Source organism: Sceloporus occidentalis, unplaced genomic scaffold, assembly GCF_023333645.1.
Source record: "Sceloporus occidentalis isolate IW3139 unplaced genomic scaffold, rSceOcc1.0.p SCAF_24, whole genome shotgun sequence".
NCBI lineage: Eukaryota > Metazoa > Chordata > Lepidosauria > Squamata > Phrynosomatidae > Sceloporus > Sceloporus occidentalis.
The window spans coordinates 2,468,504-2,540,592 of NW_028317004.1; the positions used below are offsets into that span (position 1 = coordinate 2,468,504).

General features: G+C 41.4%; 1 protein-coding gene across 1 annotated transcript; it reads right to left on the reverse strand.

The window, feature by feature from the left end:
- Nucleotides 1-14,564: 14,564 nt before the first annotated feature.
- On the reverse strand, nt 14,565-36,070 carry LOC149300509 (geranylgeranyl transferase type-2 subunit alpha-like). The gene is made up of 16 exons (XM_089485016.1): nt 35,906-36,070; nt 27,908-28,018; nt 27,443-27,567; nt 26,682-26,869; nt 26,384-26,581; nt 26,122-26,205; nt 25,953-26,035; nt 21,111-21,203; nt 20,673-20,778; nt 20,517-20,568; nt 19,532-19,620; nt 18,265-18,353; nt 17,676-17,792; nt 17,476-17,589; nt 16,647-16,734; nt 14,565-14,713 (listed from the first exon to the last, which is right to left on the reverse strand). The coding sequence occupies exons 1-16, from the start codon at nt 36,068-36,070 to the stop codon at nt 14,565-14,567; spliced, it is 1,851 nt and encodes a 616-aa protein (XP_089341142.1).
- Between the last annotated feature and the right edge of the window lie 36,019 nt (nt 36,071-72,089).

The window sequence follows — 72,089 nt, forward strand, 5'->3', positions numbered from 1 at the left end:
TTTTGTTACAGGAACAGAACAGTCTTCATGATGACAGTTTGTAGGACCTATTGGCTGCCATCATTATGGAGTTGCAGGGATAAGATCTTTGTGAACTAATAAAAGGGTTAATCAAGTGTTAAAGTGAGCACAGTTAGAAAGTTCCTAGGAATAGTCATGTTGGGACTGAACTAAACGCTATTCAAAAGAAAGGAAGAAATCAATTGTGAATGAAGTGCATATTGTGATGATGCCAGTGGCAACCAACGAGGAAGGGAGCGGCAGAAAATGTTTGCCAAAACTAAGGAGCGGATAATATAGGTTTAGGGGGGAGCAGAAATATATAAGGAAGAAATCACATCAAGATAATGGCAGGATGCTCAATATTTACTCATAACACGCAGGCTGAACTCCTGTCCTGTAATAGGAGTGGCTGCACAGTGTGAAGAGGTGCAGACAAAAAGCTAACAAGAACATTCCTTCAAATTATACAAATATTGCAAGTGGAGTACCTGGCATGTACACTAAGAAAATAAAAAAGCTAATATGTAGCAGTCATTTACATGGCAAATGTACACGTTTCTGTGTTCTTAAACACAAATATTGGCAGATTCACCCAAAATATTCACATTTAATATTATAACTGTTGTTTCTTAATAGTTTTTGTAATATAAGACACAGGTAGAAAACACCATAGCAACACGTGTTGAGATAGAATTGGCCCTAAGTCCCAGGGGCCCAGCTATTCTACATATAAGAAAGCACTTTGTGATGATGCCACCATTTTTTTGGTGATTGTTAATAATTCCTCTTCTTCTGCTTCCCGTCTGATCTCCCTTCAGGGGATGCCTGGCACTTTTTTGCCCAAGGGATAGGTAAAGCCAATTGGCACCATTAGCTGCTTGCCCTCCCCAATAATGAACATATGTCCTGCCACACATATTTACACACTCTAACACACATGCTACCCACACATACACACTCATGTTAACACACACTCCCTCTAACGCTCACACATACATACTTATGCTAACACATACGCATTCAAACATGTATACAGTCATACTAAAATATATACAGTAGATACTCCATGCATAACTCTCCTACCCTCTCTCTCAATCACCAACTCCCTTAGCTTCTCACACCCCTCCCTCCTTCCATTCTCTCTTCCTCCCCTCACCCATTTACCTTCCATGAGTCTTCTTTTCAGCTGCTTGCACACACTGTACATTTTACAGCAAAATTGATTTCTATATGCATATCCACCATTGACTACAATCGGGGCATTGTGGTCCTATATTTTAGTTACATTTTTCCCCTTTAGCCATCCATTTGTAAGACTGATCAGATTTCATGCTAATTTTCAGGCTTGTGCCTATTTGCTTGATAATTGCTATCAAACTTGAAACTGCATTTTGCAATATCTGTTTTTCATTCTCATAATTTTTAATTTCTAATTATTTTCTATTTAAGCCCTTTTGATCCCTGTTTAGTTTTACGTGCAGAACATACTGAGGCTTGATGATTCTGCATGAAATACCGTTCGCACCTTTGTGCAATCCAGTGAATTTCCTGTAAGTCTTCTTAAAACAAATACAACTATTCTGTTCAGTACCACTATGTGCCTGGAACACACAGGGTGATATTTATACAAACATTCTAAAGGCAAAGTGATATGAATGAAGCAATCGTCGAAAACACTACATTGGATTCCATGGTGATAACTTCACATATATGCATTTGGCCCTAAATTGCTCTTTGGTCCCCAATGTTTAAAAATATGCTGTTTTGGAAATGCAACATGACTCCCTGGCAATATCAGTACATTTAATCCAGTAATTTCTTTACTTAAACACTTAAAAATCCTAAAAACTATTGGGGGGCGTGGCTTGCCTAGCTGGAAGATGGCAGCTTGAACCCTTAGCTCCACAGCCCGCTCACTACAATCTGGACCCATCCGGCGATACGGCACGACATGGGCAAACCAAAACGTTCCTCTCAGCGCCAGGAACCACCTGAGCTGCGACCGAGCTCGTTGGGGCACTCGCTCCGCAACTATTTCCAGACCCCTGCGGTCTTAGGCACGCAGCCCCCGTCGCCCAACATGGCGCCCAACAGGAGCGGCCTCATCAGCTGAGACCCTGCAGGAGATCCCGTCCCTCCCTACTAAAGCCGATTTCAGCAACCTGATCGCGGAGGTCAAGCGCACCTTAAATGAAGAGGTAGCGGCCCTCCGTGCCGATATGGCTGGGGTGGAGCGGCGAACTGCTCACCTCGAAGATTCGCATACTCGTACCGCGCAACAGGTGTTAGAGCTGCAACGGACGACCTTACATCTGACCGGCCTGGCGACAGAACTGCAGCGATCGGTAGAAAACCTCGAAAACAGAGGTAGACGCAACAACGTGCGGGTGAGGGGCCTACGGGAATCTGACGGTCCTGAAGACCTCCGGACATTGCTACAACGGCTCCTTTACACGGTCTTGCGGCCCCGCGGTAGGTCCACAGATCCACCCAGAGACGTAATTTGTTGTTTTCAAGACTTTAATGTGAAGGAAGAAGTCATGAATACGGCACGCAATTTGCGCTCACTTACATTCGAAGGCCAACAATTGGCACTGTTCCAAGATCTTTCCACGATCACCTTACGCAACCGACGACTGCTGCGGCCGCTTACATCTTTGCTCCGGGAAAGGGGCATTCGGTACCGCTGGGATTCCCCTTCCAGCTCTCTATTCTCCATGAAGGCTCCACTCTCCTCGTGAAGACACACCGTGATGTAGCAGAGGTGACCCTCACATTAGGAATACCTACACCACATGTTGACGACTGGACCCTTGCGGGGCTTCCCTCAGTTCCTGCTTCCCGTGATGTTCCGGCGCGGAGGCGATCCAGACCGAGACGGGGAGGAGACACAGAGGATGGGAGACGTTATCCCACGGCGCGTGAGGAGTAAACCGTGACGTACATGTTCATACTGGTGTCTATGCAATACCCTTGGGGGTGTATTTTTTTTTTTTTTATTATTGCGTTCTCAGGTCGCTCCTTGTTCGCTCCTGCACCCCCCAGGACTTGAAGCACTATTGCACTGCCGGACTTAACTGTTCGATGCCGCGCTGTTTTTCCGCAGTTCTGATTGCTGTTCTCTTACTCAACTGTTATTGTTCGGCACGCGACTAACCATATGTAATGCCTTTGTTCACCGTGGGTTGCTAGGTACTCTGCGCCGTTATTGCCGGTTTACTCCTGGGGCTTGGGGCTGAATCGCCCACATGCTGATGCTGTGCGGCTGCTGAATATACCTGATTATATTTGGTTACCTGTGGATGTGCGTCTTATTCATTTGCTCTGATGTTACTGTAACCCTAATGATTTCTACATGTCTGCGAATTGGTTGCTGTGTTGGGGGTTCTATGAACCACCCTGGCTCGTTGTACGGTCACTCTCCAGTCACAGGGTTTTTTGTTTGGTTTTTCTTGTTTTTTTTTTTATATACGCCTTGCACTACACATATGCTATACTCTTTGACCTTCCGCTGTTTCCGCGCGCTGCCCTCCTCACAGCATCTGACCTACCAGCTTACTGTAGCTGCATTACTGGGGCCCCTCTTGCCCAAATGATGATGCTGTGCGGCTACTGAATATACCTGACTGTGTTTGGTTACCTGTGGATGTGCATCTTATTCATTTGCTCTGATGTTACTGTAACCCATACGATTTATACACATCTGCAGATTGGTTGCTATGTTTGGGGTTTTATGGGCCACCCTAGCACGTTGTACGATATCACTCCCTAGTCACGGGGTTTGGGGTTTTTTGTTTTTTTTCCCCCTTCTTTACGCCTTACACTACACATACGCTATACCCCTTGGCCTTCCGCTGTTTCTGCACGCCGCCCTCCTCACAGCATTTGACCTACCAGCTTACTGTAGCTGCGTAAATGGGGCCCCTCTCACCCAACTGATGATGCGGTGCGGCTACTGAATATACCTGCTTCTGTCTGGTTACCTATGGGTGCGCGTCCTACTCATTTGCACTGATGTTTCTGTACCTCGTATGATTTATACATATCTGCGAATTGGTTGCTGTGTTGAGGATTCTATGTGCGTCCTAGCTCGTTATACGATTTCGCTCTCTAGTTACGGGTTTTTTATTATTATTTTTTTTTTTTTATATATATACGCCTTGCACTACACATATGCTATACACTTTGACCCTCCGCTGTTTCCGTGCGCTGCCCTCCTCACGGCATCTGCCTACCAGCTTACTGTAGCTGCATTAATGGGGCCCCTCTTGCCCAAATGTTGATGCTGTGCGGCTACTGAATATATCTGATTGTGTTTGGTTACCTGTGGATGTGCATCTTATTCATTTATTCATTTGTTCTGATGTTACTGTAACCCATGTGATTTATACACATCTGCGGATTGGTTGCTATGTTGGGGGTTTTATGGGCCACCCTAGCATGTTGTACGGTATCACTCCCTAGTCACGGGGTTTGTTTGTTTTTGGTTTTTTTTTCTTTCCTCCAAGGGGCCCTGACTCCGTCCACGCCTAGTTCCCATCCTGGGGACCCTGCTAGTCTTGCCCCTTACGTTTCGACACCTGTTACCATTACTGCTACCACACGCGCTTCGCCTCCAAATGTTTGCTGACATGTTTTGGGCTTCTTTAGTTCTGTTCCGGATGGTTCTGATTCATACCACTATCTATGTGAGCCATGGCTGCGAAGTACTGCAGAGTTTCTACTTCACGCTTTCAGTTCTCTGCCTTGCTGCTTCCATTTACCCCTCGCAGATCGGTATCCCGTTCATTGAGGGATCGGCTACAACGCCTTGGCCCTCACCGATTACTGCTGTTGCGCACCACTAGCGCTTATTTACGTTCTTGTGTTCAGTGTTCCCCCTCTCGTGTTGTGCTCCCTCCTCTCTCCTATTGTACTCCTTTCCTACTCCCCCCAAATACCCTCCTCCCCCACCCCTTTTTTTTTCTCTCTCTCTCTTTCTCTTCTTCCCTCCTCCTCTCTTTTTCCCCCGCCTCCACCCTTGACTTCTCTCTCTTTTCCTTCTCTGACTTCTCGCCATGCCCTCCCCTGCCCCCGCCTTTCGTCAGTCAAACCTTGAGGTTTTGAGTCTCAGCGTGAGAGGCCTTAATTCACCTGAGAAGAGGTCTAGGGTTTTCCGGAGCCTTCGTAAACCCGCTCCTTCCGTGGTTCTCCTACAAGAGACCCATCTTCGCGGATCGGCTGCCCCTTCCCTCCGCCACCCGGCTTACCCGCAGGTTTACTGCAGTAACTATTCTGGCTCTAAGTCACGTGGGACGGCGGTCCTTTTTTCCCGCCGAACCCCCTTCCTCTTGTCTGCTTCCCAGATTGACCCTGATGGTAGATACACATTTGTCAAGGGCACGATCCTGGACCAAGTATTCACTTTCGCTTCCGTGTACCTACCCAACCAGAGGCAATGCTCTACCCTGTCGCGCATACTCTGTAAGCTCATGGACTTTAAGGAGGGCATCCTGTTGGTGGGGGGGGACTTTAATGTGACGCCTGACCCTCGCATTGACTCTACTTCACGTGCCACTGGGGCCCCTCCGGCCCATGTCAAACAGTTTAACTCGCTCTTGGGGAGATATCGCCTGGTTGACTGTTGGCGGGCGTTCCATTCGGGGGAGCGGGACTACACCTGCTATTCCGCCCCGCATCACACTTATTCTAGGATAGATCTTATCCTTATGGAATACTATCACTTGGGCCTTGCTGAGCAATGCTCTATTGCGGTGTCTACGGTATCGGATCACTCCCCGGTGACTCTGCGCTTCCGGGCTTGCCTTTATCGGCCCACTGTCACCTCTTGGCGTCTTAATGAGTCCCTACTTTCTGATGCTGCCTTTGTCCAGGAGGTGTCTGACCAATTAACGTTATATTTCCAGGATCATGTTGACTCGGAGTTGGCCTTGCCCACGGTTTGGGAGGCTCACAAATGCACCGTTAGGGGCCTTTTTATAGGTAAGGCTTCATTCCAAGAAACTTCGACCTCACTCAGCAGATAGCCGCCCTGGAGGCGCTTCACAAGCGCTCTTGTGATGAACGCACCTACCTAGAATTGAACGACCTGCGACGTCGTTTAACCTCGCTGCTTAACCAGGATATTCAGCGGACGTTCCTTCGTACACGTTCCCTTTTTTATGAGCACGGTAATAAGAGCGGGCGGTTACTGGCCCGGGCCATGCGAGCCAAACAAAAGTCGCTGTTCATTAGTAGAATTAAAACACCCGAGGGCCTTACGTCCTGCTTACCCTCTGACATCGCCGACTCCTTCTGTCGATACTATCGTTCACTATACAACCTTCCCGTCGATGCGGAGGGTTCTAACCGGGTGCCTCTCATACGCGCTTACCTGGAGGAGCATGTACGTCGTAAATTAACGGCGGAGCAGTCCGCAGCCTTGGAGGAGGAGATTGGGGAGGAGGAGGTGTGGGCGGCGGTGAAGTCGATGGCGGCGGGGAAGGCGCTGGGACCGGATGGCCTCCCCCTCCGTTACTATCGCACGTTTTGGGGGCAGTTGGGGGCTCCCTTCACGAAGCTCCTTAACGCCTTGCGGCTGGGGGAGCTCCTGCACCCCCACTCTCTGATGGCCACAATCACTGTCCTGCCGAAGGAGGGTAAAGATCCACTGCTCTGCCAGAGTTATAGGCCCCTCTCCCTTTTGAACTCCGATTTGAAAATCTTCGCTAAAGTGCTGGCCACTAGGCTGCAGGGGGTACTGGGCTCCCTGATCCATCCTGACCAGTCGGAATTCATGATGGGGAGGGAGGGACGAGATGGGACATATCGAGCTCTTAACACGATTCACCTGGCTCGCTCGACTGGCCAGAAAATTCTCCTCTTGTCTACTGACGCGGAGAAGGCGTTCGATAGGGTCGCTTGGGACTTTATGTTCCAGACCCTACGCGCCATGGGATTCGGACAGGCCTGGCTCCACTGGATACTAACACTGTACTCTTCCCCTTCGGCGTGTCTACGCCTGAATGGGGCCCTCACAGCCTCTTTCCCCATCCACAATGGGACGCAGCAGGGCTGCCCCCTGTCTCCGCTTCTTTTCTCTGTCTCCCTTGAACCCTTTTTGGAGGCAATCAGGAACAATCCTAGCATACGCGGTCTGACCTGTTCTGGCCGCGAACACAAGGTCTCTGCCTATGCGGATGACTTGTTATTCGTGATCTCCCAGCCTGTCGTTTCCCTTCCCCACATACACGCTGCACTGCGGACCTATGGGTCCCTCTCCCATTTTAAGATTAATGTCGACAAATCGGAGGTTCTGGATGTGTCTTTGTCGGCGGCTGAATCACGCTCTGTGCTTCATTTCCCTACAGGTGGTGCCCGGGGATCTTCCCAGGGATCTTACATCTATCTACAGGGTGAACTTTCCTCGACTTCTCCAACAGTTACGCACCGATCTTACCCGATGGAACTTCCCTCATTTCTCCTGGCACGGGCGAGTTAGCGTGATCAAAATGAACGTCCTGTATCTTTTTCAGACCCTGCCGATTGTCATCCCAAAATCTTTTTTCTTGGACCTCCGCGCTCTAGTGACGCGATATGTTTGGAGGGGCAGTCGTCCTAGGCGGCAGTCGTCCTAGGCTCAGCTACAGGCTGCTTACGCACCCGAAAGATAGAGGGGGTCTCTCCCTGCCCGACTTCTTTGGCTACTATCGTGCTACCCATCTATTGCGTTTCCTTGAATGGCGATTCCGCCCGGCCTCCAAGCTTTGGGTGGCGATGGAACAATCTGATACGCATATACCCCTTGGGGGCAGCTTGGAGCTTCGCCCTGAAGCGCTTCAGCCCCCCTCAGTCTGAACCCCTTTGTGCAGGCGACTTGAGGGGTGTGGCGGAGAAGATGTGTTAGCAGCGCTCTCTCCTCCTTTCCGTCACCGCTTACTCCACTTGCTGGCAACCCGGACTTTTCCCCGGGTTTGGAGATCGGTTATCTTCAAACGCTGGAATTGCCCCCTGACGCCACTCTTACGGTCTCTCCCGGGCAAACATCATATTACTCGGCCCCTTACCCCGTTCGAACAGCTGGCTGGCCGGGATCGCCTCCTTAGAGGTGGTATCTCTGCTATCTACCGCATTCTTCTGGAAGTGGACTCTTCGGTTCCCCTGGCGTTCATGGGGAAGTGGGAGGATGAGCTTGGTGCGGTGCTTACAGCTCAGGAGTGGGAGAAGGTCTGCGTCTTGACGCATAAATGTTCTATTGCGTCGCGGTGCCAAGAAACCGCTTATAAACTGATGGCTCGTTGGTATAGGACTCTGGTTGCTATCAGTAGGGTTATCCCGGGGAGTGATCCAACTTGTTGGGAGGTGTGGGGTGGAGAGGGGTACTTACTTGCACATCTGGTGGGGCTGTTCTCGACTTCAGTCCTACTGGATTGGGATATTTCGCTGTCTGGAGGAGGTGACGGGTGAGCCGCTTCGGCCTTCTCCGGGCTTGGGCCTCCTTCTTCACTCGGAGGGCTCCTTGGGGCTGATGAAGCGTTCGGTCCTTCGCCACCTTCTCAATGCCGCTCGCAGTCTCATCCCACTTTACTGGAAACGATTGGAAGTTCCCTCGTTGCGCCAATGGGTTACCCGTGTGGAGGAGATCCGGGGTTTGGAGGAGATGGTACATTTGGCTTCGGACAGGAAGGAGTCGTATACTGCGGTGTGGGCTAGCTGGCTGTCCTTCCAATCTCCCGTTTTGGCCTCCCTGCTTCGGCAGTGACCGCTCACTGAGCGTCTGGGTGTCTTTCCCTCCCCTCTGCCTTAATGCTCTTACTTCTTGCTATTGCTCTTCTTCCCACCCGGTGTTTGCCTTTCCTCCTCCCCTTGCCGTTCCTTCCCCCCCGTTTCCCTTCCCATCCCTTCTTCCTCCCCCCCTCTTGTTCTTGTTGGTCTGTTCCTGTTCTCGTTTTTATGTGGGTCTCTCACGGAGGCAGGTGGCACCTTGCAAACGCGCTCTGACTGACCTCGCCCTCACTCCGCATTGCTTCTCAACCGTGCGCTACTCGGACTTGTGTAAAAAGTGCAGTAATAGCATATTGCAGCTGCTCTTAAGATTTTGAATTATTGTCTGCCCCACTACCCCACCCTTATTATTGTGTCTTTCCCCCTATTGTCTTGATGTATTGTGTTTATCCATGTTTCCAAAAAAAATTTCAATAAAACTTTAATTCACCTAAAAATCCAACTATTAAGGACCTGCCAGCTGCTAGACAGCAGACAGATACCTCCCAAAGAGTAACCGTGCTGATGTCAACGAGGCTCCAACAGGAACTGCTACCTCAAGCCTTTTTGGGTCTAAAGTCCACACATAACTTGAGCGGTGCTGATCGGTGTGTGAAATTTGGTGGAGCTGTCATTACAAAAAAGCAGTGAAACAGGGATGAGTAAGAGGGAAAAGGTAAGACATGGTGGGGAAAAGGGGACAAAACATGGTACCCCTTTTTGCTCATTGGGTGATGGAAACAAGCCAAGAGCCTAGGACAAGGCAACAGCCATGGTTTATTTCTGTTAGCCAAATAATAAGAAAAGATTACAGACACAGGTCATAACTGCATTTCTCGGATTTCCGGTTGGCAGGTGTGTGATGTAAGATAAACCTCTTATATTTACTTGTCCATGTCTGAGTTCTGTATGAGTCACAGTTTGGTGAAAGGCTCACCTCCGTAACTAACACATTGCTGTTGCTATTTGCAATTAAATTATCATGTGTCATTTTGGGATCTCAGAGCTGCCCAAGTAAAAGCAAGGGCTGGCCATGCAACTCTTTGTGTGTGTCCCCAATGATGCTCAAGGGATCAGCATGAGGAGCTCTAGTTCACAACATGATTGGCATACCATCTAATGATGCTATGATGCTTTTGTAGCCAAATATCTGGTTGGGGATAGTGGGAATTGTGGTCTACGACACCAGGCACTACTAGTCCATATTTCAGTACATTCACAAGAGCCTGTAAAAAATGTAAAAATGATCCAATTAATATGTGAATAAATATTTATTTGTAATTGAGGTTACTATGACATGCCAAAGCCCACAACATTCAGATGCTTTGAACCAAAGAAAACAAATACAGCATGTCTGAAATTAACAATGTCATCACACAGATGCCACACATTTGCCAATGCCAGAAAGGTGGCATGTACGCTGAGACAGGAAACCTGTGTCATTAGATGAATGGACATTATAGAAGCTGTACTTCAAGCCACATTGTCATCAGATGGTTCATTTCATTGGGACAGAGGTAGCCTATCCTTAATTGTAATTGACATGATCAAGCCCTGAATGATCTGATCCTGCATTGTCAGTGAGTTTGCTTTCAAGAACCCACATTAACTATACATTATACAGGGCCAACTCAGCTCTTTTTCCAGGAGAATCTTGCCAGGCTTGACAGTTTAATAATGAAGCACAGTAAACTTTTTACTGTAAATCGCCTACAGCTCGTGGTATTGTAAATAAACCGTGTGGGCCTCATTACGTCAGCTTAAAATAGAAACGATACATAATTACTGCTTAATTAATATGGAAGTAATGAAGAAGGAATACGTACGGTATATACCACCATTACTTAATGCAAGAATACGGGTATTTACATGAAATGTACAGCTCTGCTGTCAGTGTAGATAAAGCAGCGTCCCTTTATAACACTGAGATTTAAATTATGAATTTGGGTCCATATTCTCAATGCTAAAAATATCTAAAGAAGCCAGCACCAGATCACTGGCATACAATTTAAAGTAATAAAGTGCACCCACGCCTTCTTAAATAACCCAATTTGCCCTGAGAAAGCAGGTGCAGAGCTATTATAAGAATGTAGCACTCCGATAGCCCAGTAGTTTGGCACAGGAAAAAAACATTGATGTCATCCGAATGGAGTCCTAGAAATCTACAGAGCTCAGGCTATGCATACAAAGGCTGTGATATTGGTCAGCGTGGTAGATGCCAGAGGCACTCACCTGTGCTATAAGTATTTGGTGATCAGTTATCTAGCACTCCATTCTGATGACATTAATGTTTTTTCCTGTACTTAGCAACAGGACTGAGGACAGCATTCTTATCATTTTTCTGCCCGTTTTATCAGGGCATATTGGGTAATCTGGTCCGACAAGGTCTGAGTGCACATTATAATTTACATGCTATTGCTGGTTTAGCTGCTCTGTTGCTGACTTTTATTTTTCCAGGGAATTTAAATAATTTTTAATCCTATATACTATGGAACCATATTGATTACTATTATTATTATTGGAGGTGGGAGTGCTAAATAAAAGGTCAGTGCTATCTACACTGACATTGGCACTGCAAAAAGGTTTTTCCATATATATAATCTTGCATTTTGAATCATCTAAATCTCATAGCCAACTTCAAAAGGTTAGATTTTAACAACCAGGGTACATTACGTCAGTATACGGTATTAATCCAATTGCATTACTTTTACAGTCATTTAAATTTCTAAGTGTATGCTGGGTGTGTACTGTGTTTTACTCACAATTACACATTGCCATGCATTACTGTATACAGGGGTTTTTCGAACACGTTTTATCCAAACGCTAACCTCTAATCTTATAGTGTCTTAAAGAACATATGACTTTCTACACACTGTAGAGATCTAGTATTTGGCATATTCCAGAAGCATTCTGTCACTATATTATAATTGCCATTAAAATATTAGAAAAATTCAAAACTTGTAGCAACCTAAAAATACTATGTACAAAATTATATATATATATATATATATATATATATATATATATATATATATATATATATATATATACTGATTTTGTACGTTTGCCCACTGACAAAGACATGATCAGTCTATAATTTTATTATAGGTTTATTTGAACAGTGAGAGACAGAATAACAACACAAAAATTCAAAATAACGCATTTCAAATAAGTTATAAATTGATTTGCATTTTACTCAGTAAAATAAGTATTTGATCCCTTTGCAAAACTTGACTTGGTGACTTAGTACTTGGTGGCAAAACCCTTGTTGGCAATCACAGAGGTCAGATGTTTCTTGTAGTTGGCCACCAGGTTTGCACACATCTCAGGAGGGATTTTGTCCCACTCCTCTTTGCAGATCCTCTCCAACTCATTAAGGTTTCGAGGCTGTTGTTTGGCAACTCGAACCTTCAGCTCCCTCCACGGATTTTCTATGGGATTGAAGTCTGGTGACTGGCTGGGCCACCTTAATGTGCTTCTTCTTACGACACTCCTTTGTTGCCTTGGCCATGTGTTTTGGGTCATTGTCATTCTGGAATACCCATCCATGACCCATTTTTCATGCCCTGGCTGAGGGAAGGAGGTTCTCACCCAAGATTCGACGGTACATGGCCCCATCCATCGTCCCTTTGATGCGGTGAACACCCCCAAAGCATAATGTTTCCACCACCATGTTTGATGGTGGTGATGGTGTTCTTGGGGTCATAGGCAGCATTCCTCCTCCTCCAAACACTTCCCCCAGATCCTCCCGTGTAGTTTTGGCCTGATTCCTCACCGCTCTCATGATCACCGCTCACAAGGTGAGATCTTGCATGGAACCCCAGACCGAGGGAGATTGACAGTTATTTTGTGTTTCTACCATTTGCAAATAATTGCACCAAATGTTGTCACCTTCTCACCAAGCTGCTTGGTGATGGTCTTGTAGCCCATTCCAGCCTTGTGTTGGTCTACAATTATACAGGTAACAAACTGAGATTAGGAACACTCCCTTTAAGAGACACCTGGGAGCCAGACATCTTGCTGATTGATAGGGGATCAAATATTTATTTAAAATCAATTGCATTATTCTGGATTTTTTTTGGTTGTTATTCTGTCTCTCACTGTTCAGATATTATTTCAAAATTATAGATTTATCAGGTCTTTGTCAGTGGGCAAACATACAAAATCAGCAGGGGATCAAAATTCCTTCACTGTGTATGTATAAATATATATATTTTACTATCGTATGGTTTGCTAATGTTTTTCCTAATCCACAGATTATTGATTTACGTTATTGGTTCATGGTTGAATGTGGCAAATGAAACAATACACTACCTGTCTCAATGGTCTGACATATTGTGGGAGTTGTTGGCGCCCCTATACTGTTGTCCCATCCATAAGAAGGAATTCTGCAAAGTACCCCATTCTACACTATATGGAAAAAAGTATTGGGACATCTGACCATTACACAAACCTTGACTTTTATGACATTGCATTCTAAATATGTAGTCGCCCCCCCCCCCATTGTACATTGTAGCTATAACAGCTCTCACTCTTCTAGGAAGGCTTTCCAGAATATTTCTGTTTTAATTTTTGCCCATTCATCCAGTAGAGCCTATGTGAGGTCAAGCACTGACGTTGGATGAGAAAGCTTGGCTCACAATCTCCACTCCAGTTCATCCCAAACATGTTCGATAGGGTTCAGGTCAGGACGGTTCAGGTGCGGCCAGTCAAGTTCTTCCACACCAAACTCATCCAACCATGTCTTTATGGACTTTGCTTTGTGCACTGGGGCACAGTCATGCTGGAATAGAAAAATGCCTTCCTAATCTAATTGTTTAATCTAGTTGTTTGGTAGAATAATGGATTTTATTTACAGTTTCATTTCTAAACATATTCTTACATTTATTTTCAGCCTATTGTACCATCTTGAAGAGGGACACTTGGAACTAATAACATTAAGTACTAGGAAAAATAGATTCTCAATGTGACAGACATCAGTTTGTGATGGATTATGAAACATCGAATTGTTGTTAAATATTTTTCCCCAGGCACAATTATTGTGTGAATGCAGTTGGATGGACCTGTATGCTGATGTCAACGGTAAATTGAATCCAGCATCACTCTCTGCATAATTTGATATAAGAAGCTCAAGATCCTTGAGTAAGTGCTGATTCACCAGGAAGTCAAATCCAGGGTGTGTTTGGTTCCCAGTTGCAAACAGGTTGAACGAGTGTAGGAGTGAGAATGACCTTGGGGACACCACCCTCTTCCTTCTCAGGTGAGTACAAGGATGGCATAATTACCCCATAATGATGGGTTACATTTAGAGTCTCGGCTACTCCCAACAACAGGCCAAACCCTTCCCTCAGACAATTTGATAAAATGCCAGTAAATGCTAGAAAAAAGATTCACTCCCAAATCAGATTCATGAAACTATTAAATACACACATACAAGGAAATAAATGTGAACAAGGCAACCGAAACATAGGACAGACCAGAGTAGCTGTAAACCTGGTTGTAGAAATATTGGAAGTCATGGGGAGTGACCGCATGATAGTTAACTCGACTGCCAAATCATACCTCAGGCACACTTTAAGTGCAATGTTCCTGTCCTTAAACCCTCTGCTCCGGGTACAGGTTGGGCACTCTTACCACATACATTGTGAATAATTTCTTTCTTCACTAAAGACATCACCAAGTACGTATACTCTACCGCTCTTCCATCAATACCTTAAGTGTCTGGTCAAACAGTTCCCCAATGATTCCTACAGAATCAGTCACAATTCCAGTAAACAGTATTTATTGAGGAGTGAGAAGCTTAGTTAGAATTAAAAATGTTACAACTCAATGGTGTTCACATGGGGGAGAAGCGCTTCCAACTCCAACCTGGCCTCTGGATTTTCACACAGGGGGTTACCTTGCAAACGAAGCACTGAAAGATGAGGGCAGCTGGTAAGAGGTTGGAGGTCATGCACATAGCGGATTTCTGGCACAATAAGTTAAAGAAAAGGGTAACACCCCAAGAAATTCATCAGCAAAAGAATATCAGCCTTTTTAAGTATAAAAAAATGGAATTAGAACAAAACGCAAAGGGAAAAGTACAGGCATACCCCACTTTAAGGACATAGTTTCAGCACAACCATCCCCGTTTAAGTAGATTTGCTTTGTGAGAAGGGACACAACATCAAGACGCAAGCACGTCCGTTAATTTTTTTTTGAGAGCTTTGTGTTCTTTGGTGGAAATGACCTGATGATTGCAGTGCAGTACATGTATTGACAAATGAAAGGACATTTCCATTTTACATCCATGCTCTGGACCCTATTGTGTGTGTTTACATGGGGTATATGCCTGTAAGCAATGGGGGTGCCTGCGGTACATGACATTTAGACTGTAACCCTCCAATAGAAAACTTTTTTCAACACCAGATACATTATACATGTTGAGTATCCCTTATCCAAAATGCTTGGGACTAGAAGTACATTTCGGACAACGGATCTGTCATCTTACCTGTTTGGATAAGGGATACTCCACCTGTAACGTAGTTATTGTGTATTTTAACTCACTTGATGCCAATCTTGCAGTAACTAATATACCGGTAATATTCTTTCCTGGTAGAAAGAAACATCCATGTTTTGTTAGTCCTACGTCAGCAGGGATGTTAAACATTGCACACGCCAACTAAATTATCTTGAATCATGACTACCTGTCTATTACTCCACCTCTCTCTTTAATAGTAGTAACATTGCAGTGACTGGACAATCATAATAAAACTAATTTCCTCTGTGAAGGATCCAGGAAGCATTTTGCATTTTGGCGCAATGACATTCCAAACATTCTTGATTTTCCAGAGCTGGTTTCTGTCAGCACATGGCACGCAGATCTGTCAACGTGGTTTACACAGAAAGGCCTATACTTATCAAGTAGGGGTTAATTCACTTAAGCGTGGATTAACTGTGCCAAAGAAAGAAAACATAAGTAAAAAATATATACATGTCCAAAAGAATCCCATCCTATTTTCACTTCTAGTGCACCTGCTACTGGAGATTACAACTCATCATTCTGGCTGTTGTGGTTCACAAACACTCATCTTCCCATTTTTTTTGTTTACTATTACAACAAAAAATTAAATAAAAGTTTTAAAAGAATGTGTCCCATAATATTTATTTTATTAGTGGGTTCAGATTGGGGGTTTAGTTGTGACATCACAATCTGATCACTCAGATCTCAGTAGTAGCAGGGATCAGATTTTTTCCAGCATGCTAGCCAGCTGATCTTATAATGGAACAGCTGAAGGCATACTTAACATTTAAGATTGTATTTAGCTTCCTTTAGTACCATGTTAGCAGGCAGCCATATTAGCTGTCGGCCAAAAGGTAGGGTGAAACTCAGAACGTAAGAGACAGAGTGATTGAAAGAGTGAATGAATGTGAGTGTGAGACAGCATGAGAGTGAATGAGGGTGAGTAAAAAAAAAAAAAAAAAATAAAAAAAAAATCGAACGAAAACTCTGAGCTTCATTTTACTTTGTTTTGTAGAGGGTCCCCTTTTCCTTTTCAGAGATCCATATGAATTAATGGAAATTGACAGATATCATTAAAATTTAAATGTGCATGAATAGGAATGCATAAGTCTAGTAAAGAAAGACAAAAGTACATTCTTTTGTGGGGGGATGTTTTTTTTAGTTTACTTTTAATTTTGTGATGGGTATTTATTTGACGTTTATACAAGAAAATCAAATTAAATCATAAAAATGTTACAAAACATCCCCCACAAAACTACAGAAGCAAAAAATGCATGTATATCAATAGGAAGCGCTAATTATAGGTTTACGTAACCTTTGATACTCCTCCCAAACTGACTAGAGTGGCCATGACAATGAACTAGTGATATAGCCAGAGTAACGGCCAGAAAAAGGATACTGTTGCACTGCAATGACAACTCCTCCAGTCGTGGCATGTTCCACACTCCTTGTAGAAGCAAAATCTCATTGTTGTCACATTCAAGCACCTGCAAAACAGAATTTACAACTCTGCGCTCAAGACTATTGCCCCTAATATTTATACTGTATAAGCATACTTGCACACAGATTTCTGCATACTGTCTAAACTTATGCTAAGCTCTATAAGAGGTTTATTTCATGAAGCAGGTCTTCCATCTTTAGCTTTTATAACTAGTAGTAATTTTTACACACATCTACAATGGCATAACCATTTATTTAAAAGGACAACACAATCTTTATGAAGTTACATTTTAATTCGTTAGCGCAATCCCCCCATAAATAGTATTTGTATAACTTACTCTAATATTTTATGCCAAGTACTCACCTACTCATGATACTCTGGTACTTTTAAAGTCTCATGGAGATTGGGGCACTGTGTTGATTATGTCACACGCAACGCTCCAGACATAAGCCACAAAGTTGCAAAATGCAGTTTTATTTTCAGGAATATATGGCCACATGTATGGGATGCCTGGTGTAAGCACCAGCTAGTATTTGCCTAAAAAGGTCTGTAGTCTAGCTGGAAAAGGCAAAGCCTTTGGTAACTTTTCCTGCTGTTAAGCATAACTACCAACTAAGTGCACATTACTAGGTACTCTAATTACAACAACATGTGATGTGACCCAGAAACCCTAATCTTAAGACAGCCCGCAGCCACAAACTTGATCCATTCTATTCCCTTCTGACACAGTGACAATTCTCCTTTAACCTAGATCATTCTTTCCATTGGAAAATAGGCTATACCGTACCTCCACACATCTCAACATGGACAAGTCACTAGGAAGAGCCTGAAGCCGATTGGAAGAGATATCCATGTGCGTGACCAACACCAGATGGTCCAGGTGGCATAACCTTGTCAGCCCCTGAGAAAATCATCAAAAAAGTATTATATACAAACTGATCTGTAAACCTTTTTTTGGGGGGGGGCATGGACAAATGGACAAGTTACCTTTCCTGCAAGAGTTATAACACGGGCCTCTGCATATTCCATTTTTAATATAGCATTTTCCACCTGGAACTTGCTGCACAGATCATCATAATAACCAGAGCGCATTGGGTCAACAGCCTGTGAATGCAAACAGAGTTCACTCCGCATCCTCGCAACTGAACTAGAAACCTCACAACGCAAATGGCAATTCTCCTTTTTACATAGATGTAAAATACCTCTGACCTTGCTTAATTTTATTCTAGTGTATATTCTAAAATGGAAGCTCGCCACTCATTACTGACTCATTGTGTTATGCACTGTATTTGTATATATTTCAACTTCTACCCTGGTAGCCAAGGTTTAAAAAATAATTACATACTGTACAGTGAAATAATTCATATGAACTTTAAGACTTTTCTTCAACCAATGCATTTGACCAGCAATACCAAGTGCACCTCCAAAGATGCACTTATTTTTTTAAATATGTGCATACAAATTCTATAACGGATTAACAAAAAAAAACGCAGTCACATTTAGGAACTTGTTAACACAGACATGAATGACAGAGAGCACGTTCTGCGAGTCTCGACACTGTTACTAAGAGCCATACCTTTAGAGTATCAAAATAGGAGATAGATTCCTTCTGGTAGGATAAAGGATCCAGCGCTCGCATTAGCAGAATAATAGTCAGGAGGCACCCTAAGAGACAATTGGAAAGCCGTGAGAAGAAACTCAAGAAAAGAAAAAAAATACAACAAAATTAGGGAAAATCATATTCACAGACGTGGAGGTCCGATTATAACCGTTAGAAGTAAAACCAGGAATTAAAACCCACACATAGCAACCTCCTTGGTACCTTTATGCATATACACACAGTTTGATCTTTGTATAGTTAGGAATAGTCAAATATCTCTGACAAAAGATAAGGTAAGGTACTCTTATTTCTTATTCAAAGCATCATACTGCACAAACGAATAATAATGTATAATATAATAATAATAATAATACATAATGTGTGGGTACACTACAGAAAAAGAAAAAAAAAAAAAAAAAGGTAAAAAAAAATGATCTGGTCCTATGGTAAAGTAGCTGTTCCTCAATGGTCAAATTATTAAAACATTTAGTTGGGCAAGGCACCTGTATTTTTATTGGTCAACAGCTGGGGATAAATGAATCACTTTAGTTAACCACTTTCTGAGCAAGAAGCCATCTACTTCTATATAATAGCCAACAGGAATTGAACATAGCACAAGAGCACCCCTTGTGGTTTCCACTCTGTATTGCAGCAATTGCAACAGTGGAGGTTTTAACGATCCTTTACACAAGTAACATTAATGACATTCACAAGAAATACTCCTGTATGTATAAACAAAACATCACAAATATACACTCATGTACGGATAAATGATGTGTGATTTTTTTTTTCTGTCACTCACTGCTTATGCTAGTATCTCGAGTGTTATGGTACTCTACTTTAGCACTTCATTTACAAGTGCTTCAACGGAAGAAGATATGTTTGGTACCATATGAGTCAGCCTATACCCCGCTAAGTAACCTCTCATTAACCCCCACCTAAAACATTTATATAGTTTGTATAAAACTACACATTTACTGAACATTGTCTTAGCTTTAGATCTAGTGTTTTTGCGGTCTTGCTTGCCCTCCCTTGTGTACATTGCATATAGGTCCATCTAAAAAGGTTCCTCCTCCAGATGACACAGGCAGGATGAAAAAGAAAGAGCCCTATTTAAATATTTACATACATATAGTATTATTATTAGTAGTATAGTATTTTAAAGCTCTTACCGACTGGGTTTTCCCCACTGGAGATGGTCTTGGCAACTGATAAGTAATATGCAGTAACAAAATAAACTTACATTTATTATCAGGCTCCAGCTCCTGAAGCTCCTTGCAGGACTTTAACTCATGCTGCAAAATGTTGCTTTTACCCTCTGAGAGTTCCAACCTGGGGATAGATTGAACATTTCCATTAACAAACTGTACTGGTAGATTTACAAATGCAGACATACAGGGCCGACCCAAGGCAAAATGCCGCCTGGGGCGAATTTTAAAATGCCGCCCCCCCTCCCCCTTATCTACCCTTTCTCTCCCTCCGTCCCTGCCACCCTGTTCGGTCTCGGTGCCGGCTTGTAATGCTGAGCGCCGGAAATGAGGTAATGTGAGACTGAACAGGGAGACTCGCCGCAGAGGAGAGAGGGGCGCCGAGCGGGTACTGAAAGCATGGTAAGTGAAAACCACTCGGCGCCCCTTTCTCTCTCTTTCGCTTTAAAAAAATAATTTAAAAAAAGGGTTCGGGGCGGCAAGGTGCCGCCTGGAGCGGTTGCCCCACTCGGCTCCATTGTCGGGCCGGCCCTGCAGACATATACCCCAGCCAGCTATTTTTCAAAATCATACAGAAATCTTCCGGCGCTCAGTATGAAACATCGGCACCATGACGGAGTCACGGAGAGTGAGGGGCGCCGAGCGGTTGCTGAAAACTCCCTGCCCGGCACTTAAATTAAAACACCGGAGTTTTTTTTGTTTAACTTTATTTAACATCCTTTGTGTTAAATAAAGTAAAAAAAACAACTTTATTTAACATGGAGGCTGTTAAATAAAAGTTACAAAAAAAAAAAAATGTTTTAAGTCCCAGACGGCGCCCCTTTTGCCATGGCGCCCTGTGCGGCCGCACAGGTCGCACACCCCTAAGGCCGGCCCTGACTGTTACAGTATCTTCGTTTACGGGTCTGTATATTGCTCGCATCTTACAGGAAGAAATGCCAATAGGACATATTTGTATAGAAATCAGAATTGTGTAACATAGGGGACGAAGCGTGAATGCATTCACAAAGCACTTCATACCGGAATATTTGTTCATTTGTAGCAGAATCACAACACCAAGTTTCGTTCCTTCCTGTAGAAAATTAAAAACGGCAATTAATATCCACACGTTCATAATCATCATTTAAAACGGTCACAAAACCCCAATGATGCTGCCAGGTTTTCTGTCCTAGTCACCTGGATATAAAATGCATTCTTTCTGAGCCTCTCCATCCTTCCAAAGAACCTGGAACTTACACTCGGTGCAAAGGTCTTTTACAGACTCCTGGGGAAGGTCACATACCTGAAGTACAGTGCAATAAAAATAAAGACATGAAACAAAATGCATGTGTTTGCAAGGGTGTAAAAGAGTAAAGGATGCAGATGTGCAAGTGATCATGAATGGAGCATGCACACAAAGATCACAAAAGCAAGAGACAAAAGACAAATGAGGCAGGTGCAGAAATGTAAGACTGAACCAGAAGGAGGGACACTGAAGTACCAGATGGGAGGACATGCAGAAGACTGGCAACTATGGGGAGACAATGAATGTAAAAGGTAGGATTCAGCAAGAGCGTAACAAACACATGATTAAAACCGCAACAAACACACAAAACAAACAGGATGCAGCGGTACCCAGAGCAAACTTGGCTTTGCTTTTCCTCCAGGGGCTTTCCAGGAAACCATAAAAGGCTTATCGTTGATAAACAATATTAGATCTCCTTTTACCTAGAATACGATTAAATTAACAGCATTAGACATTTTTGGTCCCTTGTTCCGGTTTGACACGATGTTTCCCTTGGCTAGGTCATTAGGTTAGGAATAAAGAAGCTGACTCTGTGATGCAGATGACTTTAGTGACACTGACCATTTCGGTTTATAAGATGGTTATTGTTAATGTAAAGTATGAATAAGATATACTGCAGTGATGGCGAACGCGTGCTGTTGGCACGCCGAGCCGTCTCTGTGGGCACACCGTGACTACAGTCATACACTGTAGTCACGGCGTCGGCTCCCGCGGACTACATCTCCCACAGTTCTCTGGGGAGAACCCTCCCCAGAGAACACTGAAGCCAGGCCGCCCGAAATCTAATCTAAACGGCCGCTGGATGCTGATGCCGCCGGCCGGCGCTACTTTAATACTTTTTTAAAAAATGTAATATGGCAAGCCGGATCGGCTAGTAAATGAAAAAAAATAGTATTAAAGCAGCGCCGGCCGGCAGCATCAGCACCCAGCGGCCGTATGCGATGGCCGCCAAGTGATGGGAGCAGCGTGAGGGATGAAAGCTCCGCCCCCTCGCACTCACCTTTCACCCCTCACGCTGCTCCCATCACTATGCGGCCATCAGATTGTTGGAAATCGAATCTAAACGGCCGCTGGGTGCTGATGCTGCCGGCCGGCGCTACTTTAATACTTTATTTATTTATTTTTTATATGGCAAGCCGATCCGGCATATTAAATAAATAAAAAAAAAGGATTAAAGTAGCTCCGGCCGGTGGCATCAGCACCTAGCAGCCGTTTAGATAAGTTTTCCAGCAGTCTGATGGCCGCATAGTGATGGGAGCAGCGTGAGGGGTGAAAGGTGAGTGCGAGGGGGCGGAGCCACGTCACTTGACTTGCCCCCTAGGCCTTAGGCTGCCAGCCCTCCCCTGGCCACGCCCCCTCGTTATTCAGGTTTAATTGCAGTGTTGGCACTTTGAAAAAAATAAGTCGTTTTGGTTTGCAGTTTGGGCTCAAAAAGGTTTGCCATCACTGATATACTGGATGATATCTGCATTCCAACGTTCTTTAAGGGGATTTAAATTCAAGATTATGTTATATTTTTCCCCCATTTCTTTTGTTGATGATCGGATCAACAATACCTTCTTAACCATAAGGTTGCTTTATTTATTTTTAAATACCACGTACCATTTTCCCCCAGTTAAAATTGGAGCAAGACAAACAAACAAAACAGTTTCTGTACATATGCTGTAGCCAGACTATATAATACATAACAATATACACACCATTTACTACCAGCTGTATGGAAATTGTGTACACAACAGCCAATGGTCAGTATTCATATTATTTATTACCAAAAATGGTTATTAAAATAGAAATGAGTTTATCATTTGTTTCTGTAAGTCCAGATGCTTGTGGGATGAACCACTTCTTTTGTCATTTGTGCACTACAGAATCGTATGGCACTATACAAATCAATATATAACCTAAGTAGAAAGGATATATATACTACGTCCAAGTGGAGGTCCAGCAGCGTATAATGTAGATAAGCAGGAGACCACATCATCTCCTGGCTCTTTGCACTGGAGAGGGATTTCATTAGAAAAACACAGACCTCTGATCTCTCACTGGCAGTATCTGCAGGTGGGCTGCTGCCATGGTCTAAATAGCTAGCTGAGCCCCGCTGACTACAAGGCTTTCGGAACTTGGGTCACTGACAAGTTCTACTTTAAAATGAAGCTATCAGTGGGATACCTGCTAAACTTGGTAGCCTCTCTTCTGCTAAGGATTCTCAAATCCTTCCTTGCTCATCTCCTGGCAGCCATAATATAATATAGAAAGATTCTTCCTCCCAACATGTGCAATAAAAAAAAATAGTGGGAACGAATGCTGCGAGGGGAAAAGGAATTCTCTGTTAGTAGAATTCTCAATTTTTCTTGCCATTCCCGGTAGCCATAATATAAAAATGTAACAAAGATAAACGCAAAGCCGTCTCAATAACCTTTTTCCCAAAATCTGCCAATAAAAGAAGCTTCTTTGGGGGATGTTTTCCCACTAAAGCCTGTGCATAAACAATCTATCAACCTACAGTCCCTCTAGACATCTTCTACCCCTTTGATGGTCCTGAGAAGGCAACAAAAGAGGTTAGAGTCTACTCTCCATGATGCGGTTCTCTAAAGAAACACAAGACGTGTCCTGCAAATGAAGATGAATTTCCGAATTCGTATGGAAATTTGAGGCAACTTTAGGCAAACACTTCGGAAGACGCGTAAGAGGCCTTTTCTTCTGATATCTCAAAAAAGGGGGTGGTCTCTTATAGATAAGAAACCTAAATATTTCTCCTGTAGTGTCCTAAACAGGGGGGCTGTCAAGGACCCTAAGTACTAGATTCAGATCCCACAGGCAAAGCTTAGATATGTACCTTGGAGGGATTCTAGAGGTGGCCCTAACAAAAATGAATAATCCAAGCGTGTAAAGCAAGTCTCTTACTTAAAATGTAGAGAGGACAGAAATTTGTAGTTTGAAAGTGGAAGGACAAAGCCCTCTATCAAAACCCTCCTGGAGAAAGTTGAGCTGTTGAGGAACCAAATTCGCCCACCAGAGCACCATGATGGGAACAACGTCAAGACCTTTAAATAATACGCCACTAAAGTGGCAAACATCCTGCTCTAAAGTCCGCCACTTCTAGCTCACCAAGGTTTGTCGCTGAAGGTCGCCTTCAGGAACCATGCTGTCAAGCGCAAGCTTTGAGGATCTGGATGAGACACTGGGCCCTGCATAAGAAGCCCTGGACATGAATGCAGAGGAATGGTTGGGGCTCGAGACATCTTTACTGGTTCCAAAAAAGTGCAAACCACCTTTGAGTCCAGGCACCATTCCCCTGAAGAATCTGGTGATAGCTCAGAAAATCTGAAGTCATAACCTTGCATAAGGACTGCTGTTAGACTTTCCTGCAAAATTTCGGCCCAAGATTTCTTTGTCTGTTTATATATAAAACTGCTCTTTTGTCTGAGCAGATCCTTCTTCTTTTCTTTCTGATTTTGTCTTGCCAGAATTTTAATGCTCTCCAAACTGCAAAGAGCTCTTTGCAATTTTAGTAGCATGCCTGTTCCTCCACAGACCAGGACCTTTGGGCCATCTCATTTCCCAGATGAGCTCCCCAACCCGTCAGGCTGACATCTGTAGAAATCATGCCGTCTGCCATAGGGCTCCACGGAAGACCTCTTGACAGATTGCCGTCTCTTAACTAACACACTTCAAAGAAAAACTATCGAGGTTGGGAGCTGAATACATTTGTCCAGGGAGAAGAAAGACTGAAGAGTCCGAGCATGGGTGGCTAGAGCCTGCATACCTTGTTGAAATAATTTTCCCCAGAGTCCTCAATTATCTGGTGAAGTAACACATTGTCTTTTACTGCTTACGGTTTCCTGGATGGAAGAAAAACTCCACCAGGATGTCCAAAAGAAGGCCTGTTTCTGACAGGGCTCTAAATAAGTTTTTTTGCATATTGATCAGTATTTTCTGGCGGGGACATGTTTTTGTACGCCCTGAACCAAAGATGCTATCAGAAACCAGTTGTCCACTGTAATCCTGAGCCGTCTCAGAAAAGCATCTATTACCAACACAGTAGAACTTACAGTCTTCATCTTGAAGTGGACCTGCTGTATACGTCAGGTCAAAAGACACAAGTTTATGATCAGTCTTAGCTTACCCATGACCTGGATGACAAAGACCTGGGAATATAACCCCTGGCATTAGAACTTACAAAAGATGGCCCTGTCACCAGCTCTCCCCTGCTGCAAGCCAATTGTCCCCTCAAGGGATAGGGCTTTTCCCTTAAGGACCTTGACCTACTGGGCTTCTCTTGACTCCTGAAAGCTTGAAAGGAGACATGTTTTTAGGAAACTTTCTTCTCTGAGGCAAGCGGAGAAGAGTCCACTTCTGGCTCAAAGAGATTATTGCCCACAAAAGGCATAGAGCACAGCTTGCTTTTTGAAGCACTGTCCATATATCAGCCTCCTAACCATAAGGCTCTACAAGCCTCCTCAAATTCTCCATGGTTGTATCACATAGAAAGTCCATTGCAGAGGCAACGGCTGCTACATACCTAGTGACATCTATGCAGGTATTTTGGACAGTTGCTGCATCCATGACCGTGCTACAGAAGCTGAAACTTCTACATCCTATAATGTCCTGGCAACCAATATGTGTGTCTGATGGCATCCGTGTCTACAGATGATGACCAGCCTTCGTCTGCTGCCGCCAAGCTAGAGGAGGGAATAACTTTCCAAAGTTACTCCTCCTCGTCAAAGTGCGCTTCTGGGAAACAGAAGGCAGAAAAAGTAGACTCCCTCAATCCTATGGGTACAGCCAACCTTCTTCTGTACTACCCCAAGGTACAACAGGACGGTTTTTAAGGGGCCCACATCCTTCCAAGGGTGCACACACAGGCTAGACCTAGCCTTCACCTAAGGACAACAAAAATAAAAAAAGGGGGAAGGCTTCTTTCTCCAAACCTGGTATGGCAAGAAAAACACATAGGGGAGGTTTAAGGAGAAGTAATTTATAGTTTTGTTCCTGTCCTACCTGAGGTGGGTGGATCCTTCTCTCTATATTTTGGCTGCTAGGAGTGGCAAGGGAAAGTGTGGTTTTATATGTTTGAAAGGATGCACTAGCTGTTACATTTAAATCATTTCTACCATCGCAACTGATGAAAACACCCCCAGTGACATGAGTAGTTGGACTCTGATACTCACATTGACTGGTTGAGAAAATGTTACAGACAGCCAAGGTCCTTCTAGATTGACTAAGAGGCATCGAATGGAGAGGGGTTTATCCGCTTGAAATAGAGAAAAATAATGGGGAGGCATAAATAGGAAGTCAGAAAGTACTTTACACACAGAGCTTACTTTCCTTATTCCTCACCTCTGCCAAGAAGCCAACGATGATAAAACCAAGCACTCTGGTCATTGGGGTCAGTGAAGAAAGCATTCTGTACCAGCTCAAGTTCTGCGACAGAGAAACAAGGAGTCATATTAAAGTTTTATGAAATCTGCTTATTGCGAAGTCAGCAATAAAACCCTTTTTAAAATTCACAGGCGAATCTTCACCCTTACAAGCACAGTCCTCATACTCAGCAGCACAGGACCTACTTAAACTCCTAGCCCCACTTCATAGTCTGACTCACCAGCCAGGAGGGCCTCTTCAGTCACTCGACCAAGTCGCAAAGGGTCTGGGTGGATCTGAGGAAGCAGTTTGCTACGGTAATGCCAAGAGGAATAGTTGGAAAAGTTTTTGATAATTAGATTGTTTGTAAACTCAAGCTCATCAGAAAGCGATACATGTGAGGACTGAGTGACAAATCTTCGGTAATCCCAACAGTGAACTACAGCAGGGAAAAGAGAAACCAGAGTGAGTACCACGATATGTTTCAATATAGATTAGTCATTTTCAAAGTTTCCTCACAACTCCCAACAGCCACTTACAGTTACGTTCATCCATCTCCAGAAAGCGATTACAAAGTGACAGTTCGCGGGCCCAATCTGGCTCTGACATATGCTCCATAACCCAACAGCGATGGTACCAGGTGCCATAGGACTTTGGGCTGATACGCAGGCAGCTCTCAAGAAAGGAGAGCTCCGCTAAATAGAGAGGTCGCATCTCTTCATCTGACCTCAAGTAGAAATTAAAATAAATAAAGCAAAAACAGTAGCTACTCAGGGCACTACAATTAAACATTAAAAATAAAATTTGACAGTAGATAAGACCTATTCAGCCCATTTGTCTGCCCCTATTTTTGGATGTAAGACTCAGGTCTCAAGCAGTTTTGAACAGAAGAGCAAGTACAAACTATTTTTGGCTAATTTAGTTACACTGAGTGACAATTAGTGGACATTAATCCAAGCAGACATGACAGGGTGCAGCAAGTCCCAGCCAATTGACAAAGTGACTAAAGTAGAGATATAAAATGCAATTTAATATAATATAGTAGGTTGCAGTTATTTTACTTAAACTGAAAGAAAGTAGAACAGGTGGAGAAAAGAAGACAGGATGACATTTTCTCTTATTAGCCTCTGCCTACCAACCTCTAGAAGGACCATAACGCTCTTTGATAAAACTATGAAGGCAGACGGCAGAATGAATATCACAGACTTTTTTGTATTAGAAAGGACAGAGCTTTAAAATGAGTAATGCAAGTATGAATTCTAATAACAGTAGGTGTTTATACTAGGAAAATTAATTCTACCTATTTGCTGCAAATTGAAGAAACGCTTCTCTTCTCAGGTTCCACAAAGAAGCAAAGTCTGGATTCAATGTCAATATTTGGGCTGTTAGTTCCAAAGCTTCTTTATCCAGTTCTCCAGCATCTCGCTAGAAACAGCATGAAAGGAAATAACACAAGAGATTAGGTAAATCTGCAAGATTTTAACTACGACTGGAAGGGAATCTCGTTGACTTGTTTCAGTGTCATTCTATATAAGGGTCTGTATAATGTGCTGGCAGTTGGGTCAGAGTAAATTCCGAACATGTAGCTTTTCCTACACTACATTAGACTGGCTTAGAAGACAGGTGTGGAAGAGGAACAACTGAATGTGACCAGGAGGAAGTGAAGAAATATCAAGATAGTAGAAAGGAGCAACTAAAATAAGACTGAAATTGGATTACAGTGCACAGGCCAAAGAGAGGATACATGAACCCATAATAAACACACCTTACTCAAGGCAGCCTGTGTTGCACTGACATAAAGTTGAAGCTTCTTTTCTCTCTCCTTCCTCTTTGCCTCCTGCTGCTCCAATGAAGTCTTTGTTTTGATCCGACCGTGCTAAATAGAGAAGAAGAAGAATGAAATAAGAGAAAAAGCATGCTGATAAAACATATGGACACATACTCATAAGATCTGTCACTTTTACCAAATTCTACATTTCGCAATTCTATATAGTAAACATACTCAATGATGTTTACAGATTAAAATACACAACATACACATATAAAAAAAACCTCTTTATACTATGTGGAAAGATACATATGTATATATATATATATAAATATGTATAGCACGACAAGGAGAAAACAGAAATGGATGTTGAACTTACCATTTTAAATAAGGACTCAAGAGCAGCTCCTGCAACACAATGAGAGAGAAAGTTACAGATGGAGGGCTCACAGCAATCTTTCCTGATGGGTGTACACTGCTCTGAGTTTACAATTATTCCTCAAAAGAATTGGAGGCAAGGGCTTGTACTAGAGTCTTGTACTAGAGGACACGCTCTCATCCATGAAAATGTAAATTATCTATATAGGGGTGGCTGTAACAACACAGTAAGATTTCCCAAAACACAGACATTCACAAACAGTAGACTATATTGAACTATCTGTTGTTATGTTGCTGACACACTATACATGAGAGTAAATAACTTGACTTCTAGCACAATTTCCTGCATCTTGTGTGGTTGAGAGTGTGTCCAGGGCTGTGTACACGTATGACAAGGGCACAATACATCATGCTAAGAAAACCACAAATGCATTTGACTTTTCCCCGTTCTTTGCAAGAGATATATTCTGCCATACAAATCCCCATGTATGTGATATACTGATATACTGTCCCAACCCCCATTTGCATGCGAGAATAGCACTCCCATTGATTTCAATCAGAGGCAAGAATCATCAGCCCATGGAGGAGTAGGGCAGCTGCAGACACTTACCTCTGTTACATACGTGTGTGTGTGTGGGGGGGGGTTGCGTTTCTTAAGAATGCATATTAAAGTACTCACTGAGTACTTTAATTTGCATTCATCCAGAATAAAAAAAAGGGTTAAAAAAGCCCTTACTTGACCTAGAAGTAGCAGTCTTGATGCAGCAGCTGCTCTCCTCCTCCCTGGTCTGACATTTTTTCCAGTGAAGCAGCCAATCAGTGGAAGGAAAGTGCTCCCTCTCACATTTACTGCATATATGCGAGGCGGGTCTGGAAAGACACCAACCAATAGAATACACCAAGCTAGTGCTGGAGGTACAGCACTGCAAATAGCTGGGGCAGATGTATATTTGGGACTTCTGCAGACTCTCCCTATGCATTTAAAAAAACAGACACCATGAAACTTTAGAGGGGCCTTGCATCCATATATATATATATATATACCGGTATATATACACACACATATATATATATATTAGTATATTGTTTCTTGAGCTGCTGGTATATCAGTGTCTGTCACAAAATGCCCACACAGATTTTGTGATCAGAGATGAGCTGCTGATGAGCCAAATCCAAATAATACCTTTACAGTTATAAGTGTATTTAAGTGTTACTTGACGTATGTCACGCAGAATACACTATATGGGCTTTATAGTCATTTGACATTTTACAAGTCATACTCACTACTCCATTATCTGTGACATCTAGCACAGAGGTTGTCACACACTCCTCGCGATTACATACATGCTATTACACAAAACAAACAAGGCTACATGCCTACATAAACATTTACGGCATAGAATATATACCTTCTGTGAATATCCCTCCGTCTCACGCCCAGCTGACAGCAGCCCGGTTGTACCACTAAAATGTAACGTCCCCTCCCTTAAAAAAATGGTACACGCTACGGGTCCCTCTTCCAATAACTTGATGACTACCTCCAACCGTCACATCCAATAACAAAACAGCTATAAACCGTGTGACAGTTAGCTTGCATCGAACCCGCTCATTGGATGATGGAGTTCCGGGGCCGTGTGGTGGCAGTAGGGGCGACAATCGGATACTCTCAGTCAGGCAGTCGCCAGTCGGGTAGGCAGGCAGGTTTTATGATCTTTCATAAATATGAGAGAAAATCTACATTAAAAACGCTATTTAATTTCACGCTATTTAACACAACACTACCATATATATTAATATATATGTAAATGTAATATATATATATATATATATATATATATATATGGGACCAAATCACACACAAACACAATTACACACACAAAGACACACATAATCGGGTAAAGACTTAAGTAGCACAATAAAACACACAGTTGACCTTATAAACATCCTTTTTGCATGCCCATTATTGTGACTTGTTGCCATATTGTTATTTTTTCCAGGGCGTATATAATTATGTGTAAAACTGAATACTTTTTTTATCCCATTTAAAAAATATATATATTAATGAAAAAAAAAATATTAATACCCCCCCCCCCAAAAAAAAATACTTCTGTGCGTTCACTACATGAGAAGAAGGACATGGAAATATATATATATATATAGACAATGAACGTAGCATCAGTGTTTAGTGTCTGTTACTGCTGCAAGGGCCGGTAAGATATTGGCATGTATAAAAAGAGGCATTGATTCATGAATGCAAAATATAATTTTGCCTCTGTATAAGTCAGCGGTCAGACCCCACGTTGACTATGCAGTGTAAGTCTGGGCAATCATTCTTAAAAAGGACATTGTGGGGCTTGAAAAAGTGCAGAGGTTGGCTACAAACTTAAGAGGAATGGAACACCTTTGTGATAAAAAAAAAGGCTAGAGAAGTTGATTTGTTTATAGAGGGCATATGATAATTATACAAATACATACAGGGACAAAACCAGCCACTCTCTGATGACCCGTTCATTGATAGGAGCGTACAAAGAACTAGACTAAAGAAGCAAAAAGGTAATAACGATAAAGATGTGAAAGTCACTACCCGCAGAGTTGTGCTGTCAAATTTTATAGATGCCTTTTAATATGGACTGGATTTTTTTGTTAGCAAAGAATATACTGGGCTGTAACTGGATTAATTATACACTATATGATGACAAATATATGGACACTCTCCTTATTATTTGGTTTAGGTGTTTCAGCTACACCCATTGCTAATAGGTGTATAAAATCAAGCTCAGAGGCAGTCATCTACATAGACAAACATCATCAGTAGAATGGGTCAAATGTTAAAGAGCTCAAGTGACTTTAAATGTGGCACATAAGATGCTGTCTGCCACAAGTCAGTCTGTGAAATGTCTGCCCTGCTAGATCTGTCCCAGTCCACGGTATGTGATATTATTGTGAAGTGGAAGCACCTAGGAGTAACAGCAGCTCAGCCATGAAGTGGTGGTAGACTGTGCACACTCACAGAATGTGGCCAATGATTGCTGGACCACATAGCTCATAAAAATTGCCATTCCTGTGTGGCATCCAAACTGCCTCTGGGAGCAACATCAGCACAAGCAATGTGTGTCAGAGAATTCAAGAAAAGGTCACTATGCAAAATGCAAATCGTTGGCTGAAGTGGCATAAAGCACATCGCCGCTAGACTCTGGAGCAGTGGAAATGTGTTTGGTGTGAGAAATCATGCTACTCTTTCAACTTTGTGGCACCAGTTTGGGGAAGCCCCTGTCCTGTTCCAGTATGACTGTGCCCCTGTGCACAAAGCAAGGTCCAGAAAGACATGGTTGGATGAGTTTGCAGTTTCCAACAGACATACTCCAAAATTTGTCCAGTGTTTGAGGCACAGTTGGAAATTTTTTAATGTGATATATTGAAGTACAATACAAAGGCCTGTCTGGGGAACTTTTATAAGATTTTGTAAACAAGAGGATCTTCTAAGGTTTGAGAAAATGATAATTCTTGGGCAGTTGAGATGCAGAATCTACTGTGAAGAAAACTGTTTTGGGGGGTCCATAATGCTTTCAAAAATTGTTGAATGCTTTATTAGGTAATAGGCGTACAGGGTGAGAACAGTTTAGTATATAGAATGCGGATCAAGAAGGTAAAAATGTGGTTGCCTGGAAGCAAGAAGAATTTTTTAACTGATAGACTGTCTTTGGGACTGAAATCCTACTATCCAGCTTTTTTACCCTTACATCTGTCTTTTTCAGGAGCTCAGAATGTTTGCTGGGTATATGGCGTAATGAGTATAGAAATTGCAGATATTTGCTCCCCTCCTGCAGGCTTATTAGAGCTACTGCGATCAGCAATGCACCCCCCACTTTCTAATCAGTCTATGATCAAAAGCAGTGGGGATCAGAGTAAAAAGAGGGATAAAAGGAAATTAATAAATAAATACTCCAGTAATGTCACCAGGATGTTACATAGTTACATACCGTGTTTCCCCGATAGTAAGACACCCCCGATTGTAAGACATATCGGGAGTTTCAGAGAGGTCAGCTAATATAAGCCGTACCCCGAAAGTAAGACATATGTCTTACTTTCGGGGAAACACGGGGGGATTTGCCTCCAGTGCCCTCCCCCTCCGACTGAAGAGACAGCGCCGTTTTGATCAGTCTGCCGACAGGTGTCACTGGCTCTGTGTCCTCCCGGAAAAAGGTCAGTGCTGGTCATACAGAGAGAGACCAAGGAGGGGGAGGGGGGTGTGAAGAGATTCTCTGCAGCTCTTATTGTAACCGCAAGATGCAGCTGAGGAGGACTACAAGTCCCAACATACCGGGCTGTGTGGGCTTACAGTTCTCCTCTGCTGGAGCAGCAATAATGTTTTCCGTGGTCCATCCATGTTAATTTTATGGTTAAAACAAAAAATTCGACAATTTTTTCCCAATATAAGACATACCCCGAAAGTAAGACATAGTGGGGCTTTTAGGGATAAAAAGAAAGTAAGACACTGTCTTACTTTCGGGGAAACACGGTAGTTATATAGGCTGAAAAAAGACATGCGTCCATCAAGTTCAGCCTTTCCTATATCTGTTAATTTGTTGCTGTTGATCCAAAAGAAGGCAAAAAACCCCGGTTTCGCTCTTTCCAATTTTGTACTAACCAGGGAAAAAACTCCTTCTTGACCCCAAAATGGCAGTCACATTTCTCCTTGGATCAATAAGCCGTTTCCCCATAATTAAAGATTATATCCCTGAAGATTATGTTTTTCCAGGTATCCATCCAGTTGCAGTTTAAACGTCTGTACAGACTCTGATAAAACTACCTCTGCAGGCAGAGAATTCCACATCCTTATTGTCCTTACTGTAAAAAACCCTTTCCTCTGCTTTAGACTAAATCTCCTTTCTTCCAGTCTGAACGCATGACCACGTGTCCTATGCATATGTATTATTAAACAATAATAATGTAAAAATATATTTTTTTACATACATTTTTTTAAACATGTAAAAATAGGTGCCCAAAGACCCTTTGGTGTCCCTTTGGAAAGTGTCCCTCCCACTAGAAATATACATTTAAAAAAGCCTTTCTTGCCCCAATCTGAAGTTTAAAAATAAGTGGTGTAGTATGTTAGAGAGCATTTTCCTTATAACGTTTTTGTAAAAAAAACCTATGCATGTGGGGTTTAGTTGAACATAATATGCATAATAAATGCAAGATTATACAAAAACATGAAGAAGGAGAAAGCCCATATAATGTAGGGGAATGATATAAAGCTGTCTGTTGGAAACATAACCTAATAACTATTGCTAAAATACTAGTTACTAAAAAATAAGTAATATAACTTACCAAACCTAATGAAATGATCTCTGTCCCAGAATAACTTAAACAGCACATTCTAAATTGACACATTTTAGTATTTTATTTTTTGTGCGTTGTGATTAGAGCATTATGGCACTAGATGGCGATAAAGCTTTCTATTCTATAACAGTGAGTTAGGATTCAGGTCATGTATTGTGTGTCTATGCCACTGCTTAGCATCTTTACAATGTCACTGAAAAATGACAAGATGTCAGCTTGTAGGGGGTAACATTTAATGTATAAAATTGTCTATGAAATCTATCCCAATATTTGGCATTTTGTATTTACGTTTCATTAGTGCTAAGGTGGGGGGCTGCATATACACCCACAATTCTTTCATCTATGCCACAGAATGCTTATAGCATTCGGTGATCAGATAGAAAGCAATCTGGGTGAGCGATCAACCGCATCATTCATGAAAGTATTGTTTTATATACTTTTGCTAACATAGTGTACAAGTAATACATACCTCCCAACGACCTCAGATTTTGTTGGACATTGTTAGACATGTTGGTAGCTGCCCCATTAGCCTGCTTTTAGGGGCAGTGGGGATCAAGTGCCAGTTGGGAAGATCCTTTGATCTACCTTGACACAGATTTGCTCACAACTACTGATAATTGTTCCTGTTTATGAGTAGAAAAGGGACTTTTCGCACAGACCTCCAGCGGCTGCCCCCACTAGACACCAGGGAGTCTGAAACACAGGGGGGACAAGTCTAGGGATGCCCTGGTAGGTCGGGGGATGAAGAGTGGCATATGGGGGGGTATAAGGGATTTCTGGAGGCAGTGTGGCATATAGGGAGTTTAAAGGAATATCAGGGAGGCAGAGCGTCATATAGGGTGGTATAAGGCATTTCTGGGGGGCAGAGTGGCATATAAGGGGGTATAAGGCACATCTGGTGGGCAGAGTAGCAAACTGGAGCAGATGTGCATAACTGAGGGAAGGTTGGCAAACAAAAGGAAATAACAACAACAAATTAATTTTTCTCAATCATAGTTTTTATCAAATAGGAACCAATAGTTTACATGTGAATTAATATTTACTAGTAAAACTTTTTTCCTATAAGGTCGTCTTATATTCAGGCTTTTTCTTTTTTTCCTAAATTAATATTCATATTTTGGGGGGTCGTCTTATAATCAGGGTCATCTTATAATGGAGCAAATACGGTGTATATATATATATATTTATATTTATGTTTTGTAAAATACACACATACAAGCATTAATTCTGGATATATTTAAAGTAATTAAGAAGTCACTATACCCCACAAAAGTTGGCTTGCTGGCTACCAATGAGTGGCAGGAATCCACTTCATGTTCTATAGGGAGTTTTTACAGTTATTCCATATGTGGGCCACACTGGGCAATAAAGGAATCTAGGACGCACCATCTAGGCCTGGATCCTGTCCTATACGTGACTGCAAGCAGGATGTATGCAGCTGCACCCTACAAAAGAGACTAGCGTGTAGCCTGGAAACACATACCGTACCGTATGCTACGTGCTACGCTTTAGCAGCGTGTGGCTGCATGTATCCCGCAGGCGGACGCATAGACGTCATTTATCAGCCCCCGCCAGGTTCAATATTCGTCTGCAGTCCAGTCCTACGTATGGTTTTCACATATTGCTGACTTGCACATGTAAAGTGCTGCCCTGCATCAAATGCTGCATCAGATACTCAAAGAAGGTGTAGCCAACTGCAGAGTCTTTCCGCATAAACCTACTAGAGGGTTCAGTATTTCATGGGACCATGGAGAAAAAAATAACTGTATCTTTTACAAAAAAATATTCAATTACAAACTGTGGGCATTGCTTCCATCATGGTATACCCACATATATACTATACATACTTTATTTTTGAAAACTCTATCTATCTAGCAATCATTTGACCATCTATCTAACTATCTATCTATCTATCTAACTATCTATCTATCTATCTATCTATCTATCTATCTATCATCTATCTATCTATCTATCTATCTATCATCTATCTATCTAATCTGTGTATCTATTTATCCCACTCGTTACCATGGAGCCATTTTTTTTTTTTCCTGACACCATGAGAACAGGAGGGGAGGGGGCGGGTCCTGGTCCCCTCGATGATCTCCCCCCAGTGCAGTGACTATTAGCCCACCACCGGTGGCCACTTTGTGTAGTGCAGAGAGGTGTACGCCCCTGCCCCGCCCCCGCCCCTGTTTTGTCTCCTCCCAGCTCTGCAGCCGTGATCGCTCACTGACTCAGACTGAGGGAGGGGGATATTTCAAGCCATTCAATTACCCTCCAGCAGCCATCTTCACTTCCTTTTCCCATCACTACCCTCCCTTTCGCTCTTTTCCCCGTACTCCAGGCGGGCGGCGGATCTTTATGTGCCCCCGGTGCTCCTGCAGCAGAGAGGGAGACATTGGTGCGGTGTGCGCTGCATTCCGAGCTGTGCGGGGACATCGGGACCAGATACCCCACATCCCTCCCTCCATCCATCAGCAGCCGTCCTGCATCCCCCACCCAGACAAGACTGAAGCCAGGGCAAGGTGGGCACACTCGTGAATGTGACCGGGTAAGTGGCTTCCTCAATGCCCAGGCGATCATTAGTCCAGCTGCAGACAGCTAAATTGTATCCACGCTTCCTCCATCCTGTGAATGAATCGGGAGAGATCGCTTTATTTATATGGCAGACGCAGGGTGAGCTGAGCAGCAGCATCTCAGATCATGAGCCTGTGGACTGTCCTTGGATCCCCTCTGCCTCCTTTATTTTTTTAGGGTCACTGGTTATGGGGGGTTGGGGAAGGGGGGGCTGCACTTATACAGCGCTGCCTTGCACTCTCACTATGTCTCCATTTTACTGCTTTCAAGACACCCATAATACACTAGTATTTATGTATGGATGACACATTCTAATGTGTATGTATGCTTTGTATGAGTATGTATCTGTGTGTGTGTGTATAATATATATATATATGAGATGTATTTATATATCTCACATATGTAATGATATATATATATATCACTATATGTGTATATGCACCACAGACACGTGTATACCACCATACAGAAAAATAGCACAGCTATATCCATATGCACCATGGAAGAAATGTGGTAATAAGTAGCCACATATGTGCACATTTTTAGTGAGACACATGACGGTTTACTTAGCGATCCATACTATACTCACCGGCAGCGGGATAGAAGATGGCAGCCTGCATAGACACACACACACTTTGTAAAGGAATATACTTGCATGTGATGACGGGCTGGATTATTGAACTGATCGTGTTACTTTGACAAGAGGGCCTCATATATAGGAATCCCATACCCCAGCACCGAGTGACAGATGTCACGCTCACGCTGTGTTTATATATAATAAAGGCGTTGGTATGCGCTTCTGTCCCTTTTCCCAGACTGTTCGCAATATGTGTGAGTATTATTTATGAGGGTACCGCAGGCACATCATGTATGTTATGCCTGTTTTGTGCCCTCCTATCCTTTTTAACATCTCCGACACCTTTAATTAATCACCCCCAGTATCCCTTTACCTGTACCCTCCCCAGATGAATAACGCAAGCCTTACTGACATGTATCACATGCAATGGTATATAGGTGTAGATGTCTCTTTCGTTTGTAATAGCTTCCAAGATGCAGACGTGCAGATACAGCATCAGGATCCATCCACGTATTATTCATATAATGACCAAAACCAACCCCAAGGAGCTTAGCTGGCCCTGTATAGTGTATTGATAAATCAGTGTGACTTGAAAGTCCATACAGGGCCAGCATGGAGAAACTTGCCCTCCGTAATGAGTATTGAAGCGAGGGAATCCACAACACTTCCTCAAACTCTCTCTTTAGTGTATAAACCCCTTTGGCATTTCTTTGATTCTCCTTGTTCCCAATTTAAATGGAGTAATTAGTTGTAGCGCTTAAGTAGCTCGATGGTTCACGTGTGTCTTTACTGCATTAAAGAATCCAAGAGTGAAATGTATTATGGTTTTCACATGATATATACCCCATGGTGTATAATATATATATATATATATATATATATATATATGTGTGTGTGTGATACTGCAGATAACTGCTGTTTTAACAAGGTCTACATGTTTTCTGTTCTGTGCCTGCTAAACCGTTACCAAGAGAGGGTGTGAAATCCTGTTTTTCTTAATTCATTTGCAACAGTCACACATTTAATTCTCCGAAGATCCAGTAGGTCTGATTGACGCAATGGTATTAGCAGCTGTCCTGATAAGATCCCTCACATCTTTGTAAACATTAGTGAGTAGTGGGGTTTTTTTCACTGTATAATTCAATTTCCAATAAACGGGCTCACAAATAAATAAATGGCTCCATCAACAACGGACCTAAAATTTTACATCTTCTACCACTTGTGTGCAGTAAGGAAAACTATACTGTCATTGCGTAGGCCAGAGACGTATTTACCTATGGTGCAGCCCCAAGGCATGACCCAGGCGCCAAATGTAGTCTATGGAGTCTTCATAGTGTAAGTTAAGCAACTGGAGAGATCAGAGATCTTCTGTGGACCTGTGGCCCTAGGCCAGAATATGTGGTTGGTGTAGGGGAATAGCCTGCTTATATATCCCTTGTTGTCAATGGAGTTGGCAGTATTGTGGTTGCAGCTCAGCAACATGTGAGATACCCATGTGTCATGAGTCAAAAATAAAATATGCTCGCCCCAGCAGCTATGTGTCCGCAGTAACAGGCTTTCCTCAAATCAGTCGAAAATAATGTGCAACTTTGTCACAGAAGACATCTGTTGACGGGGTAAAACATTGACGTGACAATATGTACTGCTAATCAATGGACAAATGCACAACCTCCAAATCCTAAGAGAGTCACCGTTACTTAGGTAGCCTGTAAAGTCTGGAGATCATGCTTGATCACGGATGAGGGATTGCATCTTGCTTTTGCTCATGTATTCCGAGGTCAATTACAGTATGTATCTCTGGAAAGAAAATAATTTCCACGCAGGTGATTATGAACAAACACCGTTTGCCGTAGTAATGTCACTTATGTAATTATTGAGAAGATATCTAACCCACCCGATATTCATACCTGACCAGCGCTAGTACTTGGAGTTAAGAGCTATTTCAAATGAATGGCCACTGTCTTCCAGGTGTGGAACTGAGTGTGAGTATGAAAAGGTGGCTTGGATTCCCAATTTCTTTCCCTACGGCACAGCTGCTTTGAACGACAGTACGTGGCTGTCTCGTGTTTTGACAAGCGCATGCTTCGCTTGCTTTCTGCGACAGGTGTAGATGCTTGAGTATTTTAAAGAGCCAGTGCTTTGATTATTTCCTCTAATGCACTAGTTTTACATTTGAGTAAAAATGTCTTTGAACAAATTTCAGATGCAGATAAGAAAACTACGATATTGAAAGGCATGACTGACATATCAGAAGCCATGTTTGAGTTTCACAAACAAACTTGTTCTCACCTAAGTTGTACTAGGAAAGGTATACCAAATTATGTTTCTTGCGGGCATCCTGCGGTCTAAACAAGCATTAGAAAAAGCTTTTTCCACACTGGATGACACAAATAATACACGATATACCGCTGCCAATAATACTTGGTATTTATGAGTGGACAATGATATGCCAAGGGTTCTAATATTTCCATATAGCTGCTAAATCACCTATAGGGTGCCTATGACAGTATTTATTCTTGAGTAGGAATGTTGTATATTTTGTTGTATTCATTGGATGGTTTTGTATATACTGTATGCTTAGTACACCCCGTACCATGGCTTTTGTGCTTTGTGACTCTCTGGGTTGTTTATTGATAATATTTGTGAAGCACATTCATTTTGGGTTCTATAATGTCCTTTATCAGCAAAATAATGATGCTGAGGCAAATCCATGTAATGTTGTTTTTTTCATCCCGCTCACCTTTCGTTCATAATACCAAGTTAGTGCAAACCAACGCACAACTGTTGTGCCATGGCACTCGGTTGTCTGAAGCCCTGTTATAAAAATCCTTAAGTGCGCAATAAATGTTACCATTTCAAGATTCTTACATCGTTAGAGCGCTGTGTAATAAGATGGCGCTATGTAAATCAATAAATAATCATAATTAAGAAAGCTTAAAAAATAAAGTTTTGCTGTACTTTGGCAGTAGCATTAGTCGGCCACCTACCACATTTAAGTCGCTATTCTACACAGGAGAATAAATAGTATGAATGCCATATTACAGTAGTTGGATATCACTGGGTAGCAGGTAGTAATTGTCGGGTGAACACACAGAGCCCTATCTAATGTTGTCATAAGGTGTGGTGGTGAATGAGTTTGTTATGGGAATTCCTTCCCAATAGGATCTGCATACTTTATATATGTGTAATAAAGTGTGGAATGCATTATATAGTATACATTGCAACACCGACACTGCTGTGTTAGCAGTTTTAAACAGGACCTGTCGGTTACACAGCCTTAAGCGCCATTTAATACATTTATTATAACAAATTATAGCTTTCGATGCTCATCTATCACCATTTTTTCACTTTTATACACATACGCTGGGTTTCTCATAACTGTGTTTTATAGATAAGCAGCCTAGTTTTCTGTAGTATACTCCGTTTATTATTATTATTCTACTTTATTTATAAAGTAGAATAATAATAATAAAAGGAGTATACTACATTATTCTACTTTATTTATAAAGCGCTGACAGATTCCGCAGGGATGGTTTATTATACCTTAAACACTCACTAAAAAGTTACCTGTTCATACTCTGCAACCTGCATTATAAAAAAACAAACAAACTAAAAATGTTTCCCCAACTGCGTGATCTTCAGGTCGCTGACTTCTTCATTATATTTTATTATGTCTATACGTATTCTCTGCTGTTGTAATAGTGCTTCGGGACCATGTGGTCATTCTACAAATAAAATGTGACTTCATTTACTGAAAGGGAAAATGTAAGAATTGGGAAAGTGGCATGTTTGAAGTAAATTGTCAGGATTTTTACGTTGTCGGGATTTTTTTTTATTTTTTTTAAATAAATTTCCCATCGTTATACTCCTATATGTAACTCCAGTAAAAGCATTTTGTCGCACGTGGATCTCTCTGCCCTTGTGACTGCTCATCCTTATCTAATTATACAACCTTCTGCGCTCATCATAAAGGGCTCCCTAAAATCCTTCACTGTTAGGTGTTTTTAAAAACTCTGTGAGAACCGTAAAGCTTAAGATTCCGTGACTGTCTGCACGCGTGAACCTGGTTTGCATGGGCAAACGTTTAATTCATTTAACCCCTTGATGACAATTGCCGGTCCGGGCACGTCACCGAAAATCGTGACGATTATGACAATTGACGTGCCAGGACCGGCACGTCTTTAAACGGGTGAAAAAATCGATCCGTGATCGATTTTTTCACTCAAACGGTGTTGCTCTAATGCCTCGACATCGAGGCATTGAGCAACACCAAAAAAAACATTCCCGGCCCCCCCCGATCGCTCCTAGGAGCAAATAAAAAAACATGTTTGAAAGACTGCACGTCTTTCAAACATGGCGGCGCCCGCCGCCGAAAAACGGGTTTAGGAAGCGATCGCGAGTCGCTTCCTTTGCTTAGCTGGTGTTGCTAAGATGCCTCAGTATCGAGGCATCTTTGCAACACCTGTTTAGCAAAGGAAGCGACTCGCGATCGCTTCCTAAATGCTCAACTTACCTTCCCGGTGCCGGCGTCTTCGAAACACATGCGGTGTTTCAAGATGGCGGCGCCCATCAAGCCGGGGGCGGAGCCTGCTGTCATCATCGGGGGGGGGTGTTGCTGGATGTCATGGACATCCAGTGAATAACACCCCTAGTGGTCAGATCACTCATAAGAGTGATCATGATCTGATAAATCAAAGGCAATGTTTTCTAAACATTGCCTTTGATCAGTATTGGATCTGCCTCCCTCCTTCACTTGCTTCTAGTGAGGGAGAGAGACAGATCTGTGTGTTTTTAGGTATTCTCAATAATATATATTATTATTGATCCAAAGGCTCTTATAAGAGCCACCCATTTAATATTAACCCCTTCATTGCCATTGATCACTGCATAAACAGTGATCTTGCATAGTGGCAATTGTTTTTGGGGTTATTTTTTTTTACTTTTTATTTTTTTTTGTACTTTTTTTTAGGGTTTTTTTAATTTTTTTTATTAGAGCCATTAACCCTTTCCTTCCCTACTATTTTTGCTGCAATTGTTGCCATGCAGCGGTATACGGCTGAGGAGGCATGTTCCAAATTTGGCCCTTTTGCCCCCAAACAATCTGACAAACCCATGCATGTGGGGTATCAATGTACTCAGGAGATGTTGCTGAACACATATCGTGTTGTGTGACAGTGACATATACCAGGAGCTGTAATTTTACACCTGAAGTACAAAGTATGTTTAAAAAACAGCAAAAACAATTACTATCACAAACTTTGACAAGGGTTGGTGGTAGGATTAGTGCATGGAAAGGGTTAAACTATCAGCATCTAAAATACCCTGGGGTGTCTAGTTTTCAAAAATATATGGTTTGGTGGGGTAAATTTAATTTGCTGGCTTCAAAGATGCCCCAAATACCACATAGAGACAGAATTACCAGATTCAGAGAAAAATGGTTTTGAAATAGCAAAACGCTACCTGTACTTATTGCCCCATAACGTGTAGAAGAAAGCAAAAAAACATAAAAACATTGGGTATTTCTAAACTCGGGACAAATAGTAGAATCTATTTAGCAGGTTTTTTCAGTAGTTTTTTATGATGAATAAAAGATTTTTCAAATAAAAGTGAGAAATTTTTTTTTTTTTTCAATTTTTCGTCATATTTTATTATTTTTATTATAGAAAATTACATCATATATAAAAAATTATGGTGTCTGAAGAAAGCCCTTCTTGTCCTGAAAAAAACTATATATAACTTGTGTGGGTTTAGTAAATGGGTTAAGAGAAAATTACAGCTAAACACAAACACCGCAGAAACGATAAAACAGCCATTGTCACGAAGGGTACAAAAAATAGAATCAGCCTTTGTCACGAAGGGGTTAAAAGACATTTTCCTGTAGACTATAGCATATGCAAAAGAAAAAAAACAAAAACCCCCACATTTTGCATTTTTTTAGGTGCCTCATCCTCGTCACTTCTAGGTTTGTCATAACCGGATGTCGGTAATGCCTGTGTGATCAGGAGCTGCATACAGGAGCAGTTGATAACCACGTCATATGGGTGTTCGGTTAATACGCATTATTCTTAGTGTGAATAAACTTGCTTTTTATCGTAAAGTTACACACTTTCTTCGATTAATAATGCAATTTGCATTTTGTTACCGGAGAGCAATCTTCATGTAAATGTGCATAAATATATTAAAAAAGTGAAAAAAAATTTAAAACCCTATTTCCATGCACGTACATTCTATAGTAGATATCCATTCAATGTGTGAATTGACCAACTTCCTAAATAACCTATAAAATGAAAATGCTGGTTTTAGAATCTGTTGGGCACATCAAGCAAAACTACAGGGATGCCCAAGGAAAAGTGAATTTCTGTCTAAAACGGCCTTTCTTCAAATATGTCCGATTCCCAGCCAATTAGTCCATGCTTGAGACAAATAGTTTAAATTGCTTGGAATTGCAGCTAATGTGTATTTAAAGACAGCGGGCATCTTATCTCTCATCACAGAAGCAATTTTGGTTTGGTTAAAACATACAAAGTGTATTACAGTCTACACTTAATTGTTGGCATATGTTCTACATTTTATTTTGTTAATGTAGGTGACATCGTATAAACAATATTACATTTTTACTTGGCTCCCGGGATAAGCCAAGCAATTGTTTTTGTTTGGGAATTTTTTTTCTTTTTCCATTGCATTAGACAACTCTCTAAAAGTAAATAAATACATAGAACATTATATTTACCATTGTATAATTGACAAAACCCTATTATTTCAGGGGACACCCTGTAAAATTATTGGAAGTGGATCTCTTTTACCCATGTAAGACGGTTTCTATAGTAGGGAAATTTACCATTGTGGAATGAATTTGAATAAAAAATTTCAGAGGAATAATATTTTTCATAATTTATTTAGGAATGTACTTTGTGTTAACAATAAAGAATAAGACCAAATTGTTGGTTGGCTGTCGATTTCCAATTAAGTTGTCACACACGTAAAATGTGTCACAAATTAGAATTCTGCAGCATTTATTTGCTTTATGATTGTCCTCTTTAGAGGGTAGATTTTAAAGTGATTAATGTTTTTGTTAGAGGAATTAGAATGTATATGGTTTAAAAACGTTCAATCTTTAGTGGTTATGTATAAAAATCAATTTTTGTACAAAGCCTGAAAAGTGGTCTTATCACCATAGCTACCAGTGTGTTATTCCTGATGATTGGACCAATCCTTTTGGTTACTATGGTGATAGGACCACTTTTTTAATACGTATTTGCCCTTTGGTTCAAATCTGAGCTGTGATAAGTACTTGGATATGTTTGTCCTATGCGCAGTGATACGCAGCCATGTTTCTAGAAGTTCCTTGGTGGCAGCAGAGCTTTCCCAAAAATGAAAATAATCCTTGTGATTTACAGAGAGTTTTTTATTACCGTTAAAGCTCTATTAATACATCACTGGCAGATGTCTTCATTAACACTCTCTATAGAGCCCTGAGGTCAGATCAAGCAGTGTCTAGCGGCATTACATTAAGTGATTGTCTATAGAAAAACTGTTCTATACACCAGAGACACTTCTCTGATTTGTGAACATCTTGCAGCTGGAAGGGTCAGACATTACAGATTTAATTCAGAATTCCCCGTAGATGGCTTCGACTGCTGACCTTTTTGTAGACATTTTATTCACACTTTGTACATAGGGGTTATGGTGCTGTTATTATCTGCAACATTTTTCAAGTCCCGATTATTCTGCTAAACCTATCACACAACCAGAACATAAAGGTTGTTGCCATATCATCTGATTGCCTTCAGCAACCTTACTAGTGACGTTAATCTAAAAAAAATATTAAAATGAAAAGTTATTCTTGGAGATTTAAGGTAAACCAATTACCGGTTGCAGCAGAATGTTCTGAAAGCAAAACTTTAGGAAAATTATAATAAAAAAAGTTTGGTTGCATTTAAGATACTGGCTGTTTTTAGGCCATGTTTTCTTTACAAAGTGACCTATAAAATATATATATATATATATATATATTATATATATATATATATATATATATATACTAATTTTTCTCTTTCCTGTGATATCAGAAGGAGAGATTTAATCTACTTTCATTGCTTAGCATTGACGTGTGACTGTAAATTCTAGAGGGTAGGGCCCTTAACACCTTCTCCCTGTGTAAATATAATTTTAATAACATTATTGCTCAGTGCTGTGGAATTTGTTAACTCTAGATAAATAATAAGTTATAAAGTGCCTGTAATCAACCCACAGTGTAAGTGTCATACATTTTTGAGCGATCATAAGTTTGATCTAGATTACATTTCAAAGAAAGATATTTTCATGATGATACACATGCGAGATTATACACACGCGCTCAGGATATTATGTACTGAATGATACAGCTAAAGTGTCCAGCTACTGGTTTCAGAACACCAGGATGGCTGTAAATGGGACTATAGTTCTAAAATCATTTCAGAGCAACAAAATATGATGGCATTCTATAAATCAATAAATTATTATTTTTTATATAGGGCTATTATATTGCGTAGGGATTTACAATTCGCAGGTTACATGATGAGATACATGATGAAAACATGTTATAGTTCATAGAATATATGAAGTCAAACATGAAGTAGACAAAGCCTATTCAAAAGACTGCTTGGTGCTTTATCCTTCTGTTTATACCAATGGTATAATAGTAAAAGAATTCTGTGTATGTGTTTTTCAGCAGTAGAAATATTATTTAGGATCTGTTACCGTTGAAATTATTACGTGTTTCTGTTAACTGTAGATCTATTGGTTAAATGTTCATGTTTGCTCAGTCTGCGTTCAGCTGAGACCTAAGAACTGCTGAAACATCGCCAGCGCCCAGCACAGTTCTTATGGTTCATGCCAGTTAAGTATGCTTAATTACTGAAAAATGTATGACTCCCGGCTGCTGTGCCAGGCTCTTAAGCATTCTTGGAATAGGCTTCTCTCCTTTTTTCATTTTTTTTTTTTTGCCCTTTATCAGAAGTACAATGTTAAGATGAACCTGCCAAATTTGAATAAGTAAGTAATTGTGGCGGAAAATATGGTGCAGTAATTGTGGCAACCACGGTTAATGCACAGAATCTTTTTTTTTTATTTATTTTTTTTGTACTCTTACAAAGATTATAACTATTGTAACCAAGGCATTTAGAAGTGGTAGAGTTTAATACAGTGAGGAAATTGTTCTTTTCTGCCATCAAGTTATGTTTCTGAGCCACAAGCTTTTTTTCTCAGGGTGATGGCACCGCCATTTTGCCCGCAGTGATCCGGTCACCAACTCTTACTCATTGCTCCTAAACGAGTAGAGGGGATCTTAACTAGGTCCGTTGTACTGTTTGTGAGCCAAAACAAGAGAACGATTAACATGGTAGATCTGCTAAGGATTATTTGTTTAACACACTCTGCAGCTGATGTTTTTTTTTTCTTTCTCAGTGGAAGAGCACCTTTTAAGAATTCTTGTTATAAAACATTATCTAAACTCCTATACTCACTAGCCAAGATTGGGGCAGGATGCCCCTGAGTAACGACCAGCGAAGCCAGCTTTGTTGGCGTCTAATCTCATGGTTCTGCTGAGACTGTGTTTGGCCTGCACCTATCTTCCCCCATGCGTGTTCATTAATGGTAGCTTACATGAAACACGGAACACCAGTCTGTTTGAGCCTTACAAATGGTTCATATTTGCTGTCAAATTCTATGTTTTCTACATTTCTAAGTCTGAACAATAGGCCAAAGGGGCACAGGCATTGTAATGGTCACTTTAGAGTCCTAGCAATATATCCATTTAATTGCCAAATACCTAGTTATATCTTTGTTTTTGTTTGTTTTTTTGTACCAGGCAACTCTGGTAAGTATGTATTTTATGGATAGTAATAATTGTGTGCAAGTAGTGACGCAGTAGTTTTTCCAGAAACAAATTCATTTGTTGACGTACAAATCGCGCCATGACGCTTGTGTAATTTTCTGTATTTTCAATAATGTAGCCTTTAAAACAAATCATGTTTTGTTAAGATAAAAAATACAGTTACAAAAAAAAGCATTTTTTTGGCCTTTGCTGGAAGTTACCAATGTTTTTTTTCCTTTTTTAGTTTTCAGTGACAAAATTAGTTATTTTGAATTCAGGACAAGTTATTTGGTCTATATATACCTTAAGGAAATACAATGTACAATTTCCAAGGTTCATAATACTGGCTTGGAGGAATTCTACACAATTGACCTACACAAGACACATTTCCTTGAAACGCAAACGGTTACATGTCGCCAGCATTACACAGGACGTGAGGAATGTTTGTTATTGTATAACGTAGTTATTATCAAATTGTGTATATGTGGTTTCTTTGAACCCTTTACTTTCTGAAACTAAGAAATCCAAACTTTCCTAGAAAATCCATCACATCACAAACAGACGCCACCTTTTTTAATTAATAAAAATATTGCGCTGCATATTAACTACAGTATATCTGTGTTCTAGCTCTGTAATCTTAGCCCAAATATCCTGCCTTAAAGAGTAGAATGGCTCAGTCTTAATCTCCAAGAAACTATGGGTAAAGGGACTTATTATGGGTGAAGGGACGATATTAGCGGTATCGTATTTAAAAATGTGGGCAAGGTGGTGAGAGTTCCTTCACCCAACTGGATGCTTTGAAAGTCTATAGAGGAACGCACATAACTAGTATTGCCTTAAATAATTAGAGTGGTGTTTGGGTAGAGGCAGTCACCCAAAATATAACATTACTGTATACAGCACTGTATGTAATGCTCAAGGGAAGATGCATGTCGTTTCCCCTTTAAAGACCATCTAAAATGGAATTTCTGATGTTGTTTTGTAATTTTTTTCAGCTGCCAGAAAGTGTTCTGGCAACTTTCTGTTAGAAAACAAACAGCAAGAAAATAAAACCAGACATGATGGCAGGGAGCATTGCTGAACGGTTATGGCATTTTAGAATATTGACAGCACATGGATTCCTGGCAAGTTAGATCATTTTATGAAAGTATACTTAGAGGAATAGATTCCCTTTTGATGACCATAAATACTGTATTCCATAGCATTATTTAACCCCTTGGCTGCTAAGCCATTTCCCACCCTGGTGCTAAGCTGGTTTTCGGCATTTTGGTGCATCTCACGTTTAAACGCGTTTAGAAGTAAATTTCTTGGGAATAAACTATACAAATTATATTTTTTTTTCAGCACACCCAGCAGATTCCAAATATACAATTTTTATATGTGTATGTCTTATTAGTTTTGCATAATAAAGCCAAAAATGTGAAAAAAGTGTAATTTTTCACTTCCGACTCAATAAAAACTAGTTTGTAATTTTATTTTTCTAAACTCTAATATCAAAATTTGTGTTGCTAAATATTTGTAGTAGGTAACCGGTCTAAAATAAACAGAAATTGAGAACAGTAGACTGTGTTTTTCTAATATTTTATTGCTAAAAGTTAAATTTATTAGACTATCACAAAAGACATCTTTAAATTTAATGCATGGCTGCCGTCAATTAAACAGCTCTAGCTGCCCGGGATGTTAAAATATGCCAACAAAACTATATATTTTTAGAAACTACACCCCAAGATGCATTAAATGAGGTCTTATTTGTATTTGTATCACAAATCTGCCGTGCACAACAAATCAGTGAATTTCACACTTTCAAAAATAAAAAAAAAATTTAATTAAAAGCGACAAGTTCATTTATGTCTTGCGCACTCCACTCTTGTGCTACTAATAAATGCAGCCCCTCATTTGATGCGCCAAGGGGTGTAGTTTCTGAAAATGTATACTTTATGTACCATCATTTAACTTCCCAGCTGTCTAATTGCAGGCATCACCCCTAAATGTTTTAAGACAATTTTTTAACAAGATTGTCAAATCTGCCATATCTGAAGTTTAAGTGGTCTAGACATCTGGGAAGTTAAATTAGGGTACATAAAGTACACATTTCAAGAAACTACACACCTTGGTGCTTCAAATGAGGGGTTACATGTATTTCTAGGACAAAAGTTGAGTGCACAAACAATGACAGAATATGTCGATTCGCCTAGAAAATGTTTTTTCTAACCATAGCGGCATGTTCATTTGTGTCTTGCGCACTCCAGGTTTGTACTAGAAACACATTTGATGCGCCAAGGGGTGTAGTTTTTGCTAATGTATACTTTTTGTGCCATAATTTAACTTGCAGTAATGCCACGTCAAGGCTTCAACCCTAATTACTGACCATTCACACGCCTTTCATATCTCCATTCACTCGCAGAAGCACACACCATTCTTTCCCTTTACAATCCCAAAGAAATGATGGTAAAGGGAGAAAAAAAATCACTTTTACAGCAAAAATAAGTTTTACTGTAAAAATGCAAGGCGCTCCAGCGATGAGATGGTTACTCACGTACCGCACAGGCTAAATGGCTGATTTTAATAATATTTGCAGTTAATTTACAGTTCATCAAGATTTCAAAAGTTGCCTCCCTCTACCATTGGCTAAAATTAACCCCATGATCAAAGGGATCATGGGGTTAAAATTTAGTATCGGCCATTTTTAAAAAGGGAATGTGACTTTTCATAGCTATATGATCACTGTGGTATACTGTGGATCACTGTGGAATACTTAAACTTTTTTTAAAGTTAAACTAGTTTGTTTAGGTAATTTAATATTAAGTTAAAAAATAAAAATATAAAAAAGTAAAAAAAAAATAAAAATGATTTGGGGGTCTCTAAAGGCAGATAAATAAAGACCAAATTTGTCTAGAGACCCCCAAATCTTTTTTTTTTTTACTTTTTTTATATTTTTATTTTTTAACTTATTATTTATTCTTTTTCACCTTTCCAACGGTATATGTAGCTGCTTAGATGCCTGAGATACAGGCATCTAAGCAGCATGCCCCCATACCTCTTTAACTGACAATTGTCTAGGGCTGCAACTAACGATTATTTTAATAATCGATTAGTTGGCCGATTATTTTTTCGATTAATCGGATAAAAAATGCAATTTTTTTTCAATTTAAAATAATGTAATAAACGTACAATTTATACTTTCATCTCTTTATTGCAATGGCCTCTCTCTATTCACGTTCTTTTTTTTACTGACATAATAATAAAAGCTACAAGAACCCAAACACTGTTTCTCAAACTAGGTTTTAATGCAAAGTTATTAGTAAATATTCATATGTTAACTATTTTTCATATTTAATAAAAACTGAGAAGAAAGTCTTGTCTTGTTTATATTTTTTTATTTACCAAACTGCCCCCGGTTATGCACATCTGACCCCCAGCTTGCCACTCTGCCCCCATATATGCCTTATACCTCTTATATGCCAGATTCCACTGTGCCCCCTGATATGCCACTGTGCCCCCTGATATGCCTTATACTCCTTATATGCCAGTGATATGCAACTGAGCCCCCTGATATACCTTTTACCCCCAGATATGTTTTATGCCCTCCCTGATATGCCTAATATCGATATGCCTTATACCCCCTATATGCCACTGAGCCCCCTGATATACCTTTTACCCCCAGATATGTTTTATGCCCCCCTGATATGCCTAATATCGATATGCCTTATACCCCTATATGCCCTGAAATTCATAATACCCCCATACACCACTATAACTCACCCATACACCACTCTGCCTCCTCCCCCCTCCCATACTCCACTCTGCCTCCTCCCCCCTCCCATACTCCACTCTGGCTCCTCCCCACTCCCATACACCACTCTGGCTCCTCCCCCCTCCCATACGCCACTCTGCCTCCTGTCGGCAACGGAGGTTCACAAGACACCAGGGAGCCTGGTAGAGAGGCAGAGTGGCGTATGGGAGGGGGAGGAGCCAGAGTGGTGTGTGGGAGGGTGGCTCCCATACACCCCTCTGACTCCTCCCCCCTCCCATACACCGCTCTGCCTCTCTACCCGGCTCCGTTACTGACAGGCACTTTCACTGCAGCTTTTCTAGAAGCCTCAGCGTAAGTGAAGGTGAGTAACGGAGGCTGTCTGTGCGATGCAGACCCACACCAGCTGACAGGATGATTCTCTGTCAGCCGGTGGGGGTCTGCACGATGCGTACAGCCAGCCTCCTTTACTTCCCTTCACTTACGCTGAGGCTGCAGTGAAAGTGCCTGTCAGTAACGAGTCGGGAAAGAGGCAGAGGGGTGTATGGGAGGGGGGAGGAGTCAGAGGGGTGTATGGGAGGGGGGGAGAGAGACGGAAGTGAGAGACCGGCCAACAGTGAGGGGAATCCAGGTCCCCTGCAGCGTTGCTGGGGATCTGGATTCTAGTATTATAATCCGATCTCTGTTTGAGGTCGTATTATATAAAGGGAGGAGTTTTTCAGAGCATTTGCTCTGAAAAAAACCTTTTTATAATCGATAAAAATCGATTCGATGACAACTATTTTCATTATCTATTATTATTATTGATTTTATCGATTAGTTGTTTCAGCCCTACAATTGTCAGTTTTCAATAAAGTTGCGCGGTGACGTCATCGCGTCATTACGCGCAACATCACCGGCCGGATCGGGTGGTCCCGGTGATGCCCTTCAATGTGAGTGGCAGATCACCGTGGTAGGTGGTGATGGAGGTCCACAGACCCCCATCAAGGTAGGGTAGTGCTAGCGACGGCATGGTGCCGTCGTTAGCACCTGACTGGGACTGCTAGCGACGGCACCATGCCGTCGTTAGCAGTCAAGGGGTTAAGATCATTGGATGTTTTTTAAAGTGTTTTCCAAAAAAGTTATATGCAAGCAGAATTGTACAGTATAAGAAGGAGAAATCTGATTGCCTCTTGGAGTCAAGAAGGAATTTTTTTATTTTTTTTTCCCTGATGGCAGAATTCGAAGTAGCTTAATTAGGGTTTTTTTGCCTTCTTTTGGATCAAGAATAGGAAGGTTAGTTAGAAGGGTTGAACTTGATGGACTTAGGTCTTTTTTCAACCTTATGAACTATGTAACTATGTAATATAAATAGAAAAAACCCATAATATTAAAGTGAACAGATATAAACTCAATATGTATGCAACATATATGGTTGACACATTATTCAAGAATGGCACATTATTTAAAGCAGAAAGACTGAATTGTTTTGAAATATACAAGACTGAAAAGGCATTTAACCCCTTCAATCCCAGGGGTTTTTGGTACCTCAAAGCCCAGAGCAATTTTGCCATTTTTGGGGTATGTCGGTTTAGAGATGATTCTCTTTTCCTGTGAGTAGTGTACCCATATAAACTATATATTGTTTTTTCAAGGAGAGATAGAGCTTTCGTTTGATACCATAGTTGGGTGATTAGCTGAAAATTTAGAATGAGAAATTTAGTAAAAACTAGCGAAGATTAGAAAATTAAACTAATTTTTTTTTTTACATTTTCCCTCTGAATCCTCACAAAATTAGGTAAAGTGATGGAAAATCCCCTCCAAGTTTATCAATTCAGGTGTCCTGATTTCAGAAATACCTAATTTATATAGATTTTCCAGACTTTTCCAGCACCAGGGAGCATACTATAAGGTGTACAATTTTGCATAATTTTTATGCCTATGGCTTAACGGGTTTGGGGTTTGTGAACGGGGGCAGAAGGGTTATACTGGCTAGATGTTATGCTAGGGCAATGGGAAGTAAGGTTTTTTAATAATTTTTTTTTATTTTTTCTATATATATTTTTATTTTTTTAAATTTTTTATTTTATTTTTTATATACCGTATTGGCTCGGATATAGGCCGCCCCCTAAAAGTTTGGTGCTTTTTTAAAGAAAGTTTTTTTCTTTAAAAAAGCACCAAAAAAACATGCTGCCACTCTGTCTCCCCCCCCCGAGATATGCTGCCACTGTCCTCCCCCCCGAGATATGCTGCCACTCTGCCCCCCCGACTTACCAGAGGAGACTCCCGGGTGTCTTGCGGGGCTGGCCGGGGACATCTACGCAATACGCCTACACAACCTCCGGTGCCGGCACCGGAAGATGTGTACGCGTATTGCGTAGATGTCCCCTGCCGGCCCCTCAAGACACCCGGGAGTCTCCTCTGGTAAGTCTTGGGGGCAGAGGTAAAACGTGGCTGCGGCGATGCGGGTAAACAACCTCCGCAGCCGGTGACCATCCGCACGATGCGCTTAGACAACCTCCCGTGTCGGCACCTCCCCCCCCCCCGTGGAAAGTGATGGCAGGGGAGGCTGTCTGAGCGTATCGGGGAGTAGGATGCAGGTCCCCTGCACCGCTGCGGGGGATTTGTATCCTAACCCTGCCCGGCGCCCGGGACTGCATGTCCTGGGCGTCGGGCGATAGACCCCGAATATAGGCCGCACCCCCACTTTAAAGACTTAAAGTGGGGGGAAAAAGTGCGGCCTATATTCGAGCCAATACGGTATTATTTTTCATGCCGGAAGCTGTTACAGGAGATCGGGCAACAGAAAGCCAGCGATGCCGGCTTCTGCTGCCAGGGGGGAGTCCATGCTGTCAAATGACAGCCTGGTGTCCCGTGCAGCGGCAGGGATGTGTCCCTGACGCTGCACGAAGGGCTGGACGTACCGGGACGTCCATAGGGGTTTCTTTGTGGGCGTTTTTTGGACGTCCCGGTACGTCTATAGGGGATTGAAGGGGTTAAGAAACACATTGGGTCAAAACCATTGACAGAACTTATGTCGTTTTCTATATGTTCATATTAACTGTTTCCCTATCTTGATTTTTGGCGAGCTCCCTACTCACACCTTAACCCACACATATGAGTTTATATACGTTGTGTAGCCAGGTTGCTTCTAAAAAAAAAAAAAGTTATGTTTGAGGACATGTACTCATGTTCCTAAGGGATATTAAAGGTTATGTCGGATACAATTAACCCTAGCATGTGACAGTCATGGCACCCCATGAAGACTCATGACTTATATGAGCTTTGTCATAGCATCAGAGAGCACACCCACGTGCAAGGGAGGTAGATGTGTAAAGTGTGAAATGTGTCTACAGTTGGTTTCATTCCATGCAGACTTCCGGTTCCTCTATTACACAATAACTTAAGCGTTGTAACAAGCACCTTTTTGCATAAAGTTAGTCCATTTGGGGATACCACTTAGATTCCCAGAATTAACAACTTCCTGTGTCCGGTTTTGCAATTCTTATCTATCTCACCAGATTACTAAGAAGCCTTTTATCAGGATTGCTTTCCTGTGATGCAAAAATGGAGAATCCTGATGAGCACCAACTGATATTGTTGCTGGCCATTAATGACCCTTCAAAGTGATCTATACATCCTAAGATCTGTATCAAAATGTAGCACAACTAATATTTATTTAATCACTTTCCTGTCTTAAGAACAGGAAGTTAAGATGCCTTTCACCGTAGTGTACACAGTGGGGTTTTTACCTTCGTGGCCACCCTAGTCCCCTCCACCTGCATGGACAGCATCTCCAGTACAATAAGACGCTGCGCGCCTCTTTAATAAATGGAGTGCCAGGATATGTAGCCTTTTAATGGAGGCTGTTAGGCCATTTTGTGGTGGGACACAGGGCGGGGGGCTTGATCGCCTGAGATCAGCCTAGGCCTGGAAACATATCTGAGGATACACAAACAATGTGTTTCTAAAACACATGCGTTGCTCACCATAAGAAAGCACCATCACGCAGATTTATTTGGAGTAAAATAAAGGATTTGGGAACATGACTGATCTGCTTTAAGTTCCTTTTTTTTATTACCTGATGTGTTATTCCTTTTAATGCTATTGTATTACACAGCACTGGCAATACTTTTTTGATTGATTAGATAAGCATGTAAGATTATTATTTCTATTGTAATAGCTAAGAGATCATTTATTCTGGGTTGTGACGTTTTTCACAAGCTATACACCAGATCGTGCGTTTAATGCGAGATGATATCTCATCTCCATAGCAACATGTGACGTGGGAGTCAATGATGGAGTCCCTAGAATTATTACTAATACCTTTCACAGTTAAAGTGCCTTGTATGATCTCAAATGACAATACAATGTGAAACTGCTGAAGTAACAGTGTGTTGCTCTAGGCATTTTAGCTAGAACCTGATTAGTTCATTAAATGAGTCATATATGCAATGTGATCGTTATTTTAGGTTTTTGATATAATCTGTTTTTAATTGAATCTATTTCATTTTTATTTTAATGAGAATGTTTAGTTTTCTTTTCTAACTGATAAACATAGTTTTATTTCTGTTACTGGATAAATTAAGTTATACATTTTATGTACACAAATATAAATACTATATATTATAAAAATGCGTTCATAAATCAAACTGAATAAACTTCTTTTAAATACTTAAGTACATAAATAGCTTTCAATATGGCACAATGTTACAAAAAGGCTGGGCAAAGCCAGAAAAGTGTCCCTCTTAGGCTATTTAAAGTATTGTTTATGTAATTCATACGGTTTATAACCGTTACTATTAAGTAACCCCACTTGCTCTTTCCAACAGAGAAAAGGCCTTTTTATATTGTATCTTTTTCTCCTCTGAAAGTTTACTTCCATATAAAACATATTTTATTATTTCTCTAGCAAAATCCTATTAGTGCCTGCTTTGGTGTCATTAGGTTTCTAGGATTTTGTTACGAAAGTAGAACCTTTTAAATTCTGTAGAAAGAAGTACTTTAATCACAATATACATATTTGTCTTTTCCATATACACTGCCCCAGCCTGCCATTGAAAATGTTTGCAGTAGCAAATGCCTACACTTTCGTGACATGCTTGGCCTCTATGGTTGTTTCTTCTGTTCCTGACAAACAAGGCCCTGTTTGTTTTCTAAAAGCATCATTCTTGTAAGATGCCCAGCTCGTGACCAGAGACTCATTATCACACAGAAATGGATTGCACTTTTTAAATTTTTTTTTATATATATCCAATATTTTTTAAATTTAAAAAAAAATAAAAAATTATATTATATATATATATATATATATTTTTATTTTTTTTTTAAAGTAAAAAAAATAGAACATGCATAGAAAATGTCATATTTCAACCAACACCGTGATCCTTAAATTATGATTGTTAGATTACCGCCATTGAAAAGAAAAAATGTCGGTGCGCTAAGCTAGTCACAGGCTCAAATAATACAAATGTATAATACGAGGCCTACCAAACAGGTGTAAGCATGCTGCAAAAACAGTGTATTGGCTGTACAATGTATACAAAAAACAAAAACTGTCTGCGCTTCTTACCCTAATAAAGTTGGCAACAAATATATAGACATAATATAAATGAGAGGTTTTGGTTATATGAATTGGCCAAAGCATAATTAAGCTCACCCGCCACATCAAGGCACACTCTCAATAGGGTGAGAACCTACACTCACCTCCTACATAGTGGGCACACAAAGCAGTTTATACTGCTACCAAAACCTTATTAATGTGTTGGGGGAGGTGCAATTAAACCTCCTCCCTATTAACCCCTGGACAGCAAGCTGCAACCAGACTAATGAGGAGCCAACAACCTCAAATATATGCAAACAGGGAAAAGGGGTTAATTGGGAGGAGGTTTAATTGCACCTCCCCCAACACATTAATAAGGTTTTGGTAGCAGTATAAACTGCTTTGTGTGCCCACTATGTAGGAGGTGAGCGTAGGTTCTCACCCTATTGAGAGTGTGCCTTGACGTGGCGGGTGAGCTTAATTATGCTTTGGCCAATTCATATAACCAAAACCTCTCATTTATATCATGTTTATATATTTGTTGCCAACTTTATTAGGGTGAGAAGCGCAGATAGTTTTTTTGTTTTTTGTATAGATTACCGCCATTGCCTAGCTAGTCTCCCATTTATTAATATAAACTTTTAATGTGTAACTTTTTTGGATCAGGCGATCTTTTCTAGATTTTGGAAAGACTGTGACACGTGATGAGGGCAGACCCTCCTATCAGTGTTCTCTGACAGATGTGTGGTTAATGAGCTTCTCACCAGGAACATGTCCTCTCTGCACTGCTGATAATGAATACATGTAGACATTATAAAGCAAATGCATTTGTGGTTCCAACTTTGCTTGACATAAGCTTCCAATACCATAAAATAGACTTGTGCATTCGTCTTCGGGCGAACATGAAAACGAACACGAAGAGTGCGTTTTCGTGTTCGTTCCGAAGACATGAAGAAGAGAAGACAGTGCAGGTAAAACGTAGGCGAAGACGAAGACTCACACACGAAGAATCTTCGCCTTCGTCTACTAATCTACCCGGTCCCTCCCCCATCTAATTTACCTTATCTTCACAGCATCGCGGGAGTTGACTGAAGTGGAAATCAGAAGGTTCGTCGTCAGGGGTTACAGGGCAGTGTGAGTGAGCCTATTGGTCACCTGCAGGGTCTTCCTCTGGCATCAAACAATTGGTTGATGCCAGAGGAAGACCCTGCAGGTGACCAATAGGCTCACTTGCACAGCCTTTTTAATTCCTGATTTCCGCTCCCGTTAACCCCTGCAATGCTGCGTTGGATAATGGGAGCAGAAATCTGTAGGGTAAAGGGCTGTGCAAGCGACCAATAGGCTCACTCGCACGGCCCCTTACCACTAGTTGCTAGGCAGAAAAAAAAAGCAACCTGGGACCCTGCTGCACCAGTTAACTTAAAAGTCCGTGCCAGTGACCAACAAAGTCACTGGTACGGACATTTAACTGACACAGCAGGGACACCAGTGGTCTCCCCACTGTGTCAGTTAAATGTCAGTGCCAGCGACCAACAAAGTCGCCGGTACGGACATTTAACTTAGTATAAATAGCTTACTATAACTTCGGACAGAATGCTGCCCTCTGTTGGTTTTACATTAAGTAGCATATGCTTGAAATCCAAAGTTATTCTGCTACTCAACGTAAAACAAACAGAGGGCAGCATTCTGTCCGAAGATATATTAGCCATATGTGGCAGTGTGTTCATTTTCATTTATTAATTATTTAAATAAAATATATCCCCATGATCCGCTGGTCTCCCCGCTGCAACAGTTAAATGTCCGCACTCGCAGACATTAATTTTGTCGAACTTCCAAACTCTTTTTTTCTATTTATTTTGGGGTTTTTTTGTATTAAACTGTTAGACGAAAGGATCATGGGAATAAATGCAAATGAGCACACGGCCCCATATGGCTTATATATCTTTGGACAGAATGCTGCCCTCTGTTGGTTTTACATTAAGTAGCATATGTTTGAAATCCAAAGTTATTCTGCTACTCGACGTAAAACCAACAGAGGGCAGCATTCTGTCCAAAGATATATTAGCCATAGTCTAACAGTTTAATACAAAAAAACCCCTAAATAAATAGAAAAAAAGAGTTTGGAAGTTCGACAAAATTAATGTCCGCGAGTGCGGACATTTAACTGTTGCAGCGGGGAGACCAGCGGATCATGGAAATATATTTTATTTAAATAATTAATAAATGAAAATGAACACACTGCCACATATGGCTAATATATCTTCGGACAGAATGCTGCCCTCTGTTGGTTTTACGTTGAGTAGCAGAATAACTTTGGATTTCAAACATATGCTACTTAATGTAAAACCAACAGAGGGCAGCATTCTGTCCAAAGATATATAAGCCATATGGGGCCGTGTGCTCATTTGCATTTATTCCCATGATCCTTTCGTCTAACAGTTTAATACAAAAAAACCCAAAATAAATAGAAAAAAAGAGTTTGTAAATTCGACAAAATTAATGTCCGTGAGTGCGGACATTTAACTGTTGCAGTGGGGAGACCAGCGGATCATGGAAATATATTTTATTTAAATAATTAATAAATGAAAATTAACACACTGCCACATATGGCTAATATAGCATCGGACAGAATGCTGCCCTCTGTTGGTTTTACACTGAGTAGCAGAATATTCTGCCCGAGAATATATTAGCTATATATGGTACTGTGATCATTGGTCGACAGCAGGAGGCCCCCTGCTGGCGACCAATGGAGTTGCTGATACACACATTTAAAGTACTGGCGCCAGAGCTGCGTTAACCCCGTATTAACCCCTTAACCGGAAAAAACGAAGAAAAAACGAATATTCGCCCGAAGAGAAGACAGGAACGGGCGAATATTCGCGGAATACGAAGATTTTTTTTTCCCCGAAGACGAGCACGAAGACGAACACGAAGAGCCCCCTGGTGCCCAAGTCTACCATAAAACACACCTTGTTCATGCCTGGCAATAAAAAAGAATTAGGCTTAACGACAGAATTAGCAGATAGCTTCAAGTGGCCAACTTGTACATGAAAAAGCATTAAGTGAAATTGATGCACGGCATATAAAAATAGCCTGTGGGTGCTTACCAAAACATTTGGCACATTTTCCATTAATATGGATGGCTTTTAAATTGCTGGTCGTATCAATCCATTCGTTGCCCTGAAATCTTTTTTTTTTTTTTTTTTTTTGTGGAGGGGATCAGATGTTTGATTGTAGAAATAATGCAAGCGCAAGTCCATAAATGCATATTCATGATTTATGTATTCATCAATCTTTTATAATGAATACATTAATTCACTGAAATACTGTAAGGGGTGAAATACGATGCATATATTTACATTTTTAGAGGTTTTTCTTTTGTTTTGTACAATGTTACCTTGGGAGCATCCTCAAAGAAAAAAAAAAAAATATGTCTTGCATATATTAACAGGAAAAGTAGTCACCTTTATTTTTCTGTGTTCGCAGCACTAGACCTTGGTCATCACTCATTTTAATCTGCATGATTATTGTCCATTTGGTTATGTGTTAAGTTTCTGATTGTTAAGTTGATTGGATGGGTGAATAATGAGAAGGGACAGGAAATAATAATAGTATTGGATCTGTCACAAAGTCTATGTTTCATTGAACACCCAATTGTCAAAAACTGATTTGTTAGATCAGTGTCCTGTGTTACACGAAGGTCATTAATCGTGTGCAACATACAATGCAGGGTCGATATTGACCTATATTGCATCACGGTGCCATGCTTTATGGAGTAAATGCAGCCCCTTATCTTGCCAAGTAGTATTAAAAAAAAAAAATGCAGATGCGTGTTGTCATTTGCTAAACTAATTTCCAGCGTGGTGGTTATTCACAAATTAATTGTACAGCAAGTGTATGTGTTTTTTGTTTTTTTTTGACCCTCAATTAATTATGTACGTTATCTCCCAAAGCGATAATTTGTCTTGCTAGTAGCAGCAGAATTAGTTCAGAAAAGTGCACTAGGTGGAGAAATAAGTCTCCGTCAATAATGCCTTAATTGGACTAAACCACGGAAAACCGCAGAATGGGTGCTGCTACCCCCATCTTGTTGTCAGAGTAAAAATAGTGTTTTATAGAAATAAAATGGTTGTATGAAATAAGTGGAAGGAAAAGAGACCAGGGCAACGGTACTGTTTAACCAAAATAGCACACTATAAAACCCATTGAATTTTAATTAGGAGGTGGTAAAAGAAGACGTGCCCCACAGCCATGATTTGCCTTGGGTACTAAGGACACACAGTGTCACATTCTGTTTAGTCTATATAAACCCTGATCTCTCCCCTTATAGTTTTTTAGCGTTTGGGATCTACTTTGATGGTCCTGTGTTTCCGGAACCAGACTACAATGTATCGGTGATTACAGGTCATTATTGACTCTAATCACGGTGCCCGACGGAGGCTTAACCCGGGAGCAAAATCTGATCATTGCCACAATGATCACAAAAAGATATTCTTTTGAATGGGAGGAATCTTTTATTTATTTATTTATTTCTAGAATGAGCATTTAGTGGTGTTGCAACTCGTCGCTGAGCTGAAGGAGCTGCTTCATGTATAAAATATTAATTTTACCTGTTAGTTTTATTGTGTGTAAAGTCCTGAAGCAGGATGCTGACATATACTGGCTTAGATTGTCTAGAAATGGGTATCGTTTGCCTGATTTGCACATGTGAATGAGCAGCTTGGCAGCTGCCTTGTACCTGCCTGACACCTGGAATAGAGCCATTAATGTGCATTGGCTGTCATACACTATATGGCACACTCCGTACCCTGGAGAAATCATGTTGGACACTAAACTGTGAAATACTGTAAAAAGCAGCAAAGTGGAAATTAAACTTGGCAACTCTGGATGTTTCATACATAATACTGTGCAGTCAGTGGAGTATTCAGGTTCAGCCTAGGGCAGCAGCAGCAGTCTCTTTGCCACCAGACTGGGGGGATTGCCCTGTTGGGTGACAAGACTCCCTGGTGGGCCAGCGCCCAATAGGCTGGTTACGATGGAGATTTCTGTTCTCACCAACCAGCCCATGTGGAGGACTGTATCTAGCCAGTTCAGCCTACATAGCATGTTGTTCCCAAGGGTCAGGCTTAGGGTAGTGCCAAAATTAACTACATTGCTGTGTTTGGTTATATATATATATAGCATTGGAAAGCCATGTCTCCTTAAAATATGTATATGTTTGTTATATAGAGCAGTAGTTTGGTTCCATGCTTTTGTGGACCAGGGCTCTTTACTTGATTTCATGAATAGTTGTCATACATTTCGTTACATGTGACGTTTGCAGCTGTGTATTTAAAAGATATAAAATAGATAAAAAAATATTAAAGTGTTGGCCTTGGATTTAGCCACATTTTAGTTTTCTGGTCATCCCCTAAGATTTTTTTGTTTTTTTGTTCATATTTTGGTCGTATATATGTATGTGATTTCTGGATGAAATTGTATATAGTCTTGAAAAAGGTGGGCCACAATTTACCACATATGTATTCATTATGGCAATACTTTGTCAATCTTATTAAAAATACACCAAGCGCTTAAGGATTAAACAATAGTCAACATCTTGGGGATTATTTCTTTGTTTACATTTTTTTATTTTTTTTATTTTAATTGTATCTTAATCCGTTTTTGGTGAAAAGCAAAGTTTGAGGTTGCCTTTGATTTTAGAAAAAAAACTAGCACTCGTCTGTGTGAAGGAACATTTTGAAATGTTTTCTTTAGAGACTGTCCCTTTCATACCTGATTTCCAATTCTTTTGTAGTCACAATAAAGTAAGGTGACTATTGTTCATGGGCTTTTTTTTGTTTGTTTTGTTTCAGCAGGAGCAGTCTGCAGATGGGTGTAGAAGGGATGAGGGGGATGCCACAGTGTCCTCACTGTTTGTGTGTGTGTATGTGTGTTCGCATAATGAATGTCTTTGTGCCCCCACTCATGCATTCTAGCAGGCACTAATGGTGCAGCTGCAACCCTAGCAACACAGAAAAGAAAAGCAGAACAAAAAACAGGCAGCCTTCCAAGCACAAAGCATAGCCGTGCCTTCAGCCAGACAAATCAGTCCAGTGAACTAATGTGAAATCCAACAATACCAAGAATGCCCCGTTCCATGCTACATGAAACGGCTAGGAGGTGTCTCTTATCTTGATCTTCCCTTTTTTTTATTGGATAAATCGTACTGCGCTGGCAATATATGGTGCACGATTTACATATAATGGGGACGCATCATGAACTGGTATAAAATAACAGATCATGTGTTAAGCGTATTGCTGCAAGCTTAGCCCGGTGTATTTTACCTCAGCTGAAGCAGACTGTTCAAAAATGCACTTTTTGAACACATAAATTAAACAGCAAATTTACAGTAAGGTAACTGTTTTGAGCTGCGTACATGTTCTTCAGATAACTTTCACACCGAAGGGTATATGCTTTGTTAATAGAGAAGAAAATTCTATTGAATTAATTTCTTTGCTGTTTGACGCTTTCCGTTTAAGTACTTATTTGAGCTTGTTTGTTATCAAATCCTTTCATTTATTTGATTGTTTCCGTGTCTGGTCGCCTGTGTGGTTTTATTAGCGTTGTCAGTATTGTAATCTGCTGGAGTGATGAGTGTTTATTCTGTAGGGAAACGCTGTCTGTCTCATTAATAACCCAGCAGTTGAAAGTGATTTAGCTAGGCAAACTCTTAGGGCATCATTAGGAGTAGAATAGCTGTCAGGGGCTATGATAATTCTTGTGTCTTCCACTAAATCCATACTGTTTTGCAACGATGTGGACTTAAGCTGGTGTGCCAGAGCTGTGCTTTATTTTGATTGCCAAGTGGTGACCATGACATCCTTCTTCTCTCTTGCACTTCCAGGGTTGTTGTTGTTAGTAAATTTAATTTGTATTGCTCCTAACACTTCAAATCGACAAGAAGGCACCTACCTGTGTGTAATTGGAGAAAGCTCCACTGCAGTGCTAGCGCATATTGTCTAGGGCTGCAACTAACGATTATTTTAATAATCGATTAGTTGGCCGATTATTTAAAAAGAAATGCAATTTTTTTTAAAATTTAAAATAATGTAATAAAAAACGTACAATTTACACTTTCATCCAGGCCCGGACTGGGACAAAAAATAGGCCCGGGCATTTCAGACTGAGCAGCCCATTTTTATGAAAAAACATATATGTACATACATATACATAATACTTGGTCATTCAACATGGGAAGCCTGAAGCCACAATTTAGTGCGACTAATCCTTGAAATAAATATTATAGAGTAAATAACACAATACCTTATCTTTTCCACTATTTCAGGGTGATTTCAGGGCCTTGAATGTTTTGTCCCCTGAAGTCACTACAAATTCAGGAGGGCATTTTATCTCTGGATAAGTTAAAATGAAATAGTTCCCACTGTAAATTAAGGAAACAGATAACCAAACACACACACCAGGACAGGCTTTTCCCACACCGACGCCCAGACACACACACCAGGACAGGCTCTGCCACACAGACACCCAAACACACACCAGAACAGGCTCTGCCACACCGACATCCAAACACACACACACCAGGACAGGCTCTGCCACACCGACATCCAAACACACACACACACCAGTGTGTTAAAAGAAAGAAGAAATATTTCAGCACTCAACTCCCAGGAAGCTGGGAGGTAGCAGGAAAAAGGGCAAAACAAAAATACAAAGCATAACAAAAATAGCAACATTTCGGCCAAACAGGGCCGTTTGAGCTTGACAAAGACCCTGTTTGGCCGGAATGTTGCTTTTTTGTTTTGCTTTCTTTGACCCAAACACATGCACACACATCAGGACAGGCTCTGCCACACTGACACCCAGACACACACACACCAGGACAGGCTCTGGAAAGGCACACCGACACCCAAACACACACACCAGGACAGGCTCTGTCACACCGACACCCAAACACACACACACACACACCAGGACAGGCTCTGCCACACCGACACACACACACACCAGGACAGGCTCTGCCGCACCGACACCGAAACACACACACAACAGGACAGGCTCTGCCACACTGACACTGAATCACAAACACCAGGACAGGCTTTGCCACACTGACACCCGCATCCGGAGGGTTTCCACAGACGGTTTCACTCAGCCTGCCTGTGGCATCTTTGCCCCCATAACAGCCTGCCTGCGGCAACTTTGCCACCAAAACAGCCTGCCTGTGGCAACTTTGCCACCAAAACAGCCTGCCTGTGGCAACTTTGCCCCCCTTACACATCCATGCTATCACACATATTCATTCACTTGTTAACAAATATTTATTCACTAATTCACAGATAATCATTCACTCATTCAGATATTCATTCATACATTGATACTCATTAATTCCCTCATTCAGATACTCATTAATTCCCTCATTCAGATACTGATTTACATATACTCATTCAAAAACATTCATTCACTCCTTCACAGATATTTATTAATTCAATCTTTCATTCAATCTCACATACACCATACAGCCTCCCTCACCCCCTTACCTGAACCGATGATGGACGCGCCGCTCGCAGACTTCCGCGGATCTGCACAGGGGAAGCAGACGCACAGCAGGGTCATGTGACGTACGTCATATGGCTCTGTTGGATTCCTGCGTCCCCCTGGCCGTGGAAGGGATGCTGCTCGCGCGCGTCTGCCGGTAAGTAGCGGGCCCGGTCGTAGTTGCTGCAGGCTTAAGGGGCAGGTGCCCCTTTTGCCCTGCGTTAAGGACGACCGCATAGGCCCAGTCAGTCCGGTCCTGACTGGGCCTATTTTAAGGTAGGGGCCTGGAGCTGCAGCTCCATTAGCCCCTAAGTCAATTCGGCCCTGGCTGGCCCGGCCGCGGCCCTGCTCCAGCCCAGCCCAATGGATGGCCAGTCCGGGCCTGCTTTCATCTCTTTATGTAATGGCCTCTCTCTCTCTATTCACCTTCTTATTTTACTGACATAATAAAAGCTACAAGAACCCAAACACAGTGTTTCTCAAACTAGGTTTTAATGGAAAGTTATTAGTAAATATTAATTCATGTTAACTATTTTTCATATTTAATAAAAACTATGAGAAAAAAGCCTTGTTTATTTTCTTTTATTTACCAAACTGCCCCCAGTTATGCACATCTGACCCCCAGCTTGCCACTCTTCCCCCTTATATGCCTTATACCTCCTATATGCCAGAGATTCCACTGTGCCCCCTGATATGCCACTGTGCCCCCGATATGCCTTATACTCCTTATATGCCAGTGATATGCAACTGAGCCCCCTGATATGCCTTATACCCCCTATATGCCCCTGTGCCCCCTGATATGCCTCATAACTTCCAATATACCATTAGCCCCCATTTATGCCTTATACCTCCCTCTATGCCACTGTGCACCCTGATATGCCACTCTGCCCCCCCATAAATGCCCTGCACCACCCTGAAATTCATTATACTCCCTGATTCACCACTCCGCCTCCCCCAGATATGCCACTCTGAAATTAATTATACCCCCTATACACCACTCTAACTCCCCCAGAAATGCCATTCTGCCTCCCTGAAATTCATTACACCCCCATACACCACTCTGCTACCCTGAAATTCATTATTCCCCCCATACACCACTATAACTCACCCATACACCACTCTGCCTTCTCCCCCATCCCATACTCCACTCTGCCTCCTCTCCCCTCCCATACTCCACTCTGCCTCCTCTCCCCTCCCATACACCACTCTGCCTCCTCTCCCCTCCCATACACCACTCTGCCTCCTCTCCCCTCCCATACACCACTCTGGCTCCTCCCCCCTCCCATACACCACTCTGGCTCCTCCCCCCTCCCATACTCCACTCTGCCTCCTCCCCCCCTCCCATACACCACTCTGCCTCCTCCCCCCCTCCCATACTCCACTCTGCCTCCTCCTACTCTGCTTCCTGTCAGCAACGGAGGTTCACAAGACACCAGGGAGCCGGGTAGAGAGGCAGAGTGGCGTATGGGAGGGGGAGGAGCCAGAGTTGTGTATGGGAGGGTGGCTCCCATACACCCCTCTGACTCCTCCCCCCTCCCATACACCGCTCAGCCTCTCTACCCGGCTCCCTGGTGTCTTGTGAACCTCTGTTGCTGACAGGCACTTTCACTGCAGCTTCATAGACACCTCAGCGTAAGTAAAGGTGAGTAACCGAGGCTGTCTGTGCGCATCGTGCAGACCCCCACCAGCTGATAGAGAATCGAGGTCTCCTGCAGAGGATCATCCTCTCTGTCAGCCGGTGGGGGTCTGCATCGCACAGACAGCCTCCGTTACTGCCCTTAACTTACGCTGAGGCTTCTATAAAGCTGCAGTGAAAGTGCCTGTCAGCAACAGAGGTTCACAAAATACCAGGGAGTCGGGAGAGAGGCAGAGAGGTGTATGGGAGGGGGAGGAGTCAGAGGGGTGTATGGAAGTGGGGGGGAGAGACGGAAGTTGTCTGTGCGCATCGCACGGACACCCACCGGCCGACAGCGAGGGGAATCCAGGCCCCCTGCAGCGTTGCGGGGGATCTGTATTCTAGTGTTCTAATCGGATTTCTGTTTGAGGTCGGATTATATAAGGAGAGGAGTTTTTCAGAGCATTTGCTCTGAAAAAAACCTTTTTATAATCGATAACATTGTTTAAGCCCTAATATTGTCTTTAAGGTACGTCTGTACAATCCCATTAGGCAACCAACATTCAGATGTCCCCAATGATATCAACGCCATCATTCCCCTGAAAATACAATAGACCTTTGCTGATTGTTTGAAACACATTTTTGCCTTGATTTGCCACAGTGGTGGATGGGCACATGAAGAAAGATCTCTTAGACACCAGTCTTTCTGAATGTGTCCAGTCAGGATTAAAAATTGCCATGATAAACATCATTTCTGCCAGCTGTTGTGCCCCCAGTGAACAGACATTGAAGAGAATCTGGTACCATCTCAGGTAGACTAACAAGAGAGGTCTAAACTGTAAGGAGTCAGGCTGAAACCAAGGCTTTGTCATGGGGTCTCCTTAGCAATTATCTACTTCTCCATCTGTCTGGACCTTGGAGGTCCCAATCTACAAGAATATTAAATCTAAACCTGGAGGGGAGAAATTTATAAAGATTACCAAGAGACTGAAACATATGTAGTTTATGAGACAGTGGGTTGAAATAAACGGGAATGTTTGATTATATACTATATAGGATTTAGAATAGGAAATTAAAAAAATGACTATGCTGAAACATTTGTTTAGTTGTGATTTATGGCTTTGCTTAGACATGATTAATCCGGCATTTATATATTTAGCTTTATTTTCTCTGTATAAGTATGCATTTGTATATGTGTATATTTCTTTCACTAGGGCTATATCATAAAATATATTTACTTTGGTTGCTTATGTTACTGTAAATCCCTACATTTCTTCTCGCCAGTGGGAAGATTGAATAAAATCACTTGAATTTGTAGTAATAATTTAATGGTCGTTCATTGCAAAGATGAATACTGAGCATTTAATCATTGCAAGATTGTTTTGCGTGCCTGGTAATCCTTGGATTGCACAGTGTACGTCAGATGGAATAAAACAGTCCACTATTACAGCTAGAATAACCCTTTGTTAAGACCTGTGCCAGGAAATATGTGAGTAATGTTTTTTCTGGACGATAGATGTAAATATACAATTTTAATTTGGTCGAACGTAGTGGGAATTTCTCAACAATATTTGGCAGAATTTTTTTTTTTTTTTGAATGACTCACCTGTATTAGCACACGTATGTACAGACAGTTACAAGAATACACAGAAACACAAAAACAGCTCTTTAACATTCTCATCTTCAATTGCTCTTAACCCCTTTGTATGCTACAACAGTGAGCTTCGGTATGGAGAACAGATTTCACATTTTGTAGTGTTGCCCCCATGCATTATATATCTGCACTATTAGCATTCTGAATCCTAGGCCACCAGGTAGTGGCTTTTCCTTCCTAGTGAGACAGCTCTGTTGTGGCGCTTGGGTCACTTCTTGCATATCTCCTTGTTGGGACCAAAATCCCCATGTTCCTCTTTCCTCCCCTGATGTCCCTCCTTTCTCACAGCTCAGAATGTTTGGTTCATATGCGTTTGTAATGTACAGCCCTAAATGTCATGATAATGTGTAGATCAAACTGCAACACAAAAAGTGGCTAAATACTTTTCCTTTAGATTGTAAGCTCTCAAGCAGGGCCTCGAAAGCCCACCATTCCTGCCAGGAACTTTGTATAAATTATCAGAAGGCTAGATGGCAAGCTCCCGGGCAGGGTTCTCAACACCTCATGTATCTGTATGTATTAATATATATTTGTTGTGTGTGTGTGTGTGTTAACTGCCCCATTTAAATTGTACAGAGCTGCATAATTTCTTGGCGCTTAACAAATAACCAGTAATAATGGTAATATGTAGAGAAAGCACATAATTGCTATTTAACGTGGATTGGGGTGGGAGGGGAAAAAAGTGTTGTTGGGGCGCCATTTGGAAAACATGTTTATGTGATTATATTTTTATATAACCGCTCAACTGTCTGTTTCAAATGCATATTATATATTTTTAAGTTAACTTTCAATTAGGTTACATCCAAAAGAAATTACAAGCAGTCTTGAAGCCTGTCGTAGATTTGTATCCAGTTTAATTTGGAATGGCCTGCTTGGTGTAATGAAGCTACGATCATACCTTACTGATAGGTCAACCATACTGAGTTTGAGGGCCACGTTTAGAAGGAAGGAAAAAGGCAGGTAAGATTTTAAGAAGATGAGAGGATACTTAGATTTTCAGGCCTAGAGATGACAAGCACCGTCAATCAGGCAGCAAATTGGTAGAATAAAAGCTCCCTAACTGCTCATGGCTAATTAATTTGTTTTGCTCGTATTATAGGTACATTTTAATATAAATTTCCACACCAGCATTTTTCTCATTGTGTTTGTCTGTAATGTAAGTCTGGTTGTTCACCGCCAAGCGTTTTTAATTGTACTCCGTTCCTTGCTAAGCTGGACTGTAGGCTGAGTCCAGAGTCCTGAGTCTACGATGTTTTTGTAGATCAGCTACAGTATAGCCCATTGTCTTAAAGTAACAGCCCCATCAGCCATGCTTTGTTCATGTCACTGGTGCTACCCTAATAGGTAGGGTTGGCAAGATCATCAATTTAAGTAAAAAAAAAAAAAAAAATACAGAGACTTTAGATATGTTTTATGTAACCACTAACCATCCAGAAGACAAATGCTTCCTTTTGCTTGCTCGCTAACAGAGTTGTTACTATGGGGACTAAAAAAATGTAGCTACACTTACCACCCACTTGTTGTGTGTTGCATGCCTACTCTAGTTCATCCCCCACATTTTTGTCACATTAAGGAGAAAATAAGATATGTATTGTAAACAACGACAGGATGTTTTCTGCTTGTAATAAATAGTTTAATCTAGCGGTAAATGGAAACAATATTTTAATAAAAAGATAAAAATACATACACTGTTACACTTAGAATGTTCCCTGGCATGTTGGCATGTTCCCTGCAGATTATACTTAAGGCGCTTATCGGTTATGCTATCTTTAAAGTGCCCTAGCAGCAGAACTCCAATATTAAAGACAATGTTTAATGTTCAGCCCCAGTAAAAATAATAATAATAATAAAGCATTTACCTTCTGTAGTAGCTGCAACCCTGCAGCTGCCTTCCTCCTCCATGGTCTAAGAATTCTTGCCGCTAATTGGCTGCTTAAAGCAGCCAATCGGTAGCAGTATAGCGCTCCCATCGAAATCAACCAGGTGGGGAAAGAGGCAAATGCATATGGAGGGAATCTAGAGACTAACCTGATTGCAAATCACCTGCACTTATTGCATTCAGAGAGGTCTAGCTCTAGACCCCAGGCACGAGATGTTCATATGCACAGCCATCTCTAATACAGTAGCATGGTGGTCATGGGAGTTACGTAATAGCCTCTCTATTCTCGGTAATAAGGTTCAGTACACTTTTAAATCGGAGGAATTTAAGTCTTTTGGATTCACAGATGTTTAAATAATTATGATATATTTAGTAGGATGTATAAGGTAGCTGAAGAGAGTGTTCTGCTATTACTGTGAAAAGATCAACCCCTAACTGTACCACCATAGCTAGCCAATCTCCTGGTTTCTTACTATTCTTAGTATTTTTTGTTTTATACAGCGCCATCATACTCCTGTAGCGCTGTACATTGTTCCTTTAACTTTATCCATGCTCATGTGGCCACAAGAATAAGGCACCAGTCCCACGACAGTTAATGTTTCCAGGAATGAGATTTTGGAGACATAGTTCTAAATCACTGGACCGGTCCTGAAAAACAGTTTGTATAGTCACAATGATTAACTAAATTTGCCTGCATGAAATGTGATTCCTACGTTTTATACAGTGTGCTCATTAGGCAATGGTGTTGAATATATTGCTCTGGTTACCGAGCTCCTTTACAGCAATACCCAGCTGGATTACAGAAAGCAAGCTTTCTCCTGGCGATGGCAAATATATTTTTAGCTATTTTGTCCCAGAAGAAACTGGGGGAAAAAAACAACTTTCCTTTGAAAGAAATCTAAAAAGAAGATTCACATTAGTAAATGTATAACTCATAGACGTAAACTGCTCACCGGTAAACAGTAACGTCTCTGGAAAACTCTGGGTGGCACTATTAAGAGTGAAGGTTGTGACTTGCATGTCAGGATGCTAGATGCTCAGGGTCACTTGACCTTCAAGGACACTTGGTGTGCCAACCAGGACTGTGCATTATGGACGGTTCAAGTGACAACCAGGCTTTTCCATCCAGGAATGTATCTTCTGGTTTTTTTTTTTTTATAGTTTTAAAGCATATATGCATCTGTACCATTTTCCTCAAGTAAGCAAGACAAGTTGGCGTTTACTGCATAGGATTTGATTGTGAAACATTTGGTAAGTGAAAGTTTCTTTGAACTGTTTTCTCAACAGTACATTTTTTGTAGAAGTCTGTACATGCAATTGACTCAACATAGGCTCTGGAACTTTATAAATTCCTATCGGTTAATGCAGCAGTTGGAATAAAAAATAATGCAACTTAATAAGCAGTAAGGAATACATTAATGTCAAGGTGAGATTATAATATGGCCTGGTTCTTATGTTCAAATTCAGTGCCGAAACCAGATTGCGGTACGTTGCTTGTTTTGTGAGCAGTGAGAAGTACCTCCTGCTTTTACAAATTGCTGGCTAATAGCTGACCTAAAATTCCAGTGTAGCTGTATGTAATATGAGATGTAACATTAAGCCAAAATCATATGATCTGAAACCAAGGGAATGGGAAACCCCAGAATTTTAACTACGTTGTATAATGTTACAGGGAACAGAATGTATATATCATCTGACACGGCAAAAATAGATATTTTCAACTTCTGTAAATTACATACTTTTAGTTTCATCCATTTTTTCCATCGTATAACCTGTTCTGGTGCTGCTTTCACCCAGCCATCTAATCTGGCTGCCTTTCTATTTTTATTTGACAACTGTCAGCAGTTGTTCTGCCCCCTCTTTGGCCTAGTTTCCACACCAATAAAATGGTACCGCTTTCTACTCATGTGAGGAGGAAGACTTCCTGGAACCCTTGTGAGAGCCATAAGGTGGTTATTGCAGTGTCAAGCGAGCGATGTGCTCATCCAAACATCTGCATGTCATGGAGTTGAGGGACAGGTAAAGAGGCAAATGCATGGTGGCGGTGGAAGGGTTCTGCTGGATCATTTTGTGCATCTGCAAGGTGGAGAAAACCATCTAATGGGAGAGTAAAATATAACGTGCGTTAAAAGTACATATGGTGGCTGTAGTGTCCCTTTTGAAGTACATGTCTGGGTGAGCAGTTTCCATAAAGTGAGAGATGTGTAGGAAATGAGTGATTCCTTTGTACAAATTATTGTGACTTTAAGTGTCGTAGGGCACAGTGACACACATTCCTGGAAGCTTCGCCTACGGGTCCTATGAGCTCTGTCCTCTTGTGATAGGAGTGGCATTTGGTCATAACCACTCTGCGGAGGTTCACCTACCCTCTGCCCACATCTCACCTAAGTCTGAGAAGGCAAGCCCTTCCCATACTGCTCCCATAGGCAGACCCCTCAAGGAGACGGGGGCTCTGGACAGCCAACCATTTAAACATACTGTTAGAGTAATAGGCCAGCA

Bases quoted from the DNA above. Each gene is read 5' to 3' on its own strand.
- LOC149300509 (XM_089485016.1), bottom strand. From the start codon at position 36,070: ATGTCCCCGCACAGCTCGGAATGCAGCGCACACCGCACCAATGTCTCC. The intron at 21,204-25,952 runs GTGAGTATCAGA...ATCGTATTCTAG, and splicing joins CATTTTCTCAACCAGTCAAT to GTAAAAGGAGATCTAATATT. The intron at 14,714-16,646 runs GTATCCTTTTTC...TTATTGTGCCAG, and splicing joins GTTGTCATTGCAGTGCAACA to AAATCCGCTATGTGCATGAC.